This window comes from Symphalangus syndactylus, chromosome 1 (genome assembly GCF_028878055.3).
Source record: "Symphalangus syndactylus isolate Jambi chromosome 1, NHGRI_mSymSyn1-v2.1_pri, whole genome shotgun sequence".
Lineage (NCBI taxonomy): Eukaryota > Metazoa > Chordata > Mammalia > Primates > Hylobatidae > Symphalangus > Symphalangus syndactylus.
This window is the reverse complement of record NC_072423.2, coordinates 45,319-117,407: the sequence shown is the minus strand read 5'-3', so window position 1 is coordinate 117,407 and position 72,089 is coordinate 45,319. Positions and strand designations below refer to the sequence as shown.

Here is a 72,089-nt window from a genome sequence, read left to right as displayed (position 1 = left end):
TACACAGAATTTCAGGGAGGCTGGGCAGGCCCAATCCTTTATCTGAAGAAAAATCTTAATATTCAGTGGTACAAAATACTACTTTTAAATTCAGTCTCCAATCCTTCCAGTGTCCAATTCATTTCATGAACATCTGGGCATCATCTTTCCTATCTTTTTTTTTTTTTTGAGACTGAGTCTCACTATGTTGCCCAGGCTGGAGTGCAGTCGCATGATCTCAGCTCACTGCAACCTTCACCTCCTGGGTTCAAGCAATCCTTTTGCCTCAGCCTCCCCAGTAGCTGAGACTATAGGCGTGAGCCACCATGCCCGGCTAATTTTTGTATTTTTTAGTAGAGACGGGGTTTCACCATGCCGTCTTAGCCAGGCCGGTCTCAAACTCCTGATGTCAGGTGATCCACCCGCCTCGGCCTCCCAAAGTGCTGGGATTATAGGTGTGAGTCACCATGCCCAGCCTTCTTCCTATCTTCTCCTTAGTCCTTTTCTCTCCACTGCCTCCACCAACCCTGTCCTGGAGGAGCGTCTCAAGTTCTGGGTAATCATCAGAGGAGGGTTTTTGTCATTCACATTCTTTCAGAGTCAACAGCACAAACCCATCCTTTGCTTGTCACTGTTGAAGTTCTCTCAAACTCTATTTACTATGTCTTAGCCAAAGGTAAATATTACTTGCTATATGCCAAGCTCTGTTCTAAGGACTTCATATCTATTAATTTTTCAAAGGTCTGGGTAGGGGAAGAAGACCCTGGTCATGGATATTTCTACCATGGAGGACTAGTAAGCCCCAGCTGAGCGCCTAGTTTAAGTCATGGTCAGGCAAGAGTTCCAAGCTGAAGCTCAGAAGAAAGGCAGGTGGGAAGAGGCCCAGGGGAAGGGAATGGGAATGGACCATGTAGGTGTAAGAATTCTCTGGCAGGATCAGACCTTGACAGGTTGATGCATCAGGCTAATGATAATGTCACATCCCTTCAAAGCCATATTTTTGTTCAATATCAAAGGTAAGGCTTTGTGGGGGCCGGTGGCAGATGTCAACCTTTTGTCAATACAGCTGTGGGGGCATGTTTGTACACCATTCGATAAAACAGTCCTCCAGGTGTTAATGAAAACTACCCTCCTTGGAAGCATTTTATTTTAACCTCAGCTCTTTTCTGCAAGTGGCTTAACCAAGTGTTCCCTCCAAACATATAGAGTGCTTGGCCTATGAAATGCTTTGGGAGACAGAATTGTCTCCTTCTTGGTAGAATTCCAGTGAGTTTTGGGTAATCTGCATCCCAAGGGAATGGTACAGTAGCCCACCCCTTATTGGGTCCTACTTAGTCAGAAGTCTAACTTTGAAAATTCATCAAAATTTGGCTGGGCACTGTGAAAAGATAGAAGAATCCTGTATAATCCAGAATCAGAATCAGAATGTGATGTGCATCACAATATTACCGCATCTGTCTTTATTATCACCCCTGTCTTCCTCTAATCCCTTGCTACTCAAAGTGTGATCCCAAGACGTTGCATTGGAACCACCTAGGAGATTGTTAGAAATAGACTCTCAGGCCCTGGTCTGGGCCAATTGAACAAAATTTGCAGTTGAACAAGAATAACCTATGACCCATGAGTAAAGTGTGAGAAGCACAGCAGGTTAGTCCATAGTCCCTCAAGGCCCAGTCACAACCGTGCTTTTCCATAACCCTCCTTCAGGGGACCTCAAAACTGGTATTTGGACTCTCCACTCTCACTCCACTTCACTAAAAGGAGAGGGTCCCTGGCCTGCTTTCCACCTTCAGAGTCTCCCTGGACTACTGAAGATCAGTATGTCTTAGGACATTCAGGCTTGATCTTTGGACTGCTACCCTACCCCTGAGGGATGTGTGACACAGTCATGCCCCGTCTTCCCAGGTTCTGATGATGTTGGGGGAACGTAATTAAAAATAAAATCTCCTGCCAAACCAGGAGACCTCCCCATAAACACAGAAGGGAAAGACAATTTATTATTAAATAGGTATTAAACCAGAATGTGACATGCATCACAGGCAATCTTCTAGAGATTGCAGATTGCAAAGTCAGAAAGAAATCTTACCCTTTTCTATATCTAGGCAGATACACTCCATTATATACATGTTTTCAGGTAAGAGGACGTGACAGCACCATTGTCACACATAGTTCATCATAAATTCACTGGATATTTGGGCTGGCCATCTGTGTTAATTGCCTTTATCTGAAGGAAAAATAAAACTTCTCATATCTTTATGACAGGAGGAGGTAGTTTTGCAACTTAGAGACAGGCACCTTAGAGTTAGGCTCCTGCCTTCCCACAGAAATGGAGAGAGAAGGGGGCTGTCTTTCTTGATGATTACACTTCAAAGGGTTCACTCCCAAGTCCTTAAGAGAAATATTCCCGTGTTGCAAATGTGGTAGGAGACTTTTTTAAAGCTTTTAAGAAGATTTACATACATCTTAAAAGGACAGAGAAAAAATTTACAATTATAACTTTTTTTAAAATTCTTTTTTATTGAGACAATATCTCTGTCACTCAGGCAGAGCGCTGTGGCATGATCTTGGTTCACTGCAACCTCTGCCTCCCAGACTCAAGCAATTCTCCTAGGTCAGTCTTCCAAGTAACTGGGACTACAGATGCATGCCACTAGGCCCAGCTAATTTTTGTTATTTTGTTTTATTTATTTTTTGTTTCAGTAGTTTTTGGGGAACAGGTGGTGTTTGGTTGCATGGAAAAGTTCTTCAGTGGAGATTTCTGAGATTTTCGTGCACACATCACCCAAGCAGTAGACTCGGTATCCAATGTGTAGTCTTTTATCCCTCACCCCCCTCCTACCCTGCCCCGCAAGTCCCCAGAGTCCATTATATCATTCTTATGCCTTTGCATCCTCATAGCTTATCTCCTACTTGTGAGAACATATGATATTTTGTTTTCTATTCCTGAGTTATTTCACTTAGAATAATGGTCTCCAACTCCACCCAGGTTGTGCAAATACTATTATTTTGCTCCTTTTTATGGCTGAGTAGTATTCTATAGTAAATATGTATATCACATTTTCTTTATCCACTCGCACTCGTTGGCATTTGAGCTGGTTGCATATTTTTTCAGTTGCATATTGTGCTGCTATAAAGACACGTGTGCAAGTGTCTTTTTCATATGATGTCTTTTCCTCTGGGTAGATAAAGTCTTCAGCATTTTCTAGGTATATGATCATATCATCAGCGAACAGTGACAGTTTGACTTCTTTACTGATCTGGATGCCTTTCTTCCCTTGTCTGACTCCTCTGGCTGGGACTTCTAATACAATGTTGAATAGCAGTGATGAAAATGGGTCTAGCGGTCCGGCCGCAGGGGTTATTCAGGGATGCACCGAGAAGTAGTGAGAAGAATGGTGAATGAAAGACACAGAGAAGCGGGATTAGGAGGGACGGTCCCCTGATAGGGAAGCGCCAACAAGCTCTGGTTTATTCAGTGCTTTTATACATGCCAGGGGTCAAAAGTTCACACAATAACTATTTTTGTCTTCCTTTGATGTGGCCTCTGCAGTCTGTCTTATGCTAACTATTAACTATGAAAAGCCATTCACAGCGCTTCACTGATCTGGTAAGAACAGGAAGGTACCCATAACAGGATCTTCGGTGGTGGTCTTTGCCATCCCACCTACTTCCCTGTCTGCAGGCTTTGCCAATGCATTGGAATGTGAATTTGGCTCTCCACAAATGGGCATCCTTGTGGTGTTGCAGTTCTTAGGGAAATGCTTTCAACTTTTCCCCATTCAATATAATGTTGGCTGTGGGTTTGGCATAGATGACTTCTATTACCTTAAGGTATGCCCCTTCTATGCCGATTTTACCAAGGGTTTTAATCATAAAGGGATGCTGGATTTTCTCAAGTGCTTTTTCTGCATCTATTGAGATGATCAAATGATTTTTGTTTTTAATTCTGTTTATGTATCATGTTTATCAACTTGCATAAGTTAAACCACCCCTGTATCCCTGGTATGAAACTCACTTGATCATTGCGTATTATCTTTTTGATATGCTGTTGGATTCTGTTAGCGAGTATTTTGTTGTGGATTTTTGTTTCTATGTTCATCAGGGATATTAGCCTGTAATTGTTTTTGTTGTTATGTCTTTTCCTGGTTTTGGTATTAGGGTGATACTGGCTTCATGGAATGATTTAGGGAGGATTTCCTCTTTCTCTATCATTGCAATAATTTCAGTGAAATTGGTACCAATTCATCTTTGAATGTCTGATATAATTTAGCTGTGAATCCATCTGGTCCTGGATTTCTTTTTGTTGGCAATTTTTTTTTTATTACTGTTTGTTGGGGTGATCAGACCCAACACCTGGTCGTCAGGGCTACAAAGTCCAGCAGAGTCAAACGAATGAGACAAGACAAGTTAAGAGTACATAAGGTAGGGGGGGTGGAGCCAAGATGGCCGAATAGGAACAGCTCCAGTCTCCAGCTCCCAGCCCCAGCGACACAGAAGACGGGTGATTTCTGCATTTCTGCTTGAGGTACCGGTTTCATCTCACTAGGGAGTGCCTAACAGTGGGTGCAGGACAGTCGGTGAAGCACACTGTGCACGAGCCGAAGCAGGGCGAGGCATTGCCTCACTCGGGAAGCACAAGGGGTCAGGGAGTTCCCTTTCCTAGTCAAAGAAAGGGGAAACAGACGGCACCTGGAATATCGGGTCAGTCCCATCCTAATACTGCGCTTTTCCAACGGGCTTGGAAAACGCCACACTAAGAGATTGTGTCCCGCACCTGGTGCGGAGGGTCCTATGCCCACGGAGTCTCGCTGATTGCTAGCACAGCAGTCTGAGATCAAGCTGCAAGGCGGCAGCGAGGCTGGGGGAGGGGCACCCGCCATTGCCCAGGCTTGCTTAGGTAAACAAAGCAGCCAGGAGGCTCGAACTGGGTGGAGCCCACCACAGCTCAAGGAGGCCTGCCTGCCTCTGTAGGCTCCACCTCTGGGGGCAGGGCACAGACAAACAAAAACTCAGCAAGAACCTCCACAGCCTTAAATGTCCCTGTCTGACTGACAGCTTTGAAGAGAGTAGTGGTTCTCCCAGCACGCAGCTGGAGATCTGAGAACGGACAGACTGCCTCCTAAAGTGGGTCCCTCACCCCTGAGCAGCCTAACTGGGAGGCACCCCCCCAGTAGGGACAGACTGACACCTCATTCAACCGGGTACTCCTCTGAGACAAAGCTTTCAGAGGAACTATCAGACAGCTGAATTTGTGGTCTCATGAAAATCCGCTGTTCTGCAGCCACCACTGCTGACACCCAGCCAAACATGGTCTGGAGTGGACCTCTAGTAAACTCCAACAGACCTGCAGCTGAGGGTCCTGTCTGGTAGAAGGAAAACTAACAAACAGAAAGGACATCCACACCAAAAACCCATCTGTACATCACCATCATCAAAGACAAAAAGTAGATAAAACCAAAAAGATGGGGAAAAAACAGAGCAAAAAAACTGGAAACTCCAAAAAACACAGCACCTCTCCTCCTCCAAAGGAACGCAGTTCCTCACCAGCAACGGAACAAAGCTGGATGGAGGATGACTTTGATGAGTTGAGAGAAGAAGGCTTCAGACGATCAAACTACTCTGAGCTACGAGAGGAAATTCAAAGCAATAGCAAAGAAGTTAAAAACTTTAAAAAAAAAATTAGAAGAATGGATAACTAGAATAACCAATGGAGAGAAGGGCTTAAAGGAGCTGATGGAGCTGAAAGCCAAGTTTCGAGAACTACGCGAAGATTGCAGAAGCCTCAGTGGCAGATGCGATCAACTGGAAGAAAGGATATCGCTGATGGAAGATGAAGTGAATGAAATGAAGAGAGAAGGGAAGTTTAGAGAAAAAAGAATAAAAAGAAATGAACAAAGCCTCCAAGAAATTTGGGACTATGTGAAAAGACCAAACCTACGTCTGATTGGTGTACCTGAAAATGATGGGGAGAATGCAACCAAGTTGGAAAACACTCTGCAAGATACTATCCAGGAGAACTTCCCCAATCTAGCAAGGCAGGCCAGCATTCAGATTCAGGAAATACAGAGAACACCACAAAGATACTCCTCGAGAAGGGCAACTCCAAGACACATAATTGTCAGATTCACCAAAGTTGAAATGAAGGAAAAAATGTTAAGGGCAGCCAGAGAGAAAGGTCGGGTTACCCACAAAGGGAAGCCCATCAGACTAACAGCTGATCTCTCAGCAGAAACTCTACAAGCCAGAAGAGAGTGGGGGCCGATATTCAACATTCTTAAAGAAAAGAATTTTCAACCCAGAATTTCCTATCCCGCCAAACTAAGCTTCATAAGTGAAGGAGAAATAAAATACTTTACAGACAAGCAAACGCTGAGTGATTTTGTGACCACCAGGCCTGCCCTAAAAGAGCTCCTGAAGGAAGCACTAAACACGGAAAGGAACAACCGGTACCAGCCACTGCAAAAACATGCCAAACTGTAAAGACCATCGAGGCTAGGAAGAAACTATAGCAACTAACGAGCAAAATAACCAACTAACATCATAATGACAGGATCAGATTCACACATAATATTAACGTTAAATGTAAATGGGCTAAATGCTCCAATCAAAAGACACAGACTGGCAAACTGGATAAGGAGTCAGGACCCATCAGTGTGCTGTATTCAGGAAACCCATCTCACGTGCAGAGACACACATAGACTCAAAATAAAGGGATGGAGGAAGATCTATCAAGCAAATGGAAAACAAAAAAAGGCAGGGGTTGCAATCCTAGTCTCTGATGAAATAGACTTTAAACCAACAAAGCTCAAAAGAGACAAAGAAGGCCATCACATAATGGTAAAGGGATCAATTCAACAAGAAGAGCTAACTATCCTAAATATATATGCACCCAACACAGGAGCACCCAGATTCATAAAGCAAGTCCTCAGTGACCTACAAAGGGACTTAAACTCCCACACAATAATAATGGGAGATTTTAACACCCCATTGTCAACATTAGACAGATCAACGAGACAGAAAGTTAACAAGGATATCCAGGAATTGAACTCAGCTCTACATAAAGTGGACCTAATAGACATCTACAGAACTCTCCACCCCAAGTCAACAGAATATACATTTTTTTCAGCACCACACCACACCTATTCCAAAATCGACCACATAGTTGGAAGTAAAGCTATCCTCAGCAAATGTAAAAGAACAGAAATTATAACAAACTGTCTCTCAGACCACAGTGCAATCAAACTAGAACTCAGGATTAAGAAACTCACTCAAAACCGCTCAACTACATGGAAACTGAACAACCTGCTCCTGAATGACTATTGGGTACATAATGAAATGAAGGCAGAAATAAAGATGTTCTTTGAAACCAATAAGAACAAAGACACAACATACCAGCATCTCTGGGACACGTTCAAAGCAGTGTGTAGAGGGAAATTTATAGCACTAAATGCCCACAAGAGAAAGCAGGAAAGATCCAAAATTGACACCTTAACATCACAATTAAAAGAACTAGAAAAGCAAGAGCAAACACATTCAAAAGCTAGCAGAAGGCTAGAAATAACTAAAATCAGAGCAGAACTGAAGGAAATAGAGACACAAAAAACCCTTCAAAAAATTAATGAATCCAGGAGCTGGTTTTTTGAAAAGATCGACAAAATTGATTGACAACTAGCAAGACTAATAAAGAAGAAAAGAGAGAAGAATCAAATAGATTCAATAAAAAACGAAAAAGAAGATATCACCACCGATCCCACAGAAATACAATCTACCATCAGAGAATACTACAAACACCTCTATGCAAATAAACTAGAAAATCTAGAAGAAATGGATAAATTCCTCGACAAATACACCCTCCCAAGACTAAACCAGGAAGAAGTTGAATCTCTGAATAGACCAATAACAGGTTCTGAAATTGTGGCAATAATCAATAGCCTACCAACCAAAAAGAGTCCAGGACCTGATGGATTCACAGCTGAATTCTACCAGAGGTACAAGGAGGAACTGGTACCATTCCTTCTGAAACTATTCCAATCAATAGAAAAAGAGGGAATCCTCCCTAACACATTTTACGAAGCCAGCATCGTCCTGATACCAAAGCCTGGCAGAGACATAACCAAAAAAGAGAATTTCAGACCAATATCCTTGATGAACATTGATGCAAAAATCCTCAATAAAATACTGGCAAACCGAATCCAGCAGCACATCAAAAAGCTTATCCACCATGATCAAGTGGGCTTCATCCCTGGGATGCAAGGCTGGTTCAACATACGCAAACCAATAAATGTAATCCAGCATATAAACAGAACCAAAGACAAAAACCACATGATTATCTCAATAGATGCAGAAAAGGCCTTTGACAAAATTCAACAGCCCTTCATGCTAAAAACTCTCAATAAATTAGGTATTGATGGGACGTATCTCAAAATAATAAGAGCTATCTACAACAAACCCACAGCCAATATCATACTGAATGGGCAAAAACTGGAAGCATTCCCTCTGAAAACTGGCACAAGACAGGGATGCCCTCTCTCACCGCTCCTATTCAACATAGTGCTGGAAGTTCTGGCCAGAGCAATCAGGCAGGAGAAGGAAATAAAGGGTATTCAATTAGGAAAAGAGGAGGTCAAATTGTCCCTGTTTGCAGATGACATGATTGTATATCTAGAAAACCCCATTGTCTCAGCCCAAAATCTCCTTAAGCTGATTAGCAACTTCAGCAAAGTCTCAGGATACAAAATTAATGTACAAAAATCACAAGCACTCTTGTACACTAATAACAGACAAACAGAGAGCGAAATCATGAGTGAACTCTCATTCAGAATTGCTTCAAAGAGAATAAAATACCTAGGAATCCAACTTACAAGGGATGTGAAGGACCTCTTCAAGGAGAACTACAAACCACTGCTCAATGAAATAAAAGAGGATACAAACAAATGGAAGAACATTCCGTTCTCATGGGTTGGAAGAATCAATATCGTGAAAATGGCCATACTGCCCAAGGTAATTTATAGATTCAATGCCATCCCCATCAAGCTACCAATGACTTTCTTCACAGAATTGGAAAAAACTACTTTAAAGTTCATATGGAACCAAAAAAGAGCCCGCATCGCCAAGTCAATCCTAAGCCAAAAGAACAAAGCTGGAGGGATCACGCTACCTGACTTTAAACTATACTACAAGGCTACAGTAACCAAAACAGCATGGTACTGGTACCACAACAGAGACATAGATCAGTGGAACAGAACAGAGCCCTCAGAAATGATGCCGCATATCTACAACTATCTGATCTTTGACAAACCTGACAAAAACAAGAAATGGGGAAAGGATTCCCTATTTAATAAATGGTGCTGGGAAAAGTGGCTAGCCATATGTAGAAAGCTGAAACTGGATCCCTTCCTTACACCTTATACAAAAATTAATTCAAGATGGATTAAAAACTTATATGTTAGGCCTAAAACCATTAAAATCCTACAAGAAAACCTAGGCAATACCATTCAGGACACAGGCGTGGGCAAGGACTTCATGTCTAAAACACCAAAAGCAATGGCAACAAAAGCCAAAATCGACAAATGGGATCTCATTAAACTAAAGAGCTTCTTCACAGCAAAAGAAACTACCATCAGAGAACAGGCAACCTACAGAATGGGAGAAAGTTTTTGCAACCTACTCATTTGACAAAGGGCTAATATCCAGAATCTACAATGAACTCAAACAAATTTACAAGAAAAAAAACAAACAACCCCATCAAAAAGTGGGCAGAGGACATGAACAGACACTTCTCAAAAGAAGACATTTATGCAGCCAAAAAACACATGAAGAAATGCTCATCATCACTGGCCATCAGAGAAATGCAAATCAAAACCACAGTGAGATACCATCTCACACCAGTTAGAATGGCCATCATTAAAAAATCAGGAAACAACAGGTGCTGGAGAGGATGTGGAGAAATAGGAACACTTTTACACTGTTGGTGGGACTGTAAACTAGTTCAACCATTGTGGAAGTCAGTGTGGTGATTCCTCAGGGATCTCAAACTAGAGATACCATTTGACCCAGCCATCCCATTACTGGGTATATACCCAAAGGACTATAAATCATGCTGCTATAAAGACACATGCACACATATGTTTATTGCAGCACTATTCACAATAGCAAAGCGTTGGAACCAACCCAAATGTCCAACAATGTTAGACTGGATTAAGAAAATGTGGCACATATACACCATGGAATACTATGCAGCCATAAAAAAGGATGAGTTCGTGTCCTTTGTAGGGACATGGATGAAACTGGAAAACATCATTCTCAGTAAACTATCGCAAGGACAAAAAACCAAACACCACATGTTCTCACTCATAGGTGGGAATTGAACAATGAGAACTCATGGACAGAGGAAGGGGAACATCACACTCCGGGGACTGTTGTGGGGTGGGGGGAGGGGGGAGGGACAGCATTAGGAGATACACCTAATGCTAAATGATGAGTTAATGGGTGCAGGAAATCAACATGGCACATGGATACATATGTAACAAACCTGCACATTGTGCACATGTACCCTAAAACCCTGAAGTATAATAAAAAAAAAAAAGAAAGAAAGAAAAAAAAAAAAAGTACATAAGGTAGGTCCAGGGGGCCAACGCTAGTATAGATGCTGTGAAGGCCCTGATCTCTGGGAGCCCGTGCTATTTATTGGTAATCAAACAAAGAAGCAGGTGGTGAGGACGTGCGGACGTGGGGGTAAACAGGTGAGGACAAGGCCGGGCGCGGTGGCTCACGCTTGTAATCCCAGCACTTTGGGAGGCCGAGGCGGGCGGATCACGAGGTCAGGAGATCGAGACCACGGTGAAACCCCGTCTCTACTAAAAATACAAAAAAATTAGCCGGGCGTGGTGGCGGGCGCCTGTAGTCCCAGCTACTCGGAGAGGCTGAGGCGGGAGAATGGCGTGAACCCAGGAGGCGGAGCTTGCAGTGAGCCAAGACTGCGCCACTGCACTCCAGCCTGGACGACAGAGCGAGACTCCGTCTCAAAAAAAAAAAAAAAAAAAAAAAAAAAAAAAAAAAAAAAACAGGTGAGGACATGAGGACGTTGAGGGTAGAAAGGTAGCGGTGCATCAAGTGTAGCTGTGACAGTTTAGCATATGCTCTGCTACTTGAGATAATGGAGAACAGGTTCTTCTAATTCAAGATACAATCAATTTATGATTTTGGGAGAGCAAGGAGCAAGGGGCCAGCAAGTCTGGACACATTCCAGAGGCCAGGAGGGGACTTATGCACTCAGCCCTGGATTCCATCCAAGCCACAAGGAGTTTTATGACCTGGGTTTAGATTGTAGTGCAGCGGGGCAGCCTTCCACCCTTTGGCACAGAGCTTGGTGTTCCATAGGCCACGAGCGGTTTTGGACCCTGGACCCAGGACATGTTCCAAGACTCTTCTACATTATGTCAGACAAAAAAACCCTGCCTCAGCCCTTCTACCAATACTGTTTAAGTCTCACTGCTTGTTATTGGTCTGTTCAGAGTTTCCATTTCTTCCTGATTTAATCAGGAGGGTTGTATATTTCCAGGAATTTGTTCATCTTCCATAGATTTCCTAGTTTGTGTGAATTAAAAGTGTTCATAGTATCCATAAATGATCTTTTGTATTTCTGTGATATTCATTGTAATAGCTCCCATTTCAGTCCTAATTGAGCTTATTTGAAACTTCTGTCTTCTTTTCTTGGTTAATCTCACTAATGGTCTACCAATTTTGTTTATCATTTCAAAGAACCAAGTTTTTTTTCATTTGTCTTTCAAATGTTTTTGTTTGTTTGTTTAAATTTCATGTAGTTCTGCCCTGATCTTTGTTATTTCTTTTCTTCTGCTGGGTTTGGGTTTGGTTTGTTCTTGTTTCTCTAGTTGCCTGAGGTGTGACCTTAGAGTGTCTATTTGTGCTCTTTCAGACTTTTTGATGTAGTCAAAATTTTGATGAACTTTCCACTTAGCACCACTTTTGCTGTGTGCCAGAGGGTTTGATAAGTTGTGTCACTATTATCATTCAAAGAATTTTTTTTTTAATTTCCGTTTTGATTTCATTGTTGTTCCAAAGATGATTTAATGTCCAAAGATCATTCAGGAGTGGATTATTTAATGTCCATGTATTTGTATAGTTTTGAGGGTTCCTTTTGGAGTTAATTTTCAGTTTTATTTCACTGTGGTTTGAGAGGATACTTGATATAATTTTGACTTTTTAAAATTTATTGAGACCGTTTTGTGGCCTATCCTATGGGGTATCTTGGAGAATGTTCCACGTGCTGATGACAAGAACGAATATTCTGCAGTTGCTGGGTATAATGTTCTATAAATATCTATCCAGGGTATAGTTTCAGTCGATTGTTTCTTTGTTGACTTTCTGTCTTGGTGATCTCTCTAGTGCAGTCAGTGGAGTATTGAAGTCCCCCACTATTATTGTGTTACCATCTATCTCATTTCTCAGGTCTAGTAATATGTTTTATAAATTTGGGAGCTCCAATGTTAGGTGAATATATATTTAGGATTGTGATATTTTCCTGTTGGACTGATCCTCTTGTCATTATATAATGTGCCGCCTCTTTGTCTTTTTTAACTGTTGTTGCTTTAAAGTCTGTTTTTATCTGATATAAGAATAGGTATTCCTGCTTGCTTTTGGTGTTCATTTGCTGGAATATATTTTTCTAGCCTGTTACATTAAGCTTGTGTGAATTCTCATGCATTAGGTGAGTCTCTTGAAGATAGCAGATACCTGGTTACTTGATTTTTATCCATTCTGCCATTCTGTATCTTTTAAGTGGAACATTTAGGCCATTTACATTCAACTTTAGTATTGAGATGTAGGGTACTTTTTTATTCATTGTGCTAGTTGGTGCCTGAATACCTTTTTCTCTCATTGTGTTGTTGTTTTATAGGTCCTGAGAGATTTCTGCTTTTAGGAGGTTCTATTTTTGTTTGTTTTGAGGTTTTATTTCAAGATTTAGAATCCCAGCTGGGCATGGTGGCTCACACCTGTAATCCCAGCACTTGGGGAGGCTGAGGGGGGCAGATCATTTGAGGTCAGGAGTTAGAGACCAGCCTGGCCAACATGGTGAAACCACATCTCTACTAAAATAAAAAAAAATAGCTGGGCGTGGTAGTGCATGCCTGTAATCCCAGCTACTCAGGAGATGGAGGCAGGAGAATCACTTGAACCTGGAAGGTGGAGGTTACAGTGAGCTGAGATTGTGCCACTGCACTCCAGCCTGGGCGATGGAGTAAGCCTTCATCTAATAAAAAAAAATGAAAAAGAAAGAAAAAAATTTAGAATTCCTTTTAGCATTTCTTGTAGTGCTGGCTTGTGGCAAATTCTCTCAGCATTTGTTTATCTGAAAAATACTTTATCTCTTATTTATTTATGAAGCTTAGTTTGGCTGGATAAACTATTCTTGGCTGAAAATTATTTTGCTTAAGGAGGCTAAAGATAGTATCCCAATCCCTTCTGGCTTGTAGAGATTCTGTTGAGAAATCTGCTATTAATATGATAGATTTTCCTTTATAGGTTATGTGATGCTTTTGCCTCATAGCTCTTAAGATTCTTTCCTTCATCTTGATGTTAGATAACTTGGTGACTATATGCCCAGGTAATGATCTTTTTGTAATGAATTTCCTGGGTGTTCTTTGAGCTTCTTGTATTTGGATATCTACATCTCCAGCAAGGCCAGGGAATCTCTCAAATAAAATTTCCAAACTTTTAGATTTCTCTTCTTCCAAAGGAACACCAATTATTCTTAGAGTTGGCTGTTTAACATAATCCCTAATTTCATAGAAGCTTTATTCATTTTTAAATTGTTTTTTCTTTGTCTTTGTCAGAGTGAGTTAATTCAAAAGCCTTGTTTTCAAGCTCTGAAATTCTTTCTTCTACTTGTTCTAGTCTATTGTTGACAATTTCCAGTGCACTTTGTATTTTTCTAAATGTCTTTGATTTCCAGAAGTTGTGATTGTTTTTTCTTTATGATGTCTGTTTCTCTGGAAAATTGTTCATCCATGTCCTGTATTGTTTTTTAAATTTCTTTACCTTGGTTTTCACTTTTCCCTGGTGTGTCCTTGAGTAGCCTTAAAAATCAACCTTCTGAATTCTTCATGTGGCAGTTCAGAAATGTTTTTCTTGGTTTGGATCCATTGCTAGGGAGCTAGTGCGGTCTTTTGTGGGTGTTATAGAACCTTATTTTGTCATATTACCAGAATTACTTTTCTGATTCCTTCTCATTTGGGTAGACTGTTTCAGTGGAAAAAGCTGGAACTCAAGGCCACTGTTCAGATTCTTTTGTCCTATAGGGTGATTCCTTGATGTGGTATGCTCTCCCTTCCCCTAGGGATGTGGCTTTCTGGGAGCTGAACTGAATGATTATTATTGCTCTTCTGGGTCCAGCCACCAAGTGCGGCTACCAGGCTCCAGGCTGGTGCTGAGAAATACCTGATTCCTGTGATGTGATCCATCTTCAGGTTTCCCAGCTGTGCATACCAGCACCTGCTCTGATGGAGGTGTCAGGGGAGTGAAGTAGACTCTATGAGAGTCCTTGGTTGTAGATATGTTTAGTGTGCTGGCATTCTTGAATGCTGGTTATGCTAGCAGTGAAGTTTTTATGTGGACAGACACAAGCCCTCTGGTTAGCCATGATGTTGCAGGCAGTGGAATTAGGTGTTGTTTTCTTCACCCTTGGAGCAGGGTTATTCTGTCATTAATTGTTATAATATCCTGAGTTGGATGGTCTCCAGCCAGGAGGTGGTGCTTTCAAGACAGCATCAGCTACGTTAATAAAATGGGGATATAAGCTTGCCCTAAGTTGGCCAGGATATGTATTTTGGTTTCTTAGGTAATGGTCAGGGCCATGAAGCTCCCAAAAGTTTATGTCTTTTGTGATTGGCTGTTGGGATGGGTAGAGAAGAACCATGAGGTAGGCACAGGGTTAGACAAGTCTGACCTCAGACTCTCCTTGGGCAGGGCTTGCTGTGGCTACTGTAGGGGTTGTGGGGTGGTTCTTGGGCTAATGAGGTTATGTTCCAGAGGGGATTATGGCCACTTCTGTCACTAAGACAGTGGGGGAAAGCCAGTAACGATAGGCCTAACTTAGCTCCCACACAGTTGGTGAGGCTGGTCTTGCTCCCTCTGTGCCCTCCTAACAGTGGCAAATTAATCTCCAGGAAGCCCATGGGAGAACTCAGACCTTGCCCCAGGCTCTAAGATTCCCTGCTGAGAAAGCAAGCATGACTTTCAGGCCTCACCTGCCCCTCCCTGTCTGCCCACATGATGGGCCATGGCTCCTGTGCTCCTTTCTGTAGCAGTTCCTCTTCAACACCTGGATTCTGCTCAAAAGAGTTTATGTCCAGTAAAATTACTATAAAGTTCATTTGGAAGCTTCCCTTCTCTTCCTAGCAGATACCTGGAGTATGTGAGAGAGAGAGGGAAGAGCGTCCTCTTTCCCTCTTCTGTAGCAGGACGACCCACAGACAAAACCTCTCAGACACTGAGTAATAGAAGGAAGGGCTTTATTCAGCTGGGAGCATCGGCAAGCTTCTGCCTTAAAATCCCAGCTCCCTGAGTACACAATTTCTGTCCTTTTTAAGGGCTCACAACACTAAAGATTTCACATGAAAGGGTCATGATTGATTTGAGCAAGCCGGGGGTACATGACAGGGGCTGCAAGGACTTGTGGTCAGAGAGAAACAAAACAGGGTAGAGAGTTTCACAATGTTCTCCTATATAATGTCTGGAATCCATGAATAAAATCAGTTTCTAAGTTATGAGTTGATTTTTAACTACTGGGTTTAGGCAAGGCAGGCCCAGGCCTGGTTTCAGGCCTGGCACCAGGCTGCCTGTCTTTGGTTTTACTTCCTTGTTGTTTTCTCTTAAAACAGGTACTGAGTATAAAACAACATAAAATAATATGAGAGGGTCATTCTCTTCCTTCATTCCCCCCTTTTGATACTCTCACTTTTTATTAGTGGGAGTTCTCACTCTTATTTTTGTTACTTATGTCTTTTTGTGCAATAGATTGATAGTGGTTCATATAGTACACTTGTGCTGAAGCATTTTTGGTGAACTAAGGTAGCAATGAAGCTTTTTATCGTTTGAAGAAGTACAGGTAGCAAACAAGGGAGCAGTAAGCAGGTTTTTATTATTATTATAATTTTTATTATAAGACTTTTAAATTTTTCTAGTGCTGGGAATCACCTTCTAAACATGGCTTCAGGGTTGAATGCGTGCTGCATTTGCAAGGGTACATGTGCCAGTTTTGTCATATTTTTAACTATGTCTTTAACTACTTACCTTTGATTATCTATGTGTAGACAGTAATTAGTAAGGTTAAATTTTTTACAAACTCCTCCTTTAGCTGATAGCAAGTAGTCAAGAGCTAGTCTATTTTGATAGATAGCGTTTCTCATCTGAGTCTCTTGCCGGGCAAAAATAGTCAAGGCATGACCGGTTTTATTAGTAATTATTGCTAAAACAGCTTGTAACCATATGATTCAGTTGAGCATGTATATGGGGATCTGATATCTCCATAAGCCATCTCGTGTCCAAGTGGCGGGTCCATAGTATTGTGTGATTTTTTTTTCAGGGGGCCATTTATCATCTTTTCAATCACCTATGGCTATGCTTCTTTTTTTTTTTTTTTTTCTGGGAAGCATAGACTGGGAAGCCTAGAAGTTCACCTGTTTTTATGGGCAGTAAGAAGAAAGATGGCTTAATGGTGCCAGTTACATGGCTACCTGTCCACTGATCAGGCAGCTTAGCATAAGCTTTGTGTCCACATATCTAGTATAACCTGGCGGGTGCTGTCCAGTCCTGGTGGAATTCTGGATGGGCCTAAACAGTCTGCAACTTTGGAAATTTACTGAATAGATTTATTTCTGTGTTATTGGAACTCCACCATGTAACTGTTTTTGTGGCACTATTATACAGCTTTTGCCTAAGACAACTAGGCCGCCCTACAGGATGAATGAATCCTTTTCCTTCTTTAGCTATGCAATACTGTCTAATAATTGAGACTTTTAGAACGTGGAGATGATCAGGGTGATTCTTTTGGGCTGGGAACTCATCAGCTGGGTCTGTAGGAACTAATTCTCAGGATTCCTATGGCCATTTATTTCCCGTTATGGTTTCTCTACAAAAATAACATGAGGTGACTTGTAGAGATTGGGCTACATGTTTGGCTAATTGCAAAGAGAAATTTTTAGATTTTCCTGGAATCTCAGGTACTGGCACATTTAGTTCATCATAGAAAGTCTGAAACACTGGTTCTGGAGAGCGTTTTTGAACCTCGCCTTTTATTAGGATGCTTACACTAGGATCTAGTCCCTTTTTATCCATGTTTAATGATACATATTTTTCTTTTATTTTACTTTGGGTCTGAGGGGTTCGTGATTATCAATTCTAAAAGGTTGCAGCTCCTATTCATGCAGGAGGGGCTGACTTTTCCTTTTTGGAGTCAAACAGTATCTTTTTTATTTTCCTTTTAAGTAGTCTAAATGACACAAGACCAGTATTGACACATCTCACATAAATATGATTTTTGACAGATATACTTATCGTTTTTACCGTGTAACTTTCTTTTTTAATTTAGAGAACCACATCCTATTTCATTCTGCTTACTATTAATAGCAGCACAAGCATCAAATTTTAAGGTTACATTTTGGGTACCTCTCTTTTTTTCTGTTCTAGCTAATACCTTACTTGTGTCACCTAGAAAAGGACCAGTCCTTAATTTTATTTTAAAAATTGTGATCATGGGAGGCTTAAAATGGGGCATAACATGCATCAGGTTGGTTATTCCTGGGCTACATACCTTGGATATAACAGCATTATACTAACAAGTTGTTGTTGTGTTTTTGGCTTTTTTTTTTAGAGTCCTTGGGCGTCCGTGATATTAATGTTAGTCAGTTTTGTTGTGAGTGTTAGAAAGAGGGCATATAGAACCAGGAAGCTGATAAGAAAGATGATTATGAGGGCATGATCATGGAAGGCAATTAGCTCTTTTATAATAACCATAAAGTAATTAGCTCTTTTATAATAACCATAAAGTAATAGAACTGTAGCAATCTTTTGTCCCACCTCAGTGACTTGATGTATATGCTGGAAACAGTTCTCAGTCTGAGGAAGGTCAGTTGAAGTCCTTACTGTACAAGTCCAAATTTTAAGGAAAATGAGTCCTGCAATGAGTTTCCTCATGCTTCGGCCATGCGTGGACCAGTCAGCTTCCGGCTGTGACTGGAGCAGGGCTTGTCGTCTTCTTCAGAGTCACTTTGCAGGGGTTGATGAAGCTGCTCCCATCCACGTACAGTTCCCAGTCTACTGATGTTTAAGGGTGGTCTCGGAGGTTGGGCATACTAGAATAAACTGCGTCCAGCACCTCCAAACAGTTATGTTTAACTGGGCTCTCTGATAATAGGAGTAAGGTGGCAGGGTTAGGGTGTGGCAAACTTCAACGGTTATGCAGGGATTTTTACAGAGCAAGCTTTGGTATCTAGCTGGTCTATCATTTATTAGCTAATGATGTCCTTTGGTATTTATTAAAATTACCACAGCTTGGGGAGGCTTTATGTTTAGGTTTTGCCTAAGAGTTAGCTTATTTGCTTCTTAACAGGGCCGTTGCTGCCAGGGCCCTTGGACATGGGGGCCAGCCTTTGGAAACCCCGCCTAGGTGTTTTGAGAGATAGGCCACTGGCCTTGGCCAGGGCCCTACAGTCTGGGTTAAAACTCCAACTGCCATTTTTTCTCTTTCTGACACATAGAGTGCAAAGAGTTTTGTCAGGTGAGGTAGCCTCAGGGCTGGGGACAACATGAGTTTTTTTTTTTTTTAACTCATGAAAAGCTCTTTGCTGTTGATTGTAATAGATGTAGTTTATCTAATCTACATTTTTATTGACTGTCATCTACTAAAATATTGACTTTAATCTTGTGACTATTTGATTTCAAGCTTTAAATTGATCTGGTATTCTTTGCGGGGCTTCAATTGCATCTAAATAGATGTGAGAGTTGAAAGACTTATAAGGGGCTTCTCTCACTTCACGATGTCTTATTATTATTTTTTCCTTCTTCTGGTTGATGAAATGCCAGGGTGAAAGGGATAGCCAAATGGACTAAAGCACAAGTGCCACTCTAGTTATTTGGCAGAGTGCCCAGTAAAGGTCTACCACAATATTACCACACATCCGCTTGGGGATGAACAAGAGCTGATGGATTGATAAGCTCTTGAAAATCCTTAAGCTCACTGCATCCCTTTAGGTCTCCAAGGAATGCTAATTTTCCTCCCTGCTGTGAGAGACAGGAAGTGAACTTAGTGTTGGGAGATGGAAGCTGGATGGCCCTCCGGGGCTGACCGGCAGGGACTTCGGGATATAGCAGAGAGAGCTTGACATGACTTATTAACCCAGGCTGTAGAATCCTGGAAAAGAGTTACCATGCAGCCCATGCCTGGTGGACTGGAGGACCACCGTAGTGGAAGGAGGACAGTTAGGGCCTCTGGCCTGCCATGTGCACAAACATAACAATTGCTTTTGTTTAAAGTGCAGATGGAATATTTGATCCATTTCAACCAGGCATTTGCATCTTGGTATGCTATCTTAATTCCTAAAGTTTGTTTTAAGTCTTTAACTTTTATGACCCTCTAGTAAAATGAAAGTTTCCATTAGCACTAATTTTTATTAGTTTTAGACCAAAGACAGCTAAACATCATTTTGTATTTAATAATGTTTCTTGTATGATTTTTATACCAGATAAGCTAAATTTTACTTTTATATTAGTGTGTTATTAATATTAAACTTAATTTTAATAAAACCTCATAGACATATTTATCCAATTATTCATATTTGACCATAAGGTAAGATTTTATAGACTCTGTTTAAACTTTTATAATTTTTGTTAAGGAGCAGGTTGATGCTTTAAGAAAAAAACCTGTTGCATTTTTACTTTCATGCCTAGTTCACAGAAAAACTGGATGATACTTTTTTAACTTTATTTACACACAGAATTTTCTTTACAATTAACGTTTTAAAACTTGCTTAAACTTTTAAAACTAATTTTTTTTAACTTTTTAATGTAGGTAAAAATCCACATTCTTATGCCTCCTTATAATCTTTTTATTAAAGGTATATTTTACTTTTTTATACACCTGCACATAAACTGTTTCTTCAATAGTACTCAGGAGGCCTTATTACTTTTAAATTATGCAACATTTTTTGCATAAAATTTTTAATAACTTTTTTTATGACTTTCGCTGACAATTTTTCAACATGTCTCAAATTTCTGACTTATTACGAACATTTTTTTCTTCTCTTTAAACAACCAGTTAATTTATTTCAGGACAAGAATTTACCATATAACACTCTTTTTACATAAATTTTGCCTCCGCCCACCCCCTTTTTTTGAACCATTCCTTTTTTTTAAAAGTGGATTTTCTTTATGTCTTTGGACTAGACTGTCTAAGGCCACAAAATTAGGAGTTACCATAATATATGTTACACTGTCAACTTTTAGCAAACTTCACTTTTGTTGAAAATCTTCTAAGTTTGAAATTTCAATTATCCTTTGCTATTAATAAGACCTTGTTTCGTCTAAATTAACTTAGAATTGGTATAGATGGCCTTTTTTTTTTTTTCTCTGTTGGTCTTTCCTTGCCTTTGCCAGCTGCTTATGCTGCTGTTCTCTTAACTACTTTGCAGGGGGAAAGGGGTCTAAAACCAGCTGTAACTGTCGATGTACAGAAACTAGTCTGGGTGCCTTGGCTTACAGGTTACCTTGTGCCATACTTTAGAAACTAAAGACCTATCTAGGCTTCTTTCTGATGGCTAGCCTACCTCTAATGCTGGCCAGTCTATTTCACACAAAGTTCTAAGTTTTCCTGGAGTCACAGTGACTCCATAGTCTCTATTAAATCCTTTCTTGAAATTCATTAACATAGTTCCCAGTGCAGTGGGCTTACTTTGCGCCTGACCTATGTTTCTTTGAGACAAAACACCATGCTCACACCACACACACACCACAAAACAAAGAACAGATAAAAGGGCACACACAAACTTTTGCAGTTTACACCAAACCAAAATCAAAACCAAAATCAGAGTATCCAGAAATCCAAGCCAGGTCAAAAGCAGAAACCAAAGTATCCAGCAATTCAAGTCAAGTCAAAACCAGAACAAAAGTGCCGATACGGGCACACTGTGGGGTGATCAGGCCATGCTTCCAGTCAGATGGAGTGGGGCAAGTTCAAAAGACTAGTCCTACCAAGTCAAGCCAAGTGAAAACCAGAACAAAGGTGCCAATACAGGCATATCGTGGGTGATCAGGCCACACTTCCACTCAGGTGGAGTGGGGAGAGTTCAAAAGACTAGTCCTACCAAGTCTAGCCAAGTCAAAACCAAAACAAAGGTGCCAACACTGGCACACCATGGGTGATCAGGCCAAGCTTCTACTCAGGTGGAGTGGGGCAAGTTCAAAAGACTAGTCTTATCAAGTTTCAGATGTCCGGACTCCAAGTGCCAGTTCCTTCCCGGTGTTCAGCCACTGTGTTAATCCTCCATGGGGGTCTGCTATGTGCTGCTCTGGTGAGGCATTACACCAGGGCAATTTGCTACCTGGGAGCGCTCTTTGGATCATGTCACTCAGGCTGGCCAGAGTCCCCCGCAGGGATACTCCACAGGGCAGGCTTAAGCTGCCTAAGGGGCTGACTCTGCCTTCTGTCAGTCACCTCGCTTCTAGGTCAGGAGACCAAGAAATGTAGCAGGATGAGCCGCAGACAAAACCTCTCAGACACTGAGTTGTAGAAGGAAGGGCTTTATTCAGCTGGGAGCATGGGCAAGTTACTGCCTTAAAATCTGAGCTCCCCGAGTGCACAGTTTCTATCCTTTTTAAGGGCTCACAACACTAAAGATTTCACATGAAAGAGTCGTGATTGATTTGAGCAAGCAGTGGGTATGTGACAGGGGCTGCATGCACTAGTGGTCAGAGAGAAACAGAACAGGGCAGGGAGTTTCACAGTGTTCTTCTACACAATGTCTGGAATCTATGAATAACATCGGTTTCTAAGTTATGAGTTGATTTTTAACTACTGAGTTTAGGCCAGGCAGGCCCATGCATAGTTTCAGGCCTGGCGCAGGGCTGCCTGTCTTTGGTTTCACTTCCTTGTTTTTTCTTAAAACAGGAACTGAGTGTAAAACAATATAAAATAATATGAGAAGGTCTTCCTTCACATGCACATCAGTCACTGATCTAGCCTACTGTTAAGTTTCCCTGGGAACCCAGTTAACAGGGGAAAATCTGCATGAACTCTATTGGTTTCTCCTGTCCAAAAATCCAACATTGATCCAAGAAGGGTCCAGTATGTGCCAGGCACTCGCTGATCATCTGGTCTTAGGGGGACACCTCTAAGCCATTTTATACTGTTCCGGGAACAAAAAAGGCAGAGGTTATGATAGCTCCTTTTATTGTCTTCCTCCAGCTGTCCAGGACGGTCTTCTTTTTCCCTGTTCTCCAGAGCCTACCCTTTGATATGGAAAACTCTCAGTCCTCCATATCAAAAAACTGCCCTCCAAGACGCCTCATAAAAAATCTGCAAACCTTAGGCCTCAGGCAAGATACCCGCCCTAAGCGCCTTGTCTTTTTTATACAATAAAACCTGGCCGCAGTATGAATTAGATAATGGGTCCAAATGGCCAGCAAATGGAACACTCGACTTTACAATTTTAACTGACTTAAGCAATTATTGCCGATGACTGGAAAAATGGGGAGAATTTCCTCGTGTCCAGGCCTTTTTGCACTCAGATCACAACCTGACCTCTGCAATCCTTGCTTACCTGTTCAAATCATTCTCCATCCTCGCCGCCCTCATAACCTTTCTCCTCCCGATCCTACTTCTTTTTCCTTGTTGGATCCAGCAGACTGCTGTCCATCCCTCCCAGCCCCTACCCCCACGTCTCAACCATCTTCATTAACTCCCCAAACTTCCTCATTGTCTTCTCGGCCACCATTTTCCCAGCCACTATCTTCCTAGCTGGCATCACCTCCAAAAGTACCACTTCTTTTCCTACACCGTCCTCTCCTCAGGAAAACTCCAGCATTACCTGTACTCATTCTCCTTCCTCACTGCCCTCTCCTGAAGCCTGTAAACCCATCAAGCCACCTTACACCCATATCTATCCTCCACTCCCTGTCAACTCAACCCCCCTTCCCCTTCAAACCCTCAGCGGGAACCCCTTCTGGCTTCTTCCTTCCCTCCTGTCCATACCAGCTCAGGCACCATCTTTGGCCCATGCCCCACCCGTACTTCAGCGCCGGTGCTAGAATGCCCCCTTCAGGAAGTAGCAGGAACTGAAGGTATCGTTAGAGTTCATGTTCCGTTCTCCCTCACTGATCTCTCAAACTAACAAGACTCAGTTCATTTCCAGAAGACCCTACCTCTTATATTAGGGAGTTTCAGTACCTTACCCAGTCTTATGAACTAACATTGTATGACCTCTACTTATCCTCTCTTCCACCCTCACCCCAGAAGACCAGGACCATACTTGGACCCTAGCTCAGGTGCATGCTAATACAATTCATCACCAAGCTCCTGCCCAGCATACTGGCACAGAGGCAGTTCCCAACCAGGACCCCCACTGGGATTATCAAGACAGGGCCCCTGGACACAGCCATCAAGACCACATGATTATGTGTCTCCTTGCAGGACTCAAAAAGGGTGCCCAAAAAGTGGTAAACTATGTAAACATTTCAGAAATCACCCAAGGTCCTGAGAGAAACCCAGCCCTTTTTCTCTCTCATTTAACTGAAGCCATGAGAAAATATACCAACCTAGACCCAACCAACCCAGAAGGAACCACTATTTTAAACCTTCAATTCCTCATCCAATCTACCCCTGATATTTGGCGCAAGCTTCAGAAGCTTGACAATGGCCCTGAAACCCCACAATGAGATCTTAATTTAGCCTTCAAAGTCTTTAACAGTTGTGATGAGGAAAGTAAAAGAAAGAAAAAAAAAGACAGAGTTTCAAATGCTTGCCTGCACCATCAGGGGCCCTGCAGGCCCACGGGCTGCAGCTCCACACAGATGCCCCCTAGCAATCCACCTCCACCTGTCACCTGTTTCAAGTGTGGCAATGAAAGCCACTGGTCCAGGCAATGCCAAACCCAGGTAAGCCCACCAGGCTGTACCCCTTCTGCGGAGGACCCCACTGGAAGTCAGACTGTGAGGTGCCCCAGCAAGGACTGCCCCAGCCAGCCAAAACCTCCTACTAGGATCTCATCAGCCTTGCCGCTGAAGACTGACAGTGCCCTGGAACAGATTCCCCAGCAACTACCATTGCTTCGTTTGAGCCAAGGATAACCTTGATTGTGGCAGATAGGCCAGTATTTTTTTTTTTAATTAATATTGGGGCAACCTACTCTGCTTTACCTAAATTTTCAGGACCCACCCAGTTCTCCCAAGTCTCTGTTGTGGGAATCAATGGACAAGTCTCCAAATCCCAAGCCCCCCTCCACTTTTCTGCTCCCTGCACACCTTTTCCTTCAGTCACTATTTCTTGGTCCTGCCCTCATGCCCAGCTACGCTCCTAGGCGGAGATATCCTTTCAAAACTCCACACTATTCTCCACTTCCATCTTCCCCATAGTGCCCAATACACCAACCCAGACTTCTCCAAGGCTTCTAACTTTCTTCTGCTCCTCCGACCTCCCACCCTAAAACATGCAACTTTTCCTTATCCCCCATCTGTAGTTAACCCCACTGTTGGGGATACTTCCACACCCTCAGTCACAGAGCACCACACCCCCATCTGCATCACCCTTAAAGGGCCCACCCAGTTCCTATCACAGAAGGAGTATCCCATCCCCCAAGCAGCTCTCATAGGCCTAAAGCCTACCATTTCTCTCCTCCTCACCAGTGATCTACTCCGCCCAACAAACTCTCCTTTTAACACATCAGTTCTACCTGTTAAAAAGCCAGATGGAACTTATCACTTAGTCCAGGACCTCAGGTTCATTAACCAAGCTGTACTCCCAGTATGTCCAGTAGTTTCCAACCCATACACTTTACTTTCCTCACTTCCCTCCAATACCACCCATTTTTCTGTTCTAAACCTAAAGGATGCGTTTTCACAATTCCTTTACACCCTGATTCCCAAAACCTCTTTGCCTTTACGTGGGAAAACCCCGACACCCACCTTTCACGTTAGCTCACCTGGTGCGTACTACCTCAAGGTTTTAGAGACAGCCCCCACTTTTATGGACAGACCTTTGCTACTGACTTCTGTACTTTATCCCTAAAATTTTCCTCTCTCCTTTAATATGTTAATAATCTGCTCCTGTGTAGCCCCTCTCAAACAGACTGTAACACCCGTACATACTATCTCTCTTTTAAACTTCTTGGCAGAAGGGGGGTATCAGGTCTCCCCTAAGAAAGCACAAATATGCACCCCCTCAGTCACTATCTAGGCCTAGCTCTTTCCCCGTGAGCCCAAGGGCTCACAACAGACCACATATTCCCTCCTCCAGTCCCTCCCGCCTCCACAAGCTAAGCAAGAAATTCTCTCTTTTCCAGGATTAGCGGCATATTTCAGGATCTGGGTTTCCTCCTTTGCTCTACTTGCCAAACCGTTGTACCAAGCTGCTAAAGGCCCTCTCCATGAGCCTTTAAAACCAGCACAGCCTATTACCCAATCTTTCCATCTACTCCAAAAGGCTCTCATCTCAGCCCCTGTGTTCACTCTCCCAGACTTCACCAAACCTTTCTCCCTCTATGCCGATGAATGGCGTAAGATGCACTTGGTGTTCTAACCCAGTCTAAGGGACCCACCCACCCAGGTTGCTGCCTACCTCCCTAAACAGCTTGAGGCCACAGTTCTCGGATGGCCTGCCTGCCTCTGAGCATTGGTGGCAGCTGCTCTCCTCACTCTTAAAAGCCTAATACTGTCTCTTCATGCCAACCTAACAGTTTATTCAACCCATAACATCAAAGACATGTTAGCTCACCGCAGTGTACTAAGTCTTTTCTCTGCCCCACAGCTCCTCCAGCTGTATGCTCTATTCATAGAAACTCCCCACATCACCGTGCTAACCACCTCCCATCTAAACCCGGCCATGTTCTTACCTGAAGCTACAACTGCCCAAGACTCTACACTCTTCTGTGTAAATGATGCTCAAACTTTTCTTATACCTTTTCCAAACCTAACAGAACAATCCCTTCCAGATGCTTCCTTTACTTGGTTTGTAGATGGTAGCTCCTTCCTACATCAAGGACACTGACATGCGGGCTATGCTATAGTGTCACTCCCAACACTATTGAAGCCAATCCGCTCCTCTGAGGCACCACCTCTCAAAAGGCTGAACTCATTGCCTTCACTCCAGCTTTCACTCTCGCATCCAGAAAACCGATCAATAGATTCAAATTCTCATTATGCGTTCCACGTAGTGCACTCACACTCATCCATCTGGAAAGAAGAGGGTTTCCTAACTGCAAACAATACTCCTGTCATAAGTGGCTCTCTTATCAGCAAGCTCCTTCAAGCTTCCAGGCTCCTGTAGAAAGTTGTCATCATTCATTGCAGGGGCCACCAAACTCCAGACAATCCTAAATCATCTGGAAATGCGCTAGCAGATCAGGTAGCCAAACAAGTAGCCCTACTACCCTTGCAAGGCCAGTTGCTGTCCCTGTCCTTGTTCTCTCCTCTTTACTCTTCAGAAGAAAAAGAAGACTTCCGAGCCCAAAACCTTCAAAAGCAAGGACCATGTTATGTAAAGGAAGGGTGCTTAGTTCTTCCTCACTCTCAAAGCCTTTCTCACCTCCAAAGTCTCCACAACTCTTTCCATGTTGGTTACCAATCTCTCTTGCAACTTCTCCGCCCTATTCTCACTTGTCCTCACCTTTCCAGAAATGTTCAAGAAATTATCCAGTCCTGCTTTATCTGCCACTCAGTGTAACCCCAGGGCTCCCTCCAGCCGCCGCCTTTTTCTACCCACCAAGGCTGGGGCCAGGTACCTGGGGAAGGTTGGCAAGTAGACTTCATTCATATGCTGCTGCATGATAAATGGCTCCACTATCTTCTAGTCTTTGTCTGTACTTTCTCTGGGTAGGTAGAAGCATTCCCAACAACTTCAGAAGGTGCAACTATCATCACACAAACTCATCATGCATACATGCAATTCCCCGTTTCGGACTCCCAACATCCAACCAGTCTGATAACAGTCCCGCCTTCATCAGCCAAATTACCTAAGGCATTTCTACATCCTTAAGAATAAAGTAAGCTCTCCACACACCCTACAGGCCTCAATCTTCAGGCAAAGTTGAAAAAATTAACTCTGTCTTTAAAGCCCAACTCACCAAGCTGGCTCTAGAAACCCACCAGTCGTGGACAAAAAAAATCTCCCTTTCGCCCTCATGAGACTTTGCACAATACCAAAAGCACACTCTTTTTACAGTCCCTTTGAAATCATGTATGGCCAAACTTTTGTCTTGGGGCCTCCACCCTTACCAGAATCTGAGCCACTCAGGAATTACCTCCGCTCCTTAATCCAGACATGGTCTTTCATTTGTGAGGCAGCAAATGAGGTCATGCCTCTCCCTGTCAACACCTCCTGGTCCTTTCAACATAACTGTCTTGCAGGCACAGACATGTTTCCAGACAATACAGATGGTGCTCCTGCTACAACGACATGGTGGATACCAACCTGTCTCTCAAGAATAACCCAAAAGTTAAGTTTTTTTTTCCAAGGTGCCCACTTCAACCCCTGTGTCATGCCTGAAGTAGTTATTGAGAAAGTCACCACTTTTCCCTTTATTCTATAACCAAATAAACAGGAAGATTCTCCCTGGGGCCTGAAAGCCTGAAGAGATGAGTAACTCCTCCTCTCAGGTCCAGTTCCAAGATGCAAGGCGACTTGCATCAACAGCGTGCATCAGAAAGATAGCAGAAGCAGGAGAGAGCCAACTGGAAGACACCTACCCTGATTGGAAGACACATACCCCTGAAGATCAAGAAAGAGGCCGTCTGGGTACTACATAGCCATCACATCAAACTGGGACACTTACTGTTTACAGAGGACTATAAACCCTTGTCCCATCCTCACTTGGGGCTGACGCCCTTTTAAGCCTCAGCCCTCCCACACCCAGGTGCTCATTAAAACAGCATGTTGCTCCATACCGCCTCGTGGTTTCTGTTGGCACGCTCTCAGGGTTTGAACTGATACAAGAATATTACAGGGGTAAAACTCCACAGTGAGAGGGTCTTCTCTAGCTGAACTTTGTAACAATTTGAACAGGCAAGAAGCCTCATGGCCAGAAATTGGGGGAGGCCACGAATCCAACTTGCAGACTTCACAGGCAGGGGAAGAACTAAAGCCCTTTTCTTTGCAGCTGGGAGGTGGAAAATCTCAGACAAATATTCAAGTCCAACGCACCCTCCTCCTGGAAAAAGACTCGGGACTGTTGTAGGGGCCATGGTGGAAGTGAGAGTGGCCCTTCAGTGTGCATGGGAGCTGGGTTAGACCTGAGACTGCTGGCTTTCCCCCACTTCCCTGACAACCTCATGACTCAGCAGAGGCAGCCAAAATCCACCTAGGTACACAACTCCAGTAACCTGAGAATCTCACCCCCATCCCCAGCAGCAACCAAAGCAAGGCCCGCACAAGGAGGGTCTGAGCTCAAACATGCCTATACCTGCCCCCACCTGATGGTCCTTCCCTATCCCTCTGGTAGCAGAAGACAGAGGACCTACAATCTTGGGAGTTCTAGGGCCATGCCCAACACCAGTCCCTCTCCACACTACTACAGCTGATGCTTTCTGGAAAGCACCACCTCCTGGCAGGAGGCCAACCAGCAGAAAATAGAGCATTAAGCCACCAAAGCTAAGGACCCCCACAGAGTCATTTGCACCCTCCACCTGAACAGGCACTGGTATTCACAGCTGAGAGATCCATAGATATTTCATATCACAGGACTCTGCAGACAACCCCCAGTACCAGCCTAGAGCTGGGCAGACTTGCTCGGTGGCTAGACCCAGAAGAGAGACAACAAGCACTGTAGTTTGGCTCACAGGAAGCCACATCCACAAAAAAAGGGAGAGTACCACAACAAGGGAACACCCCATGGGACAAAAAAAATCTGAACAACAGTCTTCAGCCCTAGACCTTCCCTCTGACAGAGGCTACGCGAATGAGAAGGAACCAGAAAACCAACCCTGGGAACAGGACAAAACAAAGCTCATTAATACCGTGCCAAAAATCACACTAGTTCACCAGTAATGGATCTAAACCAAGAAGTCCCTGATTTACCTGAAAAAGAATTCAGGAGGTTGGTTATGAAGCTAATCAGGGAGGGAACAGAGAAAGGCAAAGCCCAGTGCAAGGAAATCTAAAACATAATACAAGAAGTGAGGAGAGAAATATTCAATGAAATAGATAGCTGAAAGACAAAACAGTAAAAAATTAAGGAAACTTTGGACATACTTTTAGAAATGCAAAATGCTCAGGAAAGTCTCAGCAATAGAATTGAACAGATAGAAGAAAGAAATTCAGAGCTCAAAGACAAGGTCTTCAAATTAACTTGTTCCAATAAAGAAAAAGAAAAAAGAAACAGAAAATATGGACAAGAGCTCCAAGAAGTCTAGGATTACGTTAAATAACCAAATCTAAGAGTAATCGGTATTCCTGAGGAAGAAGAGAATTCAAAAAGTTTGGAAACATATTTGGGGGAACAATTGAGGAAAACTTCCCCAGTCTTGCTACAGACCTACACAAGAAGCACAAAGAACACCTGAGAAATTCATTGCAAAAAGGTCTTCACCTAGGCACATTGTCATCAGGTTATTCAAAGTTAAGATGAAGGAAAGAAGCTGGGCATAATGGCTCATGCCTGTAATCCCAGACCTGATCAGGTGGTCAGAGGTGGGTGGACAACCTGAAGTCAGGAGTTTGAGACCAGCCTGACCAACATGGAGAAACCCTGTCTCTACTAAAAATACAAAACTTAGCTGGGTGTGGTGGCACATGTCTCTAATCCCAGCTGCTCGAGAGGCTGAGGCAAGAGAATCACTTGAACCCAAGAGGTAGAGGTTATGGTGAGCTGAGATTGTGCCATTGCACTCTAAGCTGGGCAACAAGAGTGAAACTCCATCTCAAAAAAAAAAAAAAGATGAAGGAAAGAATATTAAGAGCTGTGAGAGAGAAGTACCAGGTAAACTATAAAGGACAACCTATTTGATTAACAGCAGATTTCTCAACAGAAACCCTATAAGCTAGAAAGGATTAGGGCCCTATCTTCAGCTTCTTCAAACAAACAATTATCAGCCAAGAATTTTGTATCCAGTGAAACTAAGCATCATATATGAAGGGAAGATAGCCGTTTTCAGACAAACAAATGCTGAGAGAATTCGCCATTACCAAGCTACCGCTACAAGAACTGTTAAAGGAACTCTAAATATTGAAACAAATTCTGGAAACACATCAAAACAGAATATCTTCAAAACATAAATCATACAGGACCGAAAAGATCATTCAAGGCTGCTACGAACAACTTTATGCACATAAACTAGAAACTTAGAAGAGATGGATAAATTTCTGGAAAAATAAAAGCCTCCCAGCTTGAATCAGGAAGAATTAAATACACTGAACATACTAATAAGAAGCAGCAAGGTTGAAATGGTAATTTAAAATTACTCAAAATTATTGAGTTCTCTCCCAGTCAAGAGGCATGTGGTTCAGGGACCCACTTGAGGAGGCAGTCTGTCTCTTAGCAGAGCTCGAGCACTCTGCTAGGAGAATCTTCCTTGTCAGGATCCACTGTTCTGTTCAAAGTTGGCAGACAGGAAGGTTTAAATATGCTGAAGCTTTGCCCACAGCTGCTCCTTCCCCCATGTGCTCTGTCCCAGGGAGATGGGAGTTTTATCTATAAGTCCCTGACTGGTGCTGACTGGTGCTGCTCCCTTTCTTTCAGAGATGTCCTGCCCAGTGGGGAGTTATTTAGAGAGGTAGTCTGGCCACAGCCACTTTGCCGGGCTGTGGTGAATTCCATCCAGTATGAATTTCCTGGCCTCCTTAGCACTGTCAGGGGAAAATCACTTATTCAAGCCTCAGTAATGGCCCCTCTCCCCACCAAGTTCCATTGTCCCAGGTTGACTTCAGATCGCTGTGCTGACAGCGAGAATTTCAAGCTAGTGATTCCTAGCTTGCTGGGCTCCACGGGAGTGGGACCACTAAGCGAGACCACTTGGCTCCCTGGCTTCAGCCCTCTTTCCAGGAAGTGTCTCACTTGTGTTCCAGGCACCAGTGGGGTACAAAACAAACAAAACAATAACAACAACAACAAACTCCTGTAGCTAGCCCGGTGTCTGCCCAAACAGCGCCCCAGTTTTGTGCTTGCAACCCAGGGCTCTGGTGGTGTCGGCACAGAAGGTAGTATCCTGCTCTGTGGATTGCAAAAACCAGGGGGAAAGCATAATATCTGGGCTGGATAACACAGTCCCTTATGGCTTCCCTTGGCTGTGGAAGATCCCTGGCAATGCAGAAACACCCTGCCTTCTGCACTGGTCTCACTGAGAGCTGCAGACAGGAGCTGCTCCTATTTAACCATCTTGCCAGATCTCCATCTTCTGAAAGTTTTACTGTTTCCAGTCTTATGTTGCTGTCTTTCATCCATTTAGAGTTGATTTGTGTATATGATAAAAAACAAGGGTTCACTTTTTTTCTTTTGCTTGTGGACATCCAGTTTTCTCAGCACCATTTTTTGAAGAAGCTCATCTTTCTTCATTGAGTATATTTGGGACTCTTGTTAAAGATCAGTTAGCTGTATATATTCATGGATTTATTTCTAGGCTTTCTGGTTTGTTATGTAGATCTGTATCTACTAATGTGGTATAACATACGTGTTAATTTTTGTATGTTAAACTATCTTTCATTCTAGGAATAAACTTGCCATGTCTTCTAGGAAAGAACTGATGCTAAGTCTGAATACACAGTAAAAGCCAAAGAACACTATTGGTCTTGCAATCTCAAAAGGAAGAGTGAGAATTTTTACATAATTTAAACCTTGAAGATTTCACTGGCAAAAGTAAAAACAAAAATTCTGCGCAAAATGAAGCCAAAATATTCTGAGTATTTGCAAAACAGTGTTGATACTATGAGTGGAGTTCTTAATGTTGTTGTGTTCAAATACAATGTGTGAAACATGAGGAAGTTCAGTAACTTTTGGATTAGAATAATAAATTTCAATATAAGCCCATAAGGTTTTATGTTATTTTTATTTTTCTTTTCTTTTTTTTATGGCTTGGATGACACCTTATTTTCAAATCAAATAGTAAAAGTTGTTTCCGTTTTCACGTTTTCCTTCTAGGTTTAAAAAAAAATGAGTTGGTTTTTTTTTTGCTTTTTTTTTTATTATACTTTAAGTTTTAGTGTACATGTGCACAATGTGCAGGTTAGTTACATATGTATACATGTTCCATGTTGGTGTGTTGCACCCAGTAACTCATCATTTAACATTAGGTATATCTCCAAATGCTATCCCTCCCCCCATTGTTATTTTTCATAGCTTAAAAATCATTGACATAGAATAATTCCAACTAAAGTACATATTAAATCCCTGGAAAATAAATTTTGACTTAACAGGGTAAGTTGTGAAAAGATGTTTTGTCACAGGAAAAAGGAAATACTCCATTTAAACCCTCCATGCTGGAATAAAGGAGGAGTCCCATCTTTCGGTCATTCCACTTCAGGCTTTTGATATAACTAATCCCTTTTCTTCTTCTTTCCTGTTTTGGCAAGCTTTCGGAAACAAAACAGGCAACATTTTGTGATGATAAATATCACAGTTGCCACGCAGGTCAGCAGGAACGCTATCACATCCAAAGAGTGGTACTGGATCCAGGTGAGGTTGTGAGCTGCGACCCGAAGGTGCTTGGCTCCTTTGTGGCGCATGACAAACTCAATCCAGAAGACTGCTCGATCCAGGGGCTTCATTGGTTGATCATGATGAATTCTTGATAATTTCATAGCATTCTCTTTATAGCTGAAGGATAAATATAAAGATATCAACATTAAAAGTAAATTTATTGCTTAAGCGTATCAAGTCTATGCATGGTCTTTGAAAAGTGTCACACAAATGATTCAAAGTAAGTGTCACTGAACTGACATAAAATTTCAAAGTTTTAATGTATGTCATTACAGAAAGTTTGGTTTTTAAATTGGAGTTTTATAATTGACAAATACCTTTAAAAATGAAAACTGGAATTTTAGTTGGGAGAGTTAATGTTTTTCTAGAACAGAAAATATTGTGAGCCATTCTAAGTGCTATAAGTAAGATAGTGGAAATAGAATCTGGGAATGATCATTTTGATATTTTTAATTTTTTTTTATTTTTTGAGACAGGCTTTTGCTCCATTACACAGGCTGAGTGCAGTCAAATGATCATGGCTCAGTGTAGCCTTTCCCTTTCGGCCTCAAGTAATCCTCCACCTCAGCCTCACGAGAAACTGGGACTACAGCTGTGCACCACCATGCCTGGCTATTTTTTTTTTATTTTTTACTTTTTTAGATATGAGGTCTTGCTGTAGTGCCCATACTGGTCTGGAACTCCTGTGGTCTAGTCATTCTCCTGCCTCTGCCTCCCAAAGCGTTGACCCTACAGACATGAACCACTGTGCCCAGCCCATTTTGACATATTTAAAGAAAAATTGTGTCACAACTGGTGAAATGCCCCCTAGCTAGTTTCTCAGCTTCTACTCTAATTTTCTGTCTTCTACCGTGTTTTCCTTCTAGTAGCCAGAATATTTTCTAAATCAATATCAAATTATGACACTCACCTGTTAACATTTCCATCTGGTTTCTTGTTACGTTAAGAATAAAATCCAAATCTGTCTTTGGTCTAGAGAACTCTACACAGGCACCTACTTGTCCTAACCCTTTCCCCCTGTACACTCTCTTCTAGAGACAATGGCCTTCTGTTGTTCTTTAAACCCCTGAAGGTGTTCTCACCTTAGCCCCTTTACACCTTTTGTCCCCTGTGTCTCTCTCATTGAGCATTATTTCTTGCAACTACTTGAGGTTTGCTTCTATTTCTTTTTGAGGCTTCCCCTTAAATAATACCCCTTAGAGAGTCCTTTCCTGGCCACACTATAGGCACCCATAGGATTTCTCTAGAGCTTCGTGCTTACTTTGCTATTTGATTTCTGGAACTTTAAAACATGTTATATATCTTCTACAATAAAACTTAAAGTATGAAATACATAGGATAAATGTATATACACTGTGTGTGTATCTCAAAATTTTAAGATTATCTAAAACATTATCCCAAAGTGAAGACACCAATTTATCACAAACTGCCTAGAAGAACTCTCTCCTCCTGGGCCATTTTAGTCACTACTTTTATCCTCAAAGTAAGTATTAACCTGATTTCTAATATCATAGATTAGTATTGTTTATATAATTGAATTAAATAATACATATTCATTTCTGTCTGTTTTTGTTTAGCAGTTGTTTAATTGCACTGGTGTAGAGTATTCAGTTGATTGACAAAGACCACAGATGATCTCTTCATTTTATGGTTAATGGATATTTGTGTTGTTAACATTTTTTGACCTTACTAATAATTATGGTATTAAGGTATTTGTATGTTTTATTAGGTTTACATATTTATTCATTTTTGTTGGATGTGTACTTGGAAGAATAGTTGATGAGAGAAAGGCATATTTATAATTAGAATTTTTTGTGGACTGAATTTTTTAAAAAATATTTTTTATTTTAAAGAATCAGAGATTGTTTTAGTTATCATTTTTGGATGATTTATAATTTATTTCTAGTATGACTAGAACATATAATTTTTATGAATTTGAATCTTATACAATTTACTTAGTGTTTATTTATGGCCCAGCATATAGTAAATCCAGGTAACTGTTTCATATAATCTTTTTTTTTTTTTTGAGACAGAGTCTTTCTCTGTCACCCAGGCTTGAGTGCAATGGAGTGATCTTGGCTGACTGCAATTTGCATCTCCTGGGTTCAAGTGAGTCTCATGCCTCAATCTCCCAAGTATCTGGGACTACAGGTGCTCATCCTCTACATCTGGCTAAATTTTGTATTAATAGTGGACACAGGATTTCACCATGTTGGCCAGGCTGGTCTCTTAACTCCTGACCTCATGTGATCTTCCCACCTTGGCCTCCCAGAGTGTTGGGATTACAGGTGTGAGCCACCTCACCCGGTCTCCATAAACTCTTTTAAAAATGTTTATTTTCTGTCTACACACATACAACCAGAGATATATGTATGGATACATATATACAGATATATGTGCTATATATATATATATATATATATATATATATATATATACACACACACACACACCTATATAACACATAGGTTACATTTAATTGTGTATTTCAAATATTTTATTTCCTTAAATAAAAGACTTCAAAGATCATTATTTTTTCTTTTCTTTTTGGTCTATTTGAATTTAATGTGAGTACTAGTAGGTTCACTTTTTTTGTTTTTGTTTTTGTTTTTGAGATGGAGTCTTGCTCTGTCACCAGGCTGGAGTTCAGTGGCACCATCTCGGCTCACTGCAACCTCCATCTCCTGGGTTCAAGTGATTCTCCTGCCTCAGCCTCCCAAGTAGCTGGGACTACAGGTGCACACCACCATGCCCAGATAATTTTTGTATTTTTAGTAGAGACAGGGTTTCACTATGTTGGCCAGGAGTATGGTCTCGATCTCTTGACCTCATGATCGGCCCTCATCAGCCTCCCAAAGTGCTGGGATTACAGGCATAAGCCACCACAACTGGTCGGTTCACATTTTTTTTAAAAACAGTTTCATTTTTACTTTAAGTTCCAGGATACATGCGCAGAATGTGCGGGTTTGTTACATAGGTATATGCGTGCCATGATGGTTTGCAGCACCTATCAACCTGTCATCTAGATTTTAAGCCCCTCATGTATTAGCTATTTGTCCTGATACTCTCACTCCCCTTCCATGCCCTAAATGGCCCTGGTGTGTGTTGTTCCCCTCCCTGAGTCCATGTATTCTCATTGTTCAACTCCCTCTTATGAGTGAGAACATGTGGTGTTTGGTTTTCTGTTCCTGTGTTAGTTTGCTGAGGATAATGGCTTTGCATTTCATCCATGTCCCTGCAACAGACATGATCTCATTCCTTTTTATGGTGTATAGTATTGCATAGTGTACATGTATCATATTTTCTTTATCCAGTCTATCACTGATGAGCATTTGCATTGGTTCCATATCTTTGATATTGTAGATAGTGCTGCAGTAGACATACATGTGCATGTGTTTTTATAGTAGAATGATTTATATTCCTTTGGGTATGTACCAAGTAATGATATTGCTAGGTCAAATGGTGTTTCTGGTTCTAGATCTTTGAGGAATCACCACACTGTTTTCCATGATGGTTGAACTAACTTACATTCCCACCAAAAATGTAAAAGCTTTCCTATTTCTCCCCAGCTTCACCAGCATCTCTTGTTTTTTGACTTTTTAATCATCGCCATTCTGACTGGCATGAGATTGTATCTCATTGTTGTTTTGATTTGCATTTCTCCAATGATCAGGATATTGAGCTTTTTTCATAAGTGTGTTGGCTGCATAAATGTCTTTTTTTGAGAAGTATCTGTTTATATCCTTTGACCACTTTTTGATGGTGTTGTTTGTTTTTTTCTTGTAAATTTGTTTAAGTGTCTTGTAGATTCTGGATATTAGACCTTTGTCAGAGGGATAGATTGCAAAAATCTTCCCTCATTCTGTAGGTTGCCTGTTCCCTCTGATGACAGTTTATTTTGCTGTGCAGAAGCTCTTTAGTTTAATTTGATACCATTTGTCAATTTTGGCTTTTTTTGCCATTGCTTTTGGTGTTTGTGTCATGAAATTTTTGCCCATGCCTATGTCCTGAATAATATTGCCTCAGTTTTCTCCTAGGGTTTTTATGGTTTTGGGTTTTACATTTAAGTCTTTAATCCATCTTGAGTTAATTTTTGTATAAGGTGTAAGGCAGGGGACTAGTTTCCATTTTCTGCATATGGCTAGCCGGTTTCTCCGGCACCATTTATTTCATAGGGAATCCTTTCCCCATTGCTTGTTTTTGTCAGGTTTGTCAAAGATCAGATGGCTGTAGATGTGTGGTGTTATTTCTGAGGCCTCTGTTCTGGTCCATTAGTCTATATGTCTGTCTTTGTTCCAGTGCTATGCTGGTTTGGTTACTGTAAGGTGTAAGGAAGGGATCCAGTTGCAGTTTTCTCCATATGGCTAGCCAGTTTTCCCAACACCATTTATTAAATAGGGAATCCTTTCCCCAGTTGCTTGTTTTTGTCAGGTTTGTTAATGATCAGATGGTTGTAGATGTGTAGTGTTATTTCCGAGGCCTATGTTCTGTTCCATTGGTCTATATATCTGTTTGGTACCAGTACCATTCTGTTTTGGTTATATAGCCTCATAGTATAGTTTGAAGTCAGGTAGCATGATGCCTCCAGCTTTGTTCTTTTTGCTTAGGATTGTCTTGGCTATATAGGCTCTTTTTTGGTTCCATATGAAATTTAAAGTAGTTTTTTTTCTCTAATTCTGTGAGGAATGTCAATTGTACTTGGATGGGAATATCTTTGAATATATAAATTACTTTGGGCAGCATGGCCATTTTTAGAATATTGATTCCTTTTATCCATGAGGATGGAATGTTTTTCTATTTGTTTGTGTCCTGTCTTAATTCCTTCAGCAGTGGTTTCTAGTTCTCCTTGAAGAGGTCCTTCACGTCCCTTGTTAGGCATATTCCTAGGTATTTTATTCTCTTTGTTGCAATTGTGAATGGGAATTTATTCATGATTTGTCTCTCTGCTTGTGTAATTGTCGGTGTATAGGAATACTTGTGATTTTTGCATATGGATTTTTGTATCCAGAGGCTTTGCTGAAGTTGCTTATCAGCTTAAGGAATTTTGGAGCTGTGACAAAGGGGTTTTCTAACTATAGAATTATGTCATCTGCAAACAGAGACAATTTAACTTCTTCTCTTCCTATTTGAATACACTTTATTTCTTTCTCTAGTTCACATTTAAATCCACCATCTTATTCTATATATATATATATATATTTTATTTTCTAACCTGTTTTATGTTTCTTTGCTTTCTTACTTTCCTTGAAGTATCTTAAATCATTTCTTGTCTTACTAATTTTTTGGTAAAGTGTTTTTAATGTATTCCCTTAGCTGGTACCACCTTGCATCATAATAATATTGGTAGTAGTAACAGACTCTGAATTGATGGTAGCTGGTCTAGGCACAGCATTTTCCATAATATTTCCTTTGGATTATGGAAAAGTTAAGTATTACATATTTATTTTATCAATATTAAAACCTTTGTATTTCAAAAAGCATCTTCCAATAAGTAAAAAAAAAAATCTATTCTGTCCATAGTGGAAGAAAATATTTGAAAATCACATATCTGATAAGGGATTGTATCTATAATATATAAATAATCCTTATGAATCCAGAATAAGATACGTAGAAAAAGACAAAATATTCACAAGATTAAAATAGAAATTTATCTAAGGAAGATGTGTGAGTGACCAGTAAGCACATGAAAAGAGAGACCACTTTACACACACTAGAATGGCTGTAATAGAAAGACAGGTGATAACAAGTGTTGGGAAGAGTGTGAAGAAATTAGAGCCCTCCTATCCAGCTGGTGGTAATGAAAAATAATGCAAATACTTTGAAAAACAGTTCAGCAGTTCTTCATAAACAATTTCCCATATGCCTCAGAAATTCCACTCTTAATATCTCCTCAAAAGAAATAAAAACATATTTTTACACAGAAAATATGTATAACAATGTTCATTAGTGCCAAAATTGGAAAGACCTAAAATGTCCATGACCAGATAAATGGGTAATTTTGGTATAAACATATCAAATAATATGATATAGAAATAAAAATGAATGAGTTCTGATACATCCTACAACATAAATAAAATTAAAAATAATTATGCTAAGTGAAAGAAGTCATTTACAAAACACCATAAATTGTATGATTTCATTTCTATGAAATATGTGAAGAGAATAATCTATTGGGAAACAAAGTAAGTTGGTATTTTTCTAGGACTAGAGGTTTATTGGGAGTGACTTCATACATTACGAGTTTAATGTGAATTCATTAAAATGTTCTTTAGGTTTGTGGCTTTATAACTATGTAAACATACTAAATATATTTAGATTTTAAGTTTTAGTGAATGTTATGCTATGCAAATTGTAATTATCACATTTCTTAAAATAATGATAATAAAAATAAATTTTTGAGAAAGAATAGATTCATACTTTCAGAAATTTTAGGTATTGAGTTGAAATATTTTATCATATTTCTCTAGTTGTTATTTCTTTTCATTGTGTATTCTATCATTAAAAATATTTAAAATAATTATCTACATATCTTTAATTTTTTTGATTTTATAATTCATTGCAGTTATTGGTAACCCATTAAATCTGTGGGGTTGAAATGTAACTTTGAAATAACTGTCTGGTGGAAAGTAAGAACAGATTTTACACTGGTTAAATCACTTCAATCCCTTCAAAATTAGTCTCTTAAAAATGGGTTAAAATTCATATTCACTGTTGACAAAATAATTTATAAATACCACCTGGTCACAAAATTGCAATACTCACATAGGGTCATTAATGACTGACTTCAATGCATTGAGCAAATCTCTACTTGACATGGTCCTGGTGTCCACACTGAGGGCTGCTCCCTTGGCTTTCATATGAACAATGTTATCATGTTGATCTGCAAACAAAGGAATGCCCACCATAGGGATCCCATGGTAGATTGCCTCATAGATGCCATTGGTTCCACCATGAGTTATAAAAGCTTTGGTTTTGGGATGACCTAAAAGTGGATGAATTTTAACAAAATTATTAATTATAAGATACTGGAATTGAATAAGAAATGCACAATATAGGAACTTAAGGCAAAACTGTTCCCTAGGTAATATTATACCCACAAAAGTGCATTGAAATTGTTTTCGAATTTCAGAGGAATTGCCAGATTAACAAAATGAAAAAGCATATTCTTAATTAAAAAATTAAAATGTCCAAAAAAAATAAGATTGGATATACAAGAACATGGTCTCTTAAGTATTATAAATAATGAAGTCACATTTACATATGTAAAAAATATTTAAATACTTAAAATATTTAACATATTTAATTTTTTTAAAGGCAGCAGGGAGTAGGGTGGAGGTGGGGCTGAGGAAGGACTGGTTACACATCATCATGAAGTGTGTTATCATTTTATCATGATAAAGATTGGTGATTTATTCCCATAGAAAGTAGAGTCACTGGTAATAGAAGAGTGTCTGCTATTTTTCAGTGCCTGTTGAAATAACCCTGCAGTAGGGGAAAGAACAGAGGTAAAGTTGTAGAAATAGGAGACAGACAGAAAATCCAGGAAGTTATTTAAAATCTGTGTGAGGAAATTGCACCTGAACAAAGAGATTTTTATTCTGACCATAAAGAATGTGACTGTATGTAATAAAATGCCAACTACTATAGTGTATTCTTTTTATACTAAGACTGGAAAATAAATATAAAGTAGTTAAATTTGATTTGTTTTTTTAGTTTTCCAAAAATAAATGCTAAATATGTTTGTTTTATGTTGAACTATTATCACTCTAGTTGGCTGTTACTAATATATTCAGTATTTGTTCTCCAGAGTCTTACCAAGAAGGTCATTCTGGGGTAACCACTTGTACAGTCGAGTATTGGAACCTAAAGTATTTGGCTTCTTGCCATCAAATCTCCATAGAACCTGTTAGAGCAAGGAAAATATCTTGTTCAATGAATAGAACTCTAAAAACATAGCACGTTAGAATTCTGAAGAGATTAATAATCAGTTAGTTAATCCATATAAAAGATGAAGAAATAAGAAGAAGTGATGTCAAGTAATGAGAACTACTAAAAATCTGAGGTAAGTTGAATACCCACATTTAATATCTTTACTCTTATAATCAATTTGGTATATAAAGAAATAATGACATTTCTAACATAATAGCTAGACACATGAGATTGTGAAAGGAAAATAAATCTTGGCAACCCAAACTCTATGCTAAAGGAAAAAGTTAAGCTGCTCAGGGAAAACCTACCTCCCATTCTATTCAAAGTAAGCCCTCGGCGCACTGAGATAAATGCCTATCTAATTGCCTCATTTGGAGAGGCTAATCAGAAACTGAAAGGAATTCAGCCATTTGTCTCTTATCTACCTATGACCTGGAAGCCCCTTCCATGCTTCAAGTTGCTCTGTCTTGGTTTCTACTTGTCCCCCATTTCTTGACGGAACAAATGTTCATCTTATATATGTTGATTGATGTCTCATGTATCCCTAAAATATATAAAACCAAACTGCCACCCCCACCACCTTGGACACATGTCATCAGGACCTCCTGAGGCTGTGTAATGGGTGCACATTTTCAACCTTGGCAAAATAAACTTTCTAAATTTACTGGGAACTCTCTCAGATATTCAGCGTTCATATTTTGGTAACCATCAAGAGATTCTGAGTGGAGGTTCCCTGACCTTTGATAAAAGTCCTATCAGTGCTTGGTACCAGCATGAGCTAACTTTAGGGCTCAAACAAATAGGACAATTGGCTGAGGTCTGGGAGCAACCCCTCCAGAGAATCCCTGATACCACAAAATTCAGTCAAGATCTAAAGTTTATTTTGCTGTACAACTCCTTTTTTTTTTTTTTTTTTGGAGTTTTACTTGCTTCCTACAAGAAAGGCAATATTTCCTGTTTCCATGACAATGGAAGTCAGGTAACTCTATGGAGTTTGAGCTTGTTCCCAGGAGGGAGGATGAATTTGAGGTTTCTTTCCTGATTCTAGGATGGCAGAGGGCAGTTTTTGCCTGAAACCCATCCTTCGGTAAATAGCTGAATTGGGGTTTTGTCTTGGTTAATGTTTACCAACTAGCTGGACTTAATTTCTCCTTACCATTACAGTGCTTAGTGATCACATTTTTGGGATTTTTTTGTACATTCCAGTATGTCTCCCATCAGATTTGACAAACTTTACCTGACTTGATCAAATCTGAGTGAGAATTCCAAACTGTGGGTAACAAAGCCTGTCTAATTTGGCTAAAATTCTTTGCAGAGGCAAAAGAGAAAACAAAACAAAACAAAACCTAAAAACCATGCTCTTGGTTTCTGTGTTTTCTTCCTGTCTTCAAAAAAAACAAATGTTCTTTTGTTTACTTTTCTTCCACCCTATACCTCCTTTTGCCTTGTGCCATTTGCAGTACAAAAAATCTAGAGAAGGCTTCTAATGACTTGAACTCTTTTAAAGAATTCAGAACAAGGGCACCACTCACCACTTTGGGGGTGCTCTGTTTTCTTTATGGAGTTACAAGAGTTGTGGGCAGATTTTTTCTTCAGTCCAAAGCTCTGTTTTCCTATGTTGAATGACCTGACCTCTTTGGCTTTGAGATTACCACAGATTACCTTGTACTGTGAGAGGATTTTACCTTGGCATGTGTAATGGCAGATGAGAGTTAAAAGTAGGGGGTGGCTGAGTACAGATAACAGGAAGTAGTATTGACCGTTGTAATTTTTTTCCTCCTAGGAAGTTGTTGTTTAAGGATCCTAATTCTAGTTTGGAGATGCATTGTAAAGGGTCTCCTCTATTGTTTTTATTCCCCAAATTAATCTCGATTTGGCTTGTCTGTGTGGATTTGCATGAGAAACTGAACTATGGTTTACATAGGTAAATGAGAGACTGAGTTTTCCCATCTCCAGAGAGAAAGAGCATTTGCTCCTCTCAGCCAAAAGACACCCCTAAGTGACTGGGGGCCTTGTGGGAGTGTCTTGGGCTTGACCCTCTATGACATGCAGTGTCCCGCAGGGAAATCCCCAACAAAAATTAACTTTTAAAACCAGGCTAGTCAAGGAAACACATATAAGAGCAGATCACCCAGCATTTTGAGCCCTCTCAGAGGTCATAGACCTCTGGAGAGAGAAACTGAGTCATGTAAGAGGCAATGATCCCCTGATATCGCCCGTTAGGATTTATGACACATCTACTTGGCAGAATTTATGTAAAATGAAGGTAATATGGTCTTTGTGCACATATACATTAAGAGGCTTAAAGTTGTCCTGCAAGCTATAGAGTTCCTAAGTTCTCTCTTTTTAAAAAAATTTCTTTTCTTCTTGCTTTAAATTTGCTTTTATTTTTCTATTAAGATAAAAACCACAGTATGGATTCAACCGGTTTTTGTCTGTAAGCTGGTCAATTTTTTTTATCTCGTTGCTAAAGTTCTGAAGTAAAAGCCATAGAATCTTTTGTGTGTGTGTAATGTGTTTGCATCTATTTAAAAGGCCATTATAATTTCTACAATTTTATGTTTAATAGGCAATTAAATCCATTTTATTTTCCTCGCAGCACACCAAATTTTTTCTCTCTGTACCTCATGGTGTAAATTTTGCTATTTGATTTTCACTTGGTTTCTTTTAATATGCAAATTTAAGACTATTTAGCTTACAACTGCCTATGGTGATCAAGTATTCATACAGATTATCTATTGAAACAGGTTATCAAGAATTTGGAAGTCTAATAGGGCAAAAAGTAGTTTTCATAAATCTATAAGATGTACTTCTATTGGCATGCTTAATATCTGTCTGTAATTATGTGTTTTGTACACAAAGTTTTACTACTGAAAATATATAAAAGAGCTCTAATTAATTGGCTCAAGAAAATAAAAGTGCTTGAATTAAATACTTTGCCAGAAAAAAAGATTAGTCAAATACTTTTTCAAGTTTATGTAACTTAAATAAAATCTTGTATAAATAAGATAGCTTTACAATTATTGCTAAAGTATGACAATATTAGAAATGTCTTAAAAATTTCCAGCATACATTTTTGTTTGCATTTATTAATCAAGCAATTTCATAGTTATTCTTGCCAAATACTTTAAGGTGTCAAAATTTGACATAGGGGTTACAAAACTGTAAAGCAAGCCCAAAATAGAATGATCTTTGCTTGTGTAATTTTTTAATAAATAAGACATTGATGTTGTTTTAATGAAAATATCCACATCTTGAATTAAGTAAGGTTATCATAACTTCTAACCCTGTGGCATTAAGCAATCTAGTCCACAGGCAGTAAGGTTTGTTTTGGGAAAAGACTGTTATCATTTTGGTTTCAAAGCTAAACTATAAAGGGTGTGAAATAGCAACACTATCCTTCATTTTCAACTCATTTAAGTTTTTTTCCTCAAGTTCTGTTTGTTGTGGCATAATGCTAACAGTGTTTTCTAAAAGCTATTCAGCTCCTCAAGGTCCAGGGACTATCACAGAAGAGGTGGGTGTGTGAGATTGTAAGAACTGATACTGAGAGATAAAATAAGTTACTTTATTTATAAGTTAATCATTAATGTCAAAGACACACTAATGCAAGACCAATATATGGGCCCCTGTGTCAGATTAATAAGGTTTTCTGGAAGCATAACCTGACTTCTTAATAAAGATTATAAAGGTTATGAAAGGCTCAGGAAAGTTATATCTTATGGTCAAGATTAGAATTTTATAGATTGTTCATACAATTTTGAAACACAAACTTATTTGGCTTCATGCTGTTTTATTAGGGCTTATTGCTTGGAAAATTGAGTCTCCTCTCTCAAAGAATGAAGATTTTTGCCTTTTTTTGAAATCCTTGAGTCATCACTTTAATCAAATGAATGATTTGTCTTACCTCTGATATTAAGTGTTTTAAATCTTTGATAGTTGAGAAATTTTCCAAACAAATTAATAAATTATTTTTTTTCTGACCTAAGTAATCCTTTCATTTATTAGTTTCCCTAAAGTCCAAAAATGACATAATTTGGCTTATTTGGTATAAAAATTATACAGGAAACATTTTCAAATATGAAATGGTGTTTGGTCTTTTTGAGCTGTATTTATATAAATATGTTATTGGTATGTGTTCCAAAATTATGGGAAACTCCTATGATTCTGATATGACTTAGTGTGTACATTATCAGTAACAATTATATTTGTTAAGTTACTGTGTGCCACAGAGGTAATAAATTTCCTTGTCCATTGTGTCTTTGACTGAGGCTACCCTAAAACTTTTTGTCATCTACAGACAATTGTCTGACTTCGGTCCTCTTTAGAAGGTGGTTTTATAATCAGCCATAAAATTCTAACAGGTGCTCTTCAAGAAAAGTTTTAGATAATTTTGGAGACTGTGACATTATAATTGAAGAAAAACTTTCAGGACTCCTGGAGAACTAAAATGTTCATGAATATCAAGCAGAACAGGAATTAACTACATGGACTGGACTAACAGAAAACTAAAGTTATCTTTTTGACTTTGCTTAAAACATTGCTTATCCTTTGTTTTGTTTTTTTTTAGAGTCAAGGAATCTTTTTTTTTCGAGCTATTAACAGCTTTTAACAATTTAGTATACTCTTATGAACAAAATTTAGAACATATTTGTTTCCCTCTACCTGATTTCTTCAGAATTTGGAAACTATTTGTGAGTATTTTTTACTTTTGTCAATATAGTTATTTGCATAAGTGCAATAAGAATCTATTTTCATTTATAACAAAACACAATTAGAGAAACCATTTATTTTACCAAGGCTTTCACTGGAATTGTGTGCTTTCCTTTAGGGAATCAAACTTGACTTATGGAGCCCATAAAAGCCCCTTGAGAAAACTGGCCTCATACCTTCATCTATAAGGTCCCTGTACAGGGTTCCTGAACTGTGTTAAGCAAAGAATGTAACTTTCTGACAGGCCCAGGAGCACCAAGTTTATTTTTGAACCCCAAAAGGAGAGGAATTCACCCAACTCATAGATATTTGATGGTACAAATCTATGATTTGCCTCAGCTTTAAAAAAGTCTCATCTGAGATTCTTTCTATAAGACAAAGTTCCATCAAAGCCACTTTAAAAGGCTATGTAAATAACAAATTATTCTTCCTCTTCTGTATACAAATAATCAGGCCAAGTATAATAAAGCAAATCAGTTCTACCATGGTTTGACTTTAGTAAAATTGGGAAACTGAAGAGAGAAAAATTATGTTTTAAAAATTACTGTGCACTTGTTGTTAGATTACAGTCTTGCCTAATGATTTTCAATTTTTATTACAGTCTACAGTTTAGACTGAATTCTAATTTTTCATGGCCACACATCTTCAAAATATTGTCTTCAGATTTATTTTCCTCCCCCACCCCACCATTTTTCCTAATTTGGAGTCACTGTAATCTAAGCCATGCTTTTATAAAGCCCTACAAATTAAGCTGGACAACTTCAACTTCAGAAGAAAACAACAGCAACCAATTTACATACATAATCCACTTTCATACCTGCCTACTGATACATGGACTTCAGAGTAATGTGACCTATATTAATTTTACAGGATTGTTCTTTTGTTTGGTTTTGTTTTTCTCCCTTCCTCCCTTTATTTTGTCTTCATAGGACATGAGACTTCACAACTTACTAAAGATGAACTTTCCTAATAACTCAGGAACTGCTTAGGAATAAACCATCCCTGCCATTAGAGATCAGAAGAAAACCTGAGACCAGAGACTCATTTTCTTCTAAAATGCTTTCTCCAAAAGATTTTTTTTTAATGTAAAAGGAAAATAAGCCTTGGGGCCCCAAAGTCACTAAGCAAATCACTGCCTCCCATTCTATTCAAAGTCACACCTCTGCTCTCTGAGATAAATGCATATCTGATTGCCTCCTTGGAGAGGCTAATAAGAAACTCAAAGGAATGCCTCCTCCCTGCTTCAAGTTGGCAAAAATAAACTTTCTAAATGTACTGAGACCTGTCTCAGATGTTTGGGGTTCACAAGATTATCAATGAAATATTCAAATATTTAAGAATTGTTAGTCTTAAATCTAGTACAAAAAAAGTAGCAAATTAGTAATAACCCATACATTTATTTTACATAGTTTATACTAGCTGTAACCTTCCAAATTTAATATAAATTTATTAATTTTTGAGTGATATGAGAAGAGTTTACTCATATCCACTTGTCTACTAGTCATAAGTTATGTTATGAATTTGACATCATTGATTACAAAAGACTAAATATTTAAACTGTGCATATGGTGAGAAATAATGCTACATATGTAGTATGTGTAATTTCTTTTAATTTGCTATCAAGTGCTACTTTCAGGAAAAATTTCAAGTGGCAGTGTTTGACACAAATTCAGACTGTTATCAGTATTGCTACTTTTGTAAATGCTAACAATGTAGGAAAAAAGAACCCATTGACAATTCATGATTAACAATACAGATGCTGAAAATGTATAAAATTGTATTTTGCTACATTTTGCTTAACTGATCTTTCACACTTAGATGACGCACTACATAGCATTGACAGCATTGATATATGGTCAGCTATAGCCAGTCATTACTGTGTCTAGTACTAAACTAAGGTACTGATTTTAGAATTCCCAAGTAATCTTTATAAACTGGAGTAGAATTTACAAGTGTTGACCTTGTATTTCATATGGGAATGTTAAAGTAACTCTGTGTTTTCAGCAAAAACCTGCATAGATCATTCGGAGAGGGCTGTGTCAGATAAGAAACTAAAGTGTAAATTGAAAATACACAAAGATTGTAGAGATTAGAAAATAAATTCCTACCATGTTTATTTATGTTTTCTGCTCCTTAATCTGCAGAAGGCACTAATCTGATTCTTAAAGCATAGCCTTTGTTGGGCCACATTTAATAATACACACAGTCTACCTTAAAAGCAGGATTCTATATCCACCCTTTCCATTACATTTTTCTGCTTAAGACATTATTGGCACCCAAGCCAGCAGAGCAGACAATTTTTTTTTTTTTCTCTAAATCTACTTGGCTAGGTGGGTACTTCCAGAGTAGCGGTTTGTCAGGCTAGGACATTCTTTCTCTGAATGGCACCCTGAACAGAACACTAAATAGACCTATTCCAATACATGGGAAGTAAAAACAGCCAGATTGCTTGGTCAGATGAAGATACATGATGCATTTCAAAGTTTTTTCAATACCTGCTTATTGTTATTGTGATATTACAGTAACTTATTAAAATTTAACTGCTTTTTGATAATATTTACAGTGTATATTGTACTTTCTAAAATCCTGTAAACCAAAAGGAGCAAATGACAGGGCAGAATTTAGTGATTTCTATGTACCTGCCTACCATACCATGATAATATGAAACTTCACTAGCACCTCTTAAGTGTATTTCCTTCTGATCACAATATTAATGCCAACGTTATTATCAATTGAAACTCCTCTCGTTATGATCTTAAGATCTTCCATATATGTTTTTTGTTTTGAACAGATGTCTGAGATAATTAGAACTATAATAGCAGTTAAATTTTCAGGCAGAACATTTCTGTAATGGACTCTTGAAGAGTTTAACAGATTCATTTAGTAGCCATTCACAATTAAAGAACTTTATCTAACCTTTTGTGGGATCTGGGCAAGGGCTGATGCAATCTTGTTGGCCCTTTCTTCTGACATGTTACTGATCATTGACCCCAGAGAAAACACCACAATACCATTTTCTCCAGAGCTCTGCACAAACTCTTCCATTTCCTGTGAAGAAAGAATTTATTCTATCAGAAAAGAGCAACAGCATAGAAAACACTATTGACAGGATTGTTACAAACACCTAAGAAGAGAAAGTCAGAAGCTATTGGAGTAATTTTTTAAACTGACCTAATCATTCAGTTGCTTTGAAAGGAGATGTGTAATATAATATATGTGGGATCTTTCATGCAAATTTGTGTAAATATGTGTGCATATGTATGTATGTATGTGTGTGTAAGGAATAACTGAAACAAAGCTATGACACTGCAGTAGGAAGAGATAATGCTAGAAAATATTACACCCAGACACTTTATTTATAATATTATAATTACTAACATAGGTTATTGAAGGTAGCTTTACTTGGCTTTAATTCTATTTTTTTTGTAGTTCTACTAAATCTCTTGTGTTTATTTGGGGCCGTTTTATTTTATTGTTTTCTGTTCAGTTCTTTTAGTTAGGAGTCATTGGAGCCATTACATGTCTATGAGCAATGAGGAAAAGTTAGTTACAATTAGAATGATTTTACATCTACATTTATTTAGCTTCTTTAGCTCTCTAACCATTTATATTTCACTTAAAGTTAGTTAGAGTTTCCTAGTCTTACCGCACTACCCCTCACTTCCCCCCGATACCCTCATCCCCCAAAAAGCCTTAAAAGCTGAAGTATAAGAATCACTCACATTGAACAGTCTGGTATTTTGGTTTGGAATTTCTGGGAAATATTTCTGAGAATTTCATTTATAATACACTATAATACTATATAGTTCCATAATCAAGTGATCTTATTTCTCAGGTCATTGTTTAGGTATGACTGTGACACCTTTTGTCCTGAAATCACACTGTGAAATTGATGTGCTATTTATAACTGTAGAGGTCACCAGGCCTTTCTCCAGCGGAGCTACTCACCCTGTAGAGTAGCTCCCTCACACTATATGAAGCTCCTGGTGAATATGTGTTTGCTTCTAAATGAATGAGAATTATTCTGACTTGTGTTTCCTGATGTGTTCTTGTTTTTAAACTTAAATCCATTCTCTAATGCCATATCACTCAATGTATTCTCACACCGAGTAAGAGAAAAAGAAATGTAGACCCATACATTTCCTAGATATCATATGAAAATTGTATACTCATCTTTTTGTTGCTGTTGTCCCTTTTGTTCTAAATTCTTTTTTTCTCAGTAAAATAATGACCAACCCCTTCTATCATAACAAATATACTTTCTGGTCCTAATCATTGGGGGAAATTTCTTTATAAAACTGTTTACAAATAAAAAAAGAAATTCTAAAATATTTCAATGCAGACCATAGATTGGTAAGTATTTTTCCAAAATATAATTTAACTTCATGACTTTTTTTTTTTTTTTTTGAGATGGAGTCTTGCTCTGTCACCCAGGCTGGAGTGCAATGATGCAATCTTGGCTCATTGCAACCTCTGCCTCCCAAGTTCAAGCAATTTTCCTGCCTCAGCCTCCTGAGTAACTGGGATTACAGGCACCTGCCACCATGCCTGGCTAATTTTTCAGTTTTTAGTAGAGTCAGGTTTCACCATCTTGGCCAGACTGGTCTTGACCTCCTGACCTCGTGATCCACCCACCTCAGCCTCCCAATGTGCTGGGATCACAGGCATGAGCCACTGTGCCTGGCCTGACATCAGTTTTAATTGGAGATTCAGTGTATGGCTATTAGAGATAATTCATGAGGCATCCAGGAACTCAGTGTAATTGCAGTTGCCTGTAGCCACATTTAATGTAACTTGAGTTCAACGTTTTGTCTCATTCACTGCCAAAAATCTTCATCCACCCAGTATTGAAGTAATAAAACATCTCTTTATAGACAGATCAGCACTGATCTCATTCTGTGACGTCTTTATGAAAGTAATGGTAATAGAAGATCAATGTAAGTAGTCTTATAAAAGTATGAAAATTTAGAAAAAGAAAATCATTTACCCATTTCTCTATCTCAATTTAAAATGTGTACCATTTCATTATGGGTTTAATTCTATTTATATAACTCAATGTACATATGTGATGTTTATTTAGAAAATTTTATTCTCATTGTATATGCCTTTTTATTCTACAAAAAAATTGTGATCTTGTTCTACTCATCATTTTGTTCCTTAGTTTCCAACTATACCTGTACCACGGCTGACAGTGTAATTAAACATTTTTTTGAAAAAAGGATTGTAATGGCTTGGTATGCACATTATATAAATTTTTAACCATTTCTTAATGTAAGATATTTGAATTATTTCCAGAGTTTTTAAATAAATATTTGCTACCAATATTGAATCTTACCATCATGATTTATCCTCTCTACAGTTTCATGTGAGTATATTATAATGGCAATGCCTATATGATAGGCATCAAACACTTGATACTTTTTGGCAAGAGTCTTATTCTTTTGAAATATACAAACATTATCTGAGAATCTAATACATAATGGAAAAGCAAGCAAATTTATGGCAACAATTATTTTGTGTACAAAAGAATTAGAGAATCAGTTTCACAATTATTTACTTGGATTCAAGTCTACCTTCTGCAAGTTAACAGTAACGGAGGCTCACACTTGTAATCCCAGCACTTTGAGAGGATGAGGCAAGTGGATCACCTGAGGTCAGGAGTTCAAGACCAGCCTGGCCAACATGGCGAAACTCTGCCTCTACTAAAAATACAAAAATTCGTCAGGTGTGTTGGCAGGTGCCTGTAATCCCAGCTACTTGGGATGCTGAGGAAGGAGAATCAGATCGCTTGAACCTGGAGGGTGGAGGTTGCAGTGAGCTGAGATCATGCTAGTATTACTAATAATCACTATTGTACTACTAGTCATTTATCCCTCTCCTCCTTATTCTCCTACTCTCTTCCCCCTGCTACTGGCACTATCACTTTCTTTTAATGTGAGTGAGAAGATTTTTTTTGAGAATAAGATAAGAGTACACAGAATTACCTTTTAAGCTAGAATATTAATGAAGAGCCTCTACCTTTACAAAACAACTTTAGCTTTCCAGCTTGTTCAACTGACTGCCCAAACTTAAACATTTACATTTAAACAAGTACACAGAGTATCTGTTCTCTAGGACTTTGCTAGAGAATATAATCTTGATGTGTTGGAAAATCAATCACTATTAAATGAAGACTGATATCTTAAATGGCTGGCACATGTTAGCTAATTTAAAGTATTAGAAATAATGACTAAAATAATCATAATATCAACAATATTTTTGGATCACTGGCTATGTGTCAGAGACAACTTAAGTGTTTCATCTGTGGTAACTACATTTTTTCCACACAGCACAATATGAAGTTGTGATTACTATTGTAAAGGTAGTCATGATTGCCTAAACTTATGTAAAATTTCCTAAATGATCTTTACATTTTATAAACGTGCCTTTTTGTAATATTATACATTGGGAATATTGGGATTTTTTTGAAAGGAAATCTGATCATATCTCTTCATTTCTTAACTCTTTTCAGTAGCTCTCCATTGTCCTTAATGGGTATATCAAATTTCATATATATATATATATTTTATATATATATATTTTTTTTTTGAGACAGAGTCTCACTCTGTTGCTCAGGCTGGAGTGCAATAGCGTGATCTCGGCTCACTGCAACCTCCGCCTCCCGGGTTCAAGCGATTCTCCTGCCTCAGCTTCCCAAGTAGCTGCTATTACAGTCACCTGCCAACATGCCTGGGTAACTTTTGTATTTTTAGTAGAGACGGGGTTTCACCATGCTGGCCAGTCCGGTCTCAAACTCCTGACCTCAGGTGATCCGCCTGCCTTGGCCTCCCAAAGTGCTGGGATTACAGGCGTAAGCCACCGCATCCGGCCCATCATTGACTCTTTACTCAACCTTTTCCTGTAAACTAAATTTGGGAACTGCCCTTACTGCTTTTCTACTTTTCTTTCTTAATGCAAGCCTTTACTTTTTTGTTCTTTTATTTGTTTGTTTGTGAGACAGAGTCTCACTCCGTCGCACAGGCTAGAGTTCAGTGGTGTGGTCTCAGCTCACTGCAGCCTCTGCCCCCGGACTCAGGCAAGCCTTCTGCCTCAGCCTCTTAAGTAGCTGGGACTATGAGACTACAGGCACACACCCCCATGCCTAGCTATTATTTTTACTTTTGTTAGAGATGAGGTTTTACCATGTTGCCCAGGCTGGTCTCAACCTCCTGAGCCCAAGCAATCATCCTTTCTCTGCTTCCCAAAGTGCAGGGATTATAGGTGTGAGCCACCTTGCTTGGCCTCTGTTTTTCTTTTTGTGTCTTTCTCACCCCCTCATCATTTCACCTATCTCTGCACATTATTGAGTACTCACTTTAATTGTTGATGAGTTTGGGATCTCTTCTGCATATTTCTTTATCGTTGTGGTCTTTCCTTATAACACTTTTAGACTTTTCTTTTTCACTTGTTTTTATTCTATCTTTCGAAGTACAATGTAAGGCATGAGGGAGCAGAAACTGTGCTACCTTTATTCTCTGAAAATCCAGCACTTACCTGTGGTTTGTATTAATCACTCTACAAATATTTTTGAAGAAATGAATCATACTATCTTTTGGGTTGCACAACGAAGGCCTTACTTTAACTAACCCTGTTTTCAAAATCTCCTTAGTAATCCTCTTTGGTCTTTAATGACAATAACATTCACATACTTGTGATAGTATAGAAATATATGATTTTCTAGCAGCAAGCCCTTTTTTCTGACCTCCCATATTCCCCTCACTCTGAGTTAAACACTCTGAAAGAAATATATCCAGCCATTCCTTCTGAAAATGTCAAGCAAACAAATGAAACAAGAATACATTTACCTTAGGCAAGGGTTTGGCTGGTTTACAGTGAAGTCCTCCAACAAAATCAACATTTGGTAAGAATGGGCGAGGAAATTCAAAATCCCAATAGGTTCGAATGAGCCACATTTCAGCTTTCCCCATTGTCTCAAATAATGTAGTGGGTCTTCCTGATGGAAAAACAAAACAAAACAAAACAAAAGGTAGCTAACATGAGAATTGTTATTTGAATATGCAGGTATTTTCCTGAAAGGACTTGGAATAACATACCCAAAGATACATAAAATGTCTGTGCATTGATAAAATATATATAAATACATTTATATATAGTCATAATTTAAATTTTATATATTGCACACATTGCTCATATGTATACATAAGGAAGGCAAAGTATTCAGAGATCTGTAAGAAGAAATTATATCTTTAATATAACATCAGTATATTCACAATCATAAATAATTATTAAAATAAGTCACTAATATGGTTTGGCTGTCCCCAACCAAATCTAATCTCCTCTCATCTTGAATTATAATTCCCATAATCCCCATGTGTGGAGGGAGGGACCCAGTGGCAGGTGATGGGATCATGGGGTGGATTCCTCCATGCTGTTCTCATCATATTGAGTGAGTTCTCATGAGATCTGATAGTTTTATAAGTGTCTGGCATTTCCCCTGCTTGCACTTCTCTCTCCTGCCGCTAAGTGAGAAGATCCAAGCTTGCTTCCCCTTAGCCTTTCACCATGATTCTAAGTTTCTTGAGGCATCCCAGCCATGTGGAACCATGAGTCTATTAAACTTCTTTTCTTTATAAATTACCCAGTCTCAGGTATTTCTATATAGCAGTGTGAGAATGGACTAATGTAGCCCCTATGAACTTAAATACATATTTGTCTTCTCTCTGATGCTGCAATAGTAACAAATATACCTGTAAACAACTCTTTCAGTTCCACAAGTAATTCATCTTACCTTACCCATGAAAACAGCTTTCCAGGAAGTACTCTAGCATCTACAATTTATTAAGCTAGTCCCTTGATCCTTGGTTCTCCAAGTAAACCATGAGTTTTTTTAGCTTAACACTGAAATCTTTATACCTACTACTGTCTTGATTCATCTTAAGATCTTAATATAATTAGATTTTTAAAATAAATATATTTACAAATGAGAATTAAAAAATTTTCAGAATTTATTGACACAGAGATGTGCTCTCCCTTAATTTGGCCCCTATTTTCTTTGATGCAGAGATGCAGTTTAATAAAATATAGATTAAAACGTAGATGTTCACTTTCAACAAGATTTCAGTTTTTGAAAGAAATAATTGTCAAGCTGTTATTGAAGGAATGTATGAACATTAGAAATCTCAAGTTTTAGGCTTCTGTTTCTGGAGTAAAGCCACTATATTTCTCAACTGTGAGGGAATCCTTCTTCTTACATGAAAAACAAAATTTAATTTCTAAATGAGGAAACTGAGGTACTCAAAGAGAAACAAATTCCTCAATCCTGCATTGATAATTTTTCTAGAAATATGTGTAAATACTAAATTTATGTGTCTGCCTTCATGAAGATGTTTCTTGAAGTATCTATTGACTTTTTAAAGATAAAAAATGTGTAGCAAAATGATATGTGATGGTTTAAAGAAATCATAAGTGCTTTACATTGAAGGTTTATCACTCTCTGGGTGTCCTGTAGTGGTGATGGACCCAGGGTTCTAACTGATTCTATAAGGTCAACATTCTATAATATTTTTGAGATTGATAGATCATCTTACATTTGCAATACATAATTTCCCTTAAAAACACTATCTTCTGACATTATATTTATATAAGCTCATCTTCAAAGGCACAGAAAAGTTAGAACTTAATAAGCACCAATTAGACACATGACTTACCTAGAACTTCACTATAAAACTGGTCCCACTTCTTCAGATCATAAATTTGAAACCAAAAGTCAAAATAAAGCATATATATCATATTTTTTATCCTCTCTGTGAAAATCATTTGATCACTTAATTCTGACATAACAACAGGTACATAGGAAGGAGGGAACAGAAATCCTCCACCATGCTTCTCAAACGTGTAGCCAACAGAGAAGCGGAGACTGTACAGAAAGGGTATGTTAAATAGCTCAGCCAGTAGCTCACCACAGGGATTAAGGGCATCTGCCAGAACGACATCAAACTTTGACTCTTGTAGTTTTGTCATAAGTTTCTTATTCAAAACTGCATCTTTACAGAGCTTGTAATCATAGTCATAATATTCCCAACACAATTCTTGTAATTGTGAAAAATATGACCAAAATGTATTTTTTGAAATAACATATGTCCATCTATCAAGCATTTTCAGAAGAGAATCTTCGAAATCATTTTTAGTTAAAGATGTAGGATAAACTTCAAATTTAATAGCAGATGATTTACTGGCATTGACAAGAATAGAAGCCGAAGATGTCAACACAGTCACCTCATGACCCCTCTGAACAAGCTCTTCCAGGATTGTCTTCATATTTATCCAATGGCTGTATTCTGTGGGCCACACCAGCACCTTTCCACAACTTCCAGAGCTAAAGTAAAAACTGAGCTGTATCAGCAGAAAGACTGACGTCCATTTCAGAGACATCCTGTTCTTATGCAATGCTTCTTTTCCAGTTGTTGTTTCTTTCTGTCATTTCTCATACTTATATCTGAGAAAAAAATCAATCAAGTTAAAATATAACTGCTAAAATTCAAAGTACATACATAATATTAACAATCTGAATAGGTGCATGCCAAGGAGACAAACAAAAGATTGATGAGTAACCTGTCTTATGTAATTATTTTATAATACTGTTAAGAACAGTGGGAAGTGAGAGGCTCCTGCCTGTTCGGTGCCCTTGACATAGAGAGAAGAAGTAATTATACAACTGAAACAGCATTTTTTAATATCATGGTGCAAGGAATGTCTTCTAAAACTTTGTTGACATATAATTCATATACCATATTATTCACCAATTAGTGTGCACAGTTCAACGTTTCCTAGTATATTCACAGAATTTTACATCCACTACAACAATCAGTATTATCTCCAAAAAATTCCATACAATAGCCTTTAACCCCCCAATATGAAATTTTGCATCCATCCTGCCCTAGGCAACCACTAATCTAATTTCTATCTCTATAGATTAGCAGTTTCTGGACCCTTTAAAAGATAAATGAGGATTTTCCAGTGATCATGGCAGATGGGATGCAGGACTAGCTTTCAGCTCCAGACAGAGCAGCATGCAGAGGCTTGCATTGTGAATTTCAGCTGCAGATCAACTGCAAGAACAGACCAGCGATTCTGAGAGGACAAAAGACCCTCTGCAGGAAGTGTACTGCTCCTGGGAGACATCCCAAATACTGTGAGTGCCCCAACAATGGAAGTGGCAAAGGGAGATCCCGCCCTCTCCCGAATACACATCCCCACTGGAGAAGCTGAAGGTCTGTTTGTGGGAGAAGTTCCTGACTTTACGTGCAGCTGAGTCAAATTAGAGAACCAAGCCAAGCAAAATATAGGGGTAGGGGAAGTAGCAGAAAGGTACTGGGAGCTCTCTGGATACCCAAGCAGCTCATTCCTGCCTGGCATCACAGGGATCTATCAGGAGGGTGGCCAGTGATGCAGGGGGTTCAAAGATTCTCCTCAGGGCCTGAAAGCTTGAAGGGATGAGTAACTGCTCCCTTCTCAGGCCCAGTCCCAAGATGCAAGGCCACTTGCATCAGCAGCGTGTGTCAGCAAGACAGTAGAAGCAGGAAGAGAGCCGGCCAGAAGACACTTACCTTGGCTGGAAGACATGTACCCCTGAAGATCAAGAAAGAGGCCGTCCAGGTACTACATAGCAGTCACATCAGACTGGGACACTTACTGTTTACAGAGGACTACAAAACTCCTGTTCCATCCTCACTTGGGGCTGACGCCATTTTAGGCCTCAGCCCACCTGAAACCAGGCACTCATTAAAACACCATGTTGCTCCACACTGCCTCGTGTTGTCTGTTGGCGCGCTCTTGCGGTTCAAACCTATTCAAGAACCTTACATCTGGTGCCAAATCCTAGGAGGGGCTCAGGTCCATGTCGCTTGTGGACCTACCCCTCCACCCAAGACAGGAGGCCACAGCAACCAGACAAAGGAAGCTCCTCAGCCTCCAGTCGCCTCTCTGTGCATGCGCATCAGCCACTGATCTCGCCTACTGGTAAGTTTCCCTGGGAGCGGGGTTAACAGGGCAAAATCTACATGGCCTCTCTTTGTTTCTCCAGTCCAAAAATCCAACACTGATCGAAGAAGGCTCCAGCGTGTGCCAGGCACTCGCTAATCGTCTGGTCTTAGGGGGATGCCTCTAAGCCATTTCATCCCGTTCCAGGAACCAAAAAGGCAGCGGAGACCGTAACTCCTTTTATCGTCTCCCTCCAGCTGTCCAGGATGGTCTCCTTTTTCTGTGTTCTCTCGAGCTACCCTTCATTATGGGAAACTCCCGGTCCTGAATTCCAAAAAACAGCCCTCCAGGCTGCCTCATAAATAATCTGCAAACCTTAGGCCTCAGGCAGGATATCTGCTGTAAGTGCCTTGTCTTTTTTATACAATAAAGCCTGGCCGCAGTATGAATTAGATAATGGGTCCAAATGGCCCACAAAGGGAACACTCAGCTCTACAATTTTAACTGACTTAAGCAATTATTGCAGATGACTGGGAAAATGGGGAGAAATTCCTTGTGTCCAGGCCTTTTTGCACCCAGATCACAACCCGACCTCTGCAATTCTTGCTTACCTATTCAAATCCTTCTTCATTCTCGCCGCCCTCATCGCCTTTCTCCTCTTGACCCTACCTCTTTTTCCCCATTGGATCAAGCAGACTTCTGTCCACCCCTCCCAGACCATACCCCTCCATCTCAACCATCTTCATTAACTCCCCAAGCTTCCTCATTGTCTTCTCAGCCACCATCTTCCCAGCCGGCATCACCTCCAAAAGTACCACTTCTTTTCCTACACCGTCCTCTCCTCAGGAAAACTCTAGCATTACCTGTACTCATTCTCCTTCCTCACTGCCCTCTCATGGAGCCTGTAAACCCATCAAGCCACCTTACACCCATATCTATCCTCCACTGCCTGTCAACTCAACCCCCCTTCGCCTTCAAACCCTCAGCGGGAACCCCTTCTGGCTTCTTCCTTCCCTCCTGCCCATACCAGCTCGGGCACCATCTTTGGCACATGCCCCACCCGTACTTCAGCGCCAGTGCTAGAATGCCCCCTTCAGGAAGTAGCAGGAACTGAAGGTATCGTTAGAGTTCATGTTTCCTTCTCCCTCACTGATCTCTCAAACTGGCAAGACTCAGTTCATTTCCAGAAGACCCTACCTCTTATATTAGGGAGTTTCAGTACCTTACCCGGTCTTACGAACTAAACTGGCATGACCTCTACTTATCTTCTCTTCCACCCTCACCCCAGAAGACCAGGACCATACTTGGACCCTAGCTCAGGTGCATGCTAATACAATTCATCACCAAGCTCCTGCCCAGCATACTGGCACAGAGGCAGTTCCCAACCAGGACCCCCACTGGGATTATCAAGACAGGGCCTCTGGACACAGCCATCAAGACCACAAGATTATGTGTCTCCTTGCAGGACTCAAAAAGGGTGCCCATAAAGTGGTAAACTATGAAAAACTTTCAGAAATCACCGAAGGTCCTGACAAAAACCCAGCCCTTTTTCTCTCTTGTTTAACTGAAGCCATGAGAAAATTACGAACCTGGGCCCAGCCAGCCCAGAAGGAACCACTATTTCAAACCTTCAGTTCCTCACCCAATCTACCATGATATTTGGCACAAGCTTCAGAAGGTTGATGACGGCCCTCAAACCCCACAGTGGGACCTTCTTAATTTAGCCTTCAAAGTCTTTAACAGTTGTCATGAGGAAAGTAAAAGAAAAAAGCAGAGTTTCAAATGCTTGCCTTTACCCTGCAGGCCCACAGGGCTGCAGCTCCATACAGAAGCCTCCTAGCAAACCACCTCCACCTGGCGCCTGTTTCAAGTGTGGCAATGAAGGCCACTGGTCCAGGCAGTGCCCAAACCCAGCTGTGCCCACCAGGCTGTGCCCCCTCTGTGGAGGACCCAGTGGAAGTCAGACTGTGAGTGGCTCTAGCAAGGACCGCCTCTATCCCTTTCTGAGCTGGCCAAAACCTCCTACTCGGATCTCATCGGCCTTGCCACTGAAGACTGACAGTGCCCAGGAACAGATGTCCCAGCAACTACCATTGCTTCATCTGAGCCAGGGGTAACCCTGATGGTGGCAGGTAGGCCTGCATGTTTTTTAAAAATTAATATTGGAGAAACCTACTCTGCTTTATCTAATTTTACAGGACCCACCCAGTCCTCCCAAACCTCTGTTGTGGGAATCAATGGACAAGTCTCCAAACCCCAAGCGCCCCCTCCACTTTTCTGCTCCCTGCACACCTTTTCCTACGGTCACTCTTTCTTAGTCCTGCCTTCAGGCCCAACTCTGCTCCTAGGCGGAGATATCCTTTCAAAACTCCACACCAGTCTCCACTTCCACCCCTCCAAGGCTTCTAACAGGCTTCTAACTTTCTTCTACTCCTCCGACCTCCCACCCTAAAACATGCAACTTTTCCTTATCCCCCATCTGTAGTTAACCCCACTGTTGGGGATACTTCCACACCCTCAGTCACAGAGCACCACACCCCCATCTGTATCACCCTTAAAGAGCCCACCCAGTTCCTATCACAGAAGCAGTATCTCATCCCCCAAGCAGCTCTCATAGGCCTAAAGTCTATCATTTCTCTTCTTCTCACCAGTCACCTACTCTGCCCAACAAACTCTCCTTTTAACACATCAGTTCTACCTGTTAAAAAGCCAGATGGAACTTATCACTTAGTCCAGGACCTCAGGCTCATTAACCAAGCTGTACTCCCAGTATGTCCAGTAGTTTCCAACCCATATACTTTACTTTCCTCACTTCCCTCCAATACCACCCATTTTTCTGTTCTAAACCTAAAGGATGCTTTTTCACAATTCCTTTACACCCTGATTCCCAAAACCTCTTTGCCTTTATGTGGGAAAACCCCGACACCCACCTTTCACGTCAGCTCACCTGGTGCGTAGTACCTCAAGGCTTTAGAGACAGCTCCCACCTTTATGGACAGGCCCTTGCTAGTGGCTTTATCCCTAAAATCATCCTCTCTTCTTTAATATGTTAATAATCTGCTCCTGTGTAGTCACTCTGAAAGAGACTGCAACACCCATACATACTATCTCTCTTTTATTCTTGGCCGAATAGGGGTATCAGGTCTTCCCTAAGAAAGCACAAATATACACCCCCTCAGTCACCTATCTGGGCCTAGCTCTTACCCCCTGAACCCAAGGGCTCACAACAGACCACATATTCCCTCCTCCAGTCCTTCCCGCCTCCACAAGCTAAGCAAGAAATTCTCTCTTTTCCAGGATTAGCGAGATATTTTAGGCTCTGGGTTTTCTCCTTCGCTCTACTTACCAAACCGTTGTACCAAGCTGCTAAAGGCCCTCTCCATGAGCCTTTAAAACCAGCACAGCCTATTACCCAACCTTTCCATCTACTCCAAAAGGCTCTCATCTCAGCCCCTGTCCTCACTCTCCCAGACTTCACCAAACCTGTCTCCCTCTATGCCGATGAACGGCGTGGAGTTGCAATACGTGTTCTAACCCTGTCTAAGGGACCCTTCCCCCCCAGATTGCTGCCTACCTCCCAAAACAGCTTGAGGCCACAGTTCTCGGATGGCCTGCCTGCCTCTGAGCATTGGTGGCAGCTGCTGTCCTCACCCTTAAAAGCCTAAAACTATCTCTTCATGCTAACCTAACAGTTTATTCAACCCATAACATCAAAAACGTGTTAGCTCACCGCAGTGTACTAAGTCTTTTCTCTGCCCCATGGCTCCTCCAGCTGTATGCTCTATTCACAGAAACTCCACACATCACCATGCTAACCACCTCCCATCTAAACTTGGCCACGCTCTTACCTGAAGCTACAACCGCCGAAGACTCTTCTTCACACTCTTCTGTGTGAATACTGTTCAAACCTTTCTTATACCTTTTCCAAACCTAACAGAAAAATCCCTTCCAGATGCACCCTTTACTTGGTTTGTAGATGGCAGCTCCTTCCTATATCTAGGACACCGACGTGCTGTCTATGCTATAGTGTCACCCCCCAACACTGTTGAAGCCAATCTGCTCCTCCTAGGCACCACCTCCCAAAAGGCTGAACTCATTGCCATCACTCAAGCTCTCACTCTAGCATCCAGAAAACAGATCAATATATTCAAATTCTTGTTATGCGTTCCATGTAGTGTACTCACATTCATCCCTCTGGAAAGAACGGGGTTTCCTAACTGCAAACAATACTCCTGTCATAAGTGGCTCTCTCATCAGCAAGCTCCTTCAAGCTGCCAGGCTCCTGCAGAAAGTTGCCATCATTCATTGCAGGGGCCACCAAACCCCAGACAATCAGCTGGAAATGCGCTAGCGGATCAGGTAGCCAAACAAGTAGCCCTACTACCCTTTCAAGGCCAGTTGCTATCCTTGTCCTTGTTCTCTCCTCTTTACTTCTAAGAAGAAAAAGAAGACTTCCGAGCCCAAAACCTTCAAAAGCAAGGACCATGTTATGTCAAGGAAGGGTGCTTAGTTCTTCCTCATTCTCAAAGCCTTTCTCACCTCCAAAGCTTCCACAACTCTTTCCATGTTGGTTACCAACCTCTTGCAACTTCTCCACCCTATTCTCTCTTGTCATCACCTTTCCAGCCATGTTCAAGAAATTATCCAGTCCTGCTCTATCTGCTACTCATTGTAACTTCAGGGCTCCCTCCAGCCTCTGCCTTTTCCTACCCACCAAGCCCAGGGCCAGGTACCTGGGGAAGATTGGCAAGTAGACTTCACTCATATGTCACATGATAAATGGCTCTGCTATCTTCTAGTCCTTGTGTGTACTTTCTCTGGGTTGGTAGAAGTGTTCTCAACAACTTCAGAAGGTGCAAATATCATCACACAAACTCATCATGCATACAATTCCCGTTTCAGACTCCCAACATCCATCCAGTCCGATAACGGTCCTGCCTTCATCAGCCAAATTACCCAAGGCATCTCTACATCCTTAAGAATAAAGTAAGTTCTCCACACACCCTACAGGCCTCAATCTTCAGGCAAAGTTGAAAAAATTAACTCTGTCCTTAAAGCCTAACTCTAATCGTGACAGGCAAGAAACCATTACACCACCACCCGGGTTGTGCCCTCCGGCTCCCTCTGCCACCCCCACCCTCGCCTTCGCCTCCACCTCCGATCCAAAGTCATGACTGATTCCAGGTATTTCACAACCAATAAAAACGGAGAAATATTTGAACTAAAAGCTGAACTCAACAATGAAAAGAAAGAAAAGAGAAAGGAGGCTGTGAAGAAAGTGATTGCTGCTATGACCGTGGGGAAGGATGTTAGTTCTCTCTTTCCAGATGTAGTGAACTGTATGCAGACTGACAATCTGGAACTAAAGAAGCTTGTGTATCTCTACTTGATGAACTACGCCAAGAGTCAGCCAGACATGGCCATCATGGCTGTAAACAGCTTTGTGAAGGATTGTGAAGATCCTAATCCTTTGATTCGAGACTTGGCAGTCAGAACCATGGGGTGCATCCGGGTAGACAAAATTACAGAGTATCTCTGTGAGCCGCTCTGCAAGTGCTTGAAGGATGAGGATCCCTATGTTCGGAAAACAGCAGCAGTCTGCGTGGCAAAACTGCATGATACGAATGCCCAAATGGTGGAAGATCAAGGATTTCTGGATTCTCTACGGGATCTCATAGCAGATTCAAATCCAATGGTGGTGGCTAAGGCTGTAGCGGCATTATCTGAAATCAGTGAGTCTCACCCAAACAGCAACTTACTTGATCTGAACCCACAGAACATTAGTAAGCTGCTGACAGCCCTGAATGAATGCACTGAATGGGGCCAGATTTTCTTCCTGGACTGCCTGTCTAATTATAACCCTAAAGATGATCAGGAGGCTCAGAGCATCTCTGAGTGGGTAACTCCCTGGCTATCCCATGCCAACTCAGCAGTGGTGCTTTCAGTGGTAAAAGTCCTAATGAAGTTTCTAGAATTGTTACCTAAGGATTCTGACTACTACAATATGCTGCTGAAGAAGTTAGGCCCTCCACTTGTCACTTTGCTGTCTGGGGAGCCAGAAGTGCAGTATGTCGCCCTGAGGAACATCAACTTAATTGTCCAGAAAAGGCCTGAAATCTTGAAGCAGGAAATCAAAGTCTTCTTTGTGAAGTACAGTGATCCCATCTATGTTAAACTAGAGAAGTTGGACACCATGATTCGTTTGGCATCTCAAGCCAACATTGCTCAGGTTCTGGCAGGACTGAAGGAATATGCCACAGAGGTGGATGTTGACTTTTTTCAAAAAGCTGTGCGGGCCATTGGACGGTGTGCCATCAAGGTGGAGCAATCTGCAGAGCGCTGTGTAAGCACATTGCTTGATCTAATCCAGACCAAAGTGAATTATGTGGTCCAAGAAGCGATTGTTGTCATCAGATCTTCCGCAAATACCCCAACAAGTATGAAAGTATTATTGCCACTCTATGTGAGAACTTAGACTCGCTGGATGAGCCAGGTGCTCGAGCAGCTATGATTTGGATTGTGGGAGAATATGCTGAAAGAATTGACAATGCAGATGAGTTACTAGAAAGCTTCCTGGAGGGTTTTCACAATGAAAGCGCCCAGATGCAGCTCACTCTGCTTACTGCCATAGTGAAGCTATTTCTTAAGAAACCATCAGAAACACAAGAGCTAGTCCAGCAGGTCTTGAGTTTGGCAACACAGGATTCTGATAATCCTGACCTTTGAGACCGGGGCTATATTTATTGGCGCCTTCTCCCAACTGACCCTGTCACAGCTAAAGAAGTAGTCTTGTCTGAGAAGCCACTGATCTCTGAGGAGGCGGACCTTATTGAGCCAACTCTGCTGGATGAGCTAATCTGCCACATTGGTTCTTTGGCCTCTGTGTATCATAAGCCTCCCAATGCTTTTGTGGAAGGAAGTCATGGAATTCACCACAAACACTTGCCAATTCATCATGGGAGCACTGATGCAGGTGACAGCCCTGTTGGCACTACCAATGCAACAAACTTGGAACAGCCTCAGGTTATCCCCTCTTAAGGTGATCTTCTAGGGGATCTTTTAAACTTTGACCTCGGTCCCCCAGTCAATGTGCCACAGGTGTCCTCCATGCAGATGGGAGCAGTGGATCTCCTAGGAGGAGGACTAGATAGTCTATTGGGACAATCCTTCATCCCATCATCAGTGCCTGCAAGCTTTGCTCCTTCACCTACACCTGCTGTGGTCAGCAGTGGACTGAATGACCTGTTTGAACTCTCCACAGGGATAGGCATGGCACCTGATGGATATGTGGCTTCTAAGGCTGTCTGGCTACCTGCAGTAAAGGCTAAAGGCTTGGAGATTTCAGGAACATTTACTCACCGCCAAGGGCTCATCTATATGGAAATGAACTTCACCAATAAAGCTCTGCAGCATATGACAGATTTTGCAATCCAGTTTAACAAAAATAGCTTTGGTGTCATCCCCAGCACTCCTCTGGCCATCCATACACCACTGATGCCAAACCAGAGCATTGATGTCTCCCTGCCTCTCAATACCTTGGGCCCAGTCATGAAGATGAAACCTCTGAATAAACTCCAGGTGGCTGTGAAAAACAATATCGATGTTTTCTACTTCAGCTGCCTCGTCCCACTCAATGTGCTTTTTGTAGAAGATGGCAAAATGGAGCGCCAGGTCTTCCTTGCAACATGGAAGGACATTCCCAATGAAAATGAACTTCAGTTTCAGATTAAGGAATGTCATTTAAATGCTGACACTGTTTCCAGCAAGTTGCAAAACAATAATGTTTATACTATTGCCAAGAGGAATGTGGAAGGGCAGAACATGCTGTACCAATCCCTGAAGCTCACTAATGGCATTTGGATTTTGACTGAACTACGTATCCAGCCAGGAAACCCCAATTACACGCTGTCACTGAAGTGTAGAGCTCCTGAGGTCTCTCAATACATCTATCAGGTCTACGACAGCATTTTGAAAAACTAACAAGACTGGTCCAGTACCTTTCAATCATGCCGTGATCGGTGCAAGTCAAGAACTCTTAACTGGAAGAAATTGTATTGCTGTGTAGAATCTGAACACACTAAGGCCACCTAGCAAGGTAGTAACTAGTCTAACCTGTGCTAACATTAGGGCACAACTTGTTGGATAGTTTTAGCTTCTTGTGAACATTTGTAACCACTGCTTCAGTCACCTCCCACCTCTTGCCACCTGCTGCTGCTATCTGTCCTTACTTGTGGGCTTCTCCATGCTGTACCAATGGCTGGCTTTTTCTACACCCTCTTTTGAGTGTAGTTTGGTGTTTTGTAATTGAGAGCTCATTTCAAAAGCAGAAAAAGACAACAAATATTAAAGCAAGGAAAAGTGTCAAAAAAAAAACAAAACAAAAACAAACAAACAAAAAACGCCCAACACACCAAGCGGGCTCTAGAAACCCGCGAGTCATGGACAAAAAAATCTCCCTTTTGCCCTCATGAGACTTTGCACAACACCAAAACCAACCTCTTTTTCTTTTTGCTTTGTTTTTGTTTTGTTTTGTTTTGTTTTGTTTTTATTATACTTTAAGTTTTAGGGCACATGGGCACAACGTGGAGGTTAGTTACATATGTATCCATGTGCCATGTTGGTGTGCTGCATCCATTAACTCATCATTTACATTAGGTATATCTCCTAATGCTATTCCTCCCCCCTCCCCCGACCCCACAACAGTCCCTGGTGTGTGATGTTCCCCTTCCTGTGTCCATGTGTTCTCATTGTTCAATTCTCTCCTGTGAGTGAGAACATGTGGTGTTTGGTTTTTTGTTCTTGTGATAGTTTGCTGAGAATGATGGTTTCCAGCTTCATCCATGTCCCTCCAAAGACATGAACTCATCATTTTTTATGGCTGCATACTATTCCGTGGTGTATATATGCACATTGTCTTAATCTAGTCTATCATTGTTGGACATTTGGGTTGGTTCCAAGTCTTTGCAGTTGTGAATAGTGCCACAATAAACATGCATCTGCATGTATCTCTATAGCAGCATGATTTATAATCCTTTGGGTATATACCCAGTAATGGGATGGCTGGGTCAAATGGTATTTCTAGTTCTGGATCCCTGAGGAATCGCCACACTGACTTCCACAATGGTTGAACTAGTTTACAGTCCCACCAGCAGTGTAAAAGTGTTCCTATATCTGCACATCCTCTCCAGCACCTGTTGTTTCCTGACTTTTTAATGATAGCCATTCTAACTGGTGTGAGATGGTATCTCATTGTGGTTTTGATTTGCATTTCTCTGATGGCCAGTGATGATGGGCATTTTTTCATGTGTCTTTTGGCTGCATAAATGTCTTCTTTTGAGAAGTGTCTGTTCATGTCCTTTGCCCACTTTTTGATGGGGTTGTTTGTTTTTGTTTTTTTTTTTTGTAAATGTGTTTGAGTTCATTGTAGATTCTGGATATTAGCCCTTTGTCAGATGAGTAGATTGCAAAAATTTTCTCCCAATCTGTAGGTTGCCTGTTGATTCTGATGGTAGTTTCTTTTGCTGTGTGGAAGATCTTGAGTTTAATTAGATCCCATTTGTCAATTTTGGCTTTTGTTGCCATTGCTTTTGGTGTTTTAGACATGAAATCCTTGCCCATGCCTATGTCCTGAATGGTATTGCCTAGGTTTTCTTCTAGGGTTTTTACGGTTTTAGGTCTGACATTTAAATCTTTAATCCATCTTGAATTAATTTTTGTATAAGGTGTAAGGAAGGGATCCAGTTTCTGTTTTCTACATATGGCTAGCCAGTTTTCCCAGCACCATTTATTAAACATGGAATCATTTCCCTATTTGTTGTTTTTGTTAGGTTTGTCAAAGTTCACATGGTTGTAGATATACAGCATTATTTCTGAGGGCTCCAGCTTTGTTCTTTTGGCTTAGGATTGACTTGGCAATGTGGGCTCTTTTTTGGTTCTATATGAACTTTAAAGTAGTTTTTTCCAATTCTGTGAAGACAGTCCTTGGTATCTTGATAGGGATGGCATTGAATCTATAAATTACCTTAGGCAGTATGACCATTTTCATGATATTGATTCCTCCTACCCATGAGCATGGAATATTCTTCCATTTGTTTGTATCCTCTTTTATTTCATTGAGCAGCAGTTTGTAGTTCTCCTTGAAGAGGTCCTTCACGTCCTTTGTAATTTGGATTCCTAGGTATTTTATTCCCTTTGAAGCAATTGTGAATGGGACTTCACTCATGATTTGGCTCTCTGTTTGCCTGTTATTGGTGTAGAAGAATGCTTGTGATTTTTGCATATTTATTTTGTATCCTGAGACTTTGCTGATGTTGCCTATCAGTTTAAGGAGATTTTGGGCTGATCTGATGGGGTTTTCTAGATATACAATCATGTCATCTGCAAACTGGGATAATTTGACTTCCTCTTTTCCTAATTGAATACCCTTTATTTCCTTCTCCTGCCTGATTGCCCTGGCCAGAACTTCCAACACTATGTTGAATAGGAGTGGTGAGAGAGGGCATCCCTGTCTTGTGCCAGTTTTCAAAGGGAATGCTCAGTTTTTGCTCATTCAGTATGATATTGCCTCTGGGTTGCTCATAGATAGCTCACATTATTTTGAGATACGTCCCATCAATACCTATTTTATTGAGAGTTTTTAGTCTGAAGGGTTGTTGAATTTTGTCAAAGGCCTTTTCTGCATCTGTTGAGATAATCATGTGGTTTTTGTCTTTGGTTCTGTTTATATGCTGGATTAAGTTTATTGATTTGCATATGTTGAACCAGCCTTGCATCCCAGGGATGTGGCCCACTTGGTCATGGTGGATAAGCTTTTTGATGTGCTGCTGGATTCGGTTTGCCAGTATTTTATTGAGGGTTTCTGCATTGATGTTCATCGGGGATATTGTTCTAAATTCTCTTTTTTTGTTGTGTCTCTGCCAGGCTTTGTTACCAGGAGATGCTGGCCTCATAAAATGAGCTAGGGAGGGTTCCCTCTTTTTCTATTGATTGGAATAGTTTCAGAAGGAATGGTACCAGCTCCTCCTTGTACCTCTGGTAGAATTCAGCTGTGAAACCATCTGGTCCTGGACTTTTTTTGGTTGGTAAGCTATTAATTATTGCCTCAATTTCAGAGCCTTTTATTGGTCTATTCAGAGATTCAACTTCTTCCTGGTTTAGTCTTGGGAGGGTGTATTTGTCGAGGAATTTATCCATTTCTTCTAGATTTTCTAGTTTTATTGCATAGAGCTGTTTATAGTATTATCTGATGGTAGTTTGTATTTCTATGGGATCAATGGTGATATCCCCTTTATCATTTTTTATTGCATCTATTTGATTCTTGTCTCTTTTCTTGTTTATTAGTCTTGCTAGCGGTCTATCAATTTTGTTGATCTTTTAAAAAAACCAGTTTCTGGATTTATTGATTTTTTGAAGGTTTTTTGTGTCTCTATTTCCTTCAATTCTGCTCTGATCTTAGTTATTTCTTGCCTTCTGCTAGTTTTTGAATGTGTTTGCTCTTGCTTCTCTAGTTCTTTTAATTGTGATGTTAGGGTGTCAATGTTAGATCTTTCCTGCTTTCTCTTGTGGGCATTTAGTGCTATATATTTCCTTCTACACACTGCTTTGAATGTGTTGCAGAGATTCTGGTATGTTGTATCTTTGTTCTTGTTGGTTTCAAACAACATCTTTATTTCTACCTTCAATTGTTTATGTACCCAGTAGTCATTCTGGAGCAGGTTGTCCAGTTTCCATGTAGTTGCATGGTTTCAAGTGAGTTTCTTAATCCAGAGTTTTAGTTTGATTGCACTGTGGTCTGAGAGACAGTTTATTATAATTTCTATTCTTTTACGTTTGCTGAGGAGTGCTTTACTTCCAACTATGTGGTCGATTTTGGAATAGGTGTGGTGTGGTGCTGAAAAGAATGTGTATTCTGTTGATTTGGGGTGGAGAGTTCTGTAGATGTCTATCAGGTCACCTTGGTGCAGAACTGAGTTCATTTTCTGGATATCTTTGTTAACTTTCTGTCTCATTGATCTGTCTAATGTTGACAGTGGGGTGTTAAAGTCTCCCATTATTATTGTGTGGGAGTCTAAGTCTCTTTGTGAGTCTCTAAGGACTTACTTTATCAATCTGGGTGCTCCTGTATTGGGTGCATATATATTTAGGATAGTTAGCTCTTCTTGTTGAATTGATCCCTTTACCATTATGTAATGGCCTTCTTTGTCTCTTTTGATCTTTGTTGGTTTAAAGTCTGTTTTATCAGAGACTAGGATTGCAACCCCTGCCTTTTTTGTTTTCCATTTGCTTGGTAGATCTTCCTCCATCCCTTTATTTTGAGTCTATGTGTGTCTCTGCACGTGAGATGGGTTTCCTGAATACAGCACACTGATGGATCTTGACTCTTGATCCAATTTGCCAGTCTGTGTCTTTTAATTGGAGCATTTAGCCTATTTACATTTAAGGTTAATATTGTTATGTGTGAATTTGATCCTGTCATTATGATGTTAGCTGGTTATTTTGCTCATTATTTGATGCAGGTTCTTCCTAGCAGCAATGGCCTTTACAATTTGGCATGTTTTGCAGTGGCTGGTACGGGTTGTTCCTTTCCATGTTTACTTCCTCCTTCAGGAGTTCTTTTAGGTCAGGCCTGGTGGTGACAAAATCTTCCAGCACTTCCTTGTCTGTAAAGTATTTTATTTCGCCTTCACTTATGAAGCTTAGTTTGGCAGGATATCAAATTCTGGGTTGGAAATTCTTTTCTTTAAGAATGTTGAATATTGGCCCCCACTCTATTCTGGCTTGTAGAGTTTCTGCTGAGAGATCCACTTAGTCTGATGGGCTTCTTTTTGTGGGTAACCTGACCTTTCTCTCTGGCTGCTGTTAACATTTTTTCTTTCATTTCAACTTTGATGAATCTGACAATTATGTGTCTTGGAGTTGCTCTTCTTGAGGAGTATCTTTGTGGCATTCTCTGTATTTCCTGAATTTGAATATTGGCCTGCCTTGCTAGATTGGGGAAGTTCTCATGGATAATATCCTGCAGAGTGTTTTCCAAGTTAGTTCCATTCTCCCCATCACTTTTAGGTACACCAATCAGATGTAGATTTGGTCTTTTCACATAGTCCCATATTTCTTGGAGGCTTTGTTTGTTTCTTTTTATTCTTTCTTCTCTAAACTTCTCTTCTCGCTTCATTTCATTCATTTGATCTTCCATCACTGATACCCTTTCTTCCACTTGATGGAATTGGCTACTGAGGCTTGTGCATTCATCACGGAGTCTCATGCTGTGGTTTTCAGCTCCATCAAGTCCTTTAAGGACTTCTCTGCATTGGTTGCTCTAGTTAGCTATTCATCTAATTTTTTTTCAATGTTTTTAACTTCTTTGTCATGGGTTTGAATTTCCTCATTTAGCTTGGAGTAGTTTGATCGTCTGAAGCCTTCTTCTCTCAACTTGTCAAAGTCATTCTCCATCCAGCTTTGTTCCATTGCTGGTGAGTAGCTGCATTCCTTTGGAGGAGGAGAGGTGCTCTGATTTTTAGAATTTCCAGTTTTCCTTCTCTGTTTTTTCCCCATCTTTGTGGTTTTATCTACCTTTGGTCTTTGATGATGGTGATGTACAGATGACGTTTTAGTGTGGATGTCCTTTCTATTGTTCTAACAGTCAGGACCCTCAGCTGCAGGTCTGTTGGAGTTTGTTGGAGGTCCACTCCAGACCCTGTTTGCCTGGGTATCAGCAGTGGAGGCTGCAGAACAGCTGATATTAGTGAACAGCAAATGTGGCTGCCTGATCGTTCCTCTCAAAGTTTTGTCTCAGAGGAGTACCCAGCCGTGTGAGGGGTCAGTCTGCCCCTGCTGGGGGGTGCCTCCCATTTAGGCTACTTGGTTGTCAGGGACCCACTGGAGGAGGCAGTCTGTCCTTTCTCAGATCTGCAGCTGCGTGCTGGGAGAACCAGTACTCTCTTCAAGGCTGTCAGACAGGGACGTTTAAGTCTGCAGAGGTTTCTGCTTCCTTTTGTTTGGCTATGCTCTGTCCCCAGAGGTGGAGTCTACAGAGGCAAGCAGGCATCCTTGAGCTGCAGTGTCTCCACCCAGTTTGAGCTTCCTGGCCACTTTGTTTACCTACTCAAGCCTCAGCAATGGCAGGCAGCCCTCTCCCAGCCTCACTGCCACCTTGCAGTTTGATCTCAGACTGCTGTGCTAGGTATGAGTGAGGCTTCATGGGCATAGGACCCTCCAAGTCAGGTGCGGGATATAATCTCCTGGTGTGCCATTTGCTAAGAATGTTGGAAAAGCACAGTATTATGTTGGCAGTGACCTGATTTTCCAGGTGCCATCTGTCACCCCTTTCTTTGATTAGGAAAGGGAATTCCCTGACCCCTTGCGCTTCCTGGGTGAGGCAATGCCTCGCTCTGCTTTGGTTCATGCTCGGTACACTGCACCCACTGTCCTGCATGCACCGTCTGATACTCCCCAGTGAGATGAACCCAGTACCTCTGTTGGAAATGCAGAAATTACCCATCTTCTGCATCGCTCATGCTGGGAGCTGTAGACTGGAGCTGTTCCTATTTGGCCATCTTGGATCCACCTCCTCTCTAATTATTA

General features: G+C 40.4%; 2 protein-coding genes and 1 pseudogene across 4 annotated transcripts; 2 read left to right on the top strand and 1 right to left on the bottom strand.

Annotated features, from left to right (window-relative positions):
- Nucleotides 1–32,376: 32,376 nt before the first annotated feature.
- Nucleotides 32,377–61,567, bottom strand: LOC134731275 (UDP-glucuronosyltransferase 2B15). Of its 3 annotated transcripts, none has more exons than XM_063613633.1 (7): nt 61,358–61,567; nt 55,238–56,025; nt 53,375–53,523; nt 48,447–48,578; nt 40,704–40,791; nt 39,651–39,870; nt 32,377–33,005 (listed from the first exon to the last, which is right to left on the bottom strand). In XM_063613633.1, exons 2-7 carry the CDS (start codon nt 55,959–55,961, stop codon nt 32,726–32,728), a joined length of 1,593 nt encoding a protein of 530 aa, XP_063469703.1. In that variant the 5' UTR covers nt 55,962–56,025; nt 61,358–61,567; the 3' UTR covers nt 32,377–32,725. The 3 variants fall into 3 exon arrangements, with proteins under 3 accessions (XP_063469703.1, XP_063469706.1, XP_063469704.1); XM_063613636.1 differs by lacking the exon at nt 61,358–61,567 and having other exon boundaries at nt 32,726–33,005; nt 55,238–55,331; nt 55,665–55,961; XM_063613634.1 differs by lacking the exon at nt 61,358–61,567 and having other exon boundaries at nt 32,726–33,005; nt 55,490–55,961.
- LOC129487003 (transcription factor NF-E4-like) lies at nt 56,737–59,626 on the top strand (annotated as a pseudogene).
- Nucleotides 61,568–62,674: 1,107 nt separating the features above from the next.
- LOC129485884 (AP-2 complex subunit beta-like) lies at nt 62,675–65,867 on the top strand. The gene is given in 3 exon segments (XM_063638947.1): nt 62,675–63,919; nt 63,922–64,414; nt 64,583–65,867. Coding segments are annotated over 3 exon segments (2,640 nt in total). The 5' UTR covers nt 62,675–62,679; the 3' UTR covers nt 65,490–65,867.
- Nucleotides 65,868–72,089: the final 6,222 nt, after the last annotated feature.

Bases quoted from the DNA above. Each gene is read 5' to 3' on its own strand.
- LOC134731275 (XM_063613633.1), bottom strand. From the start codon at position 55,961: ATGTCTCTGAAATGGACGTCAGTCTTTCTGCTGATACAGCTCAGTTTT. The intron at 53,524-55,237 runs GTAAGTCATGTG...TTTTTCCATCAG, and splicing joins GTTTTATAGTGAAGTTCTAG to GAAGACCCACTACATTATTT. The intron at 33,006-39,650 runs GTGAGTATTGCA...TTTATCCTTCAG, and splicing joins TCAGTCATTAATGACCCTAT to CTATAAAGAGAATGCTATGA.